The sequence below is a fragment of the Nansenia antarctica genome (assembly GCF_963989245.1).
Source record: "Nansenia antarctica genome assembly, chromosome: 5".
In the NCBI taxonomy this organism is placed as follows: domain Eukaryota; kingdom Metazoa; phylum Chordata; class Actinopteri; order Argentiniformes; family Microstomatidae; genus Nansenia; species Nansenia antarctica.
In genome coordinates this window covers 57,737,312-57,789,811 of record NC_137690.1, presented here as the reverse complement: position 1 = coordinate 57,789,811, position 52,500 = coordinate 57,737,312, and the positions used below count along the sequence as shown (strand labels likewise).

General features: G+C 42.0%; 2 protein-coding genes across 2 annotated transcripts in view; both read right to left on the bottom strand.

Annotated features, from left to right (window-relative positions):
- Positions 1-8,749: 8,749 nt before the first annotated feature.
- ptp4a2b (protein tyrosine phosphatase 4A2b) lies at positions 8,750-38,507 on the bottom strand. The gene is made up of 7 exons (XM_080532325.1): positions 38,375-38,507; positions 13,105-13,413; positions 12,714-12,822; positions 12,450-12,542; positions 11,581-11,711; positions 10,224-10,298; positions 8,750-10,061 (listed from the first exon to the last, which is right to left on the bottom strand). Exons 2-7 carry the CDS (start codon positions 13,107-13,109, stop codon positions 9,950-9,952), a joined length of 525 nt encoding a protein of 174 aa, XP_080388451.1. The 5' UTR covers positions 13,110-13,413; positions 38,375-38,507; the 3' UTR covers positions 8,750-9,949.
- A 6,751-nt stretch (positions 38,508-45,258) lies between these two features.
- Positions 45,259-52,500, bottom strand: part of col8a2 (collagen, type VIII, alpha 2) — a gene marked incomplete at both ends in the record, with an annotated part of 8,781 nt that continues 1,539 nt past the window's right edge. Inside the window, one exon of the mRNA XM_080531135.1 lies at positions 45,259-47,165. Coding sequence (XP_080387261.1) covers positions 45,259-47,165 — 1,907 coding nt within the window. The remainder of the gene's footprint in view (positions 47,166-52,500) is intronic.

Sequence of the window (52,500 nt, the reverse complement as noted above, 5' to 3'; positions counted from 1 at the left end):
CTCTGTTTTGTTTAGTTTGAGAAGCCCTGGGTTAGACGGCCCGATGCATGGTTGGACCAGCAACTTCTCCTTGTTTTGCTCCTTTTGGCCGGACCTCCCTGCTCTTATCGTTTATTTTATTGTATAGTTTCTGCATCAAAATAAATTACCTTTTCTTGTTTAAACTCGGTTTGGTGTCCTTTAAATGTTGCTGCATCATTATGTGGGCTGTTTGCTTCTCCAGGCGGTAACATATTTGGAGAGAGGCAGAGGGAGGGGACACCATGGTGCAACACATCCTCAGGGGAGGGGACACATTATCATGATACGCAGAGACGACCAGAGAACACCACTGATGGACTGGAGATGTTGAGCCTTTAATTCTCTAATCTCTTCACAATCAGAAGCAATGGATAGGCCCTCATAAATGGAGGCACAGGAAAAATACATGGGGATAATACTATGATTTATAGGCTCAATGAAACCTACAATGTACCCCTGAATGCAAAAATGACATCTACTGGGTTCATGTTCAAGAAGCAATGGCATCTTTCTTATGCAAGCAGGAGGCCAGAGGAAAACACTTTTCTATTCATTTAAATTCAGTGCTTAACAACGATTTATACTCATATGTATGTCTCATAGGCCAAATTGGTCTCATAGGCCAAATTGAGATAACTCTTACTCTCCTAACACTGCCGATTCACTGTGCATTATTGCCTATGCCATCAGCCTGCTTGTTACATTCCAAAATCATTATCTGCCCAAGTCATCTCTTTGACATACATAGGCATGTTTGACACTACATACAAAGATGGCTCGGCTGACCACAAGTGAAGCATGACTTTTTATTATGCTATGAGGCTAACGATATGTAAACCTGTAATTGTAAGAACCGTGTACTAGTCTATTACCTCTGTGTTCTACTGTGTTCATTTTGAAGAACCATATGTTTGTTGTAAAAAAGTATCTACTGTACTACAATAACAATACATTCTGACTGCTACGTGTCAATGTCTTATAGATTCCATTGATGTTCTCTGTGGTAGGTATATGTGATTCCTAGTGAACCATAACATGTTTCTTAAATATTCTCTTTGTTTGATGGTTGTGACGCCGGTTGCAACATGGTAAATGTGTGGTAATTGATTGCTAGTCACGTGTTGAATTCCAACATCCTGGATACGTTGTTAAGTATGACTCACACAATTGGCACTGTCCAAGGTGCTGCCAAAGATAATTCATCAAATGTTTCAATATGGCATCGACATCCTACTGTTGCCTTCATGTGGTAGCTGCTTCATTCACATGGGACGCTACCTCCATCGAGTGGCCATGAGATAGATCACTGCTTCATTCACATGTAACTCCACTTCCATCTAGTGCCCACGGCCTAGACTGCATTATGTCTGCAGTAGAACTCATTATCGCTCAACAATCATAAAGTCTTATACAGATCAATATAATTCCACCAAGTTGTCACAATATTGCATGTAAATGCAAGATCATTAGAGACCTTATCGTAGGGCATACATAGGGTTACATAGGTGATGGTTTCATTTCACTGGGTTTTCACTTGATCGATTCACATGCATGCTTGTGGCACAATTAGTAGAATTAGTTTGACTTTCTCCTTGGTTTAAGACACATGTTAGTGTCCTTGAGCTATATATAGTGTATAACAGTATAGGTACACCACAAAGGATTCCCAAGAACCTCCTGGCCGTTCTTGTACAAAAGGAAGTCCAGTAGTGTAATATATAATAATAATCACTTTTATTTGTGTAGCACTTTTCCTGCAAATGTTGTATACGTAGTATATACTATATATACTATATCATATATACATAGTATGTCCCTCTGGATCCAACTGCGAGTCGCTCTGGATACGTTTATATCTATATACTGGACCTTTAAGGTTGAATGCAATAACACTTAGTAGTGAGAACATTTATAGTACCGGTAGTCAACCTCAACACTGTAATGACCCCTAAGAGGAACTACTGGTCTGTCTCTATCCATGTCCTACGTAGCCCCATCTTTGACTAGGATTATCTGTATGTTTACATTTGGATGTTGTGTGTATAATTGTCACACATTGGCAGGCAGGCTAAGGGAGGAGGCTTAGCTTCAACGCTCCCAATAAGCTAAGCAACTCCTCAACTCCTCTCTATTTGTCGATAGATCCGTGGCGCTGGTCAAATTCACTGGATGCAACCGCCTCCCAGTCCCACTTAGCGATGGGTCCATAATGGATAGTCTGACTTTGTGGGACTATACTGACAATAGAGGAGGGTCTATATGTTGATGTAGTGAGGAAGTTTGCTGAAGGTATATGTCATCATTTCCTGTAGAAGGAGCAACTGCTCTTTGGAAGTAACGGTATGCATGTGTGTCCTTGTCTCGTGGGACTGGTGACTCAGCACCACATGAGAAGCACAGACGGGTAATACTGGGTGAGTCATTGGTTCTCACTGGGGTCCAAGAGTGAATGTGATACCCGGTCACAGCAGCAATTTGAAGCGATTGATTCAAATCCAAACTGTTGGAGTTTAGAGCCAAACAAAGAAAAATGTTTCACTGTGCCATTACTTATGCACTAAGGCACTAGGCACTTAATATTCTTAAGAGGGCCAGCTTTTCTAAATGTTATTTGCAGAGTGGCCAGCCATTTTCCAGATTCCAATTATTCTTCTACACTTGTATAACAACCTACAATTTTTCCCCGCTATATTTGTATAAAGTACCTTTAATTACAATTACAATTAATTGTTTTATATTTAAATGGTTATTATAGGCCTTTATAAGTGCACATTTTCCTTTCTTTTGAATAACACTTCATACTTAACTTTTCCCTTCTAATGACGGAAATTGCATTTTGAGTGAGCAAGAGCAGAAACTTGTGGTTCATATGAAGATGTTCATTTGTCAGGAACGTGTGTTTTAAACAGACACAAGAGGATTACGACACCCACTGTTTCAGATTGTTCTGAAAAAAAATGTTGTAGTAGAAACATAAAATAAGTATTCCTACATCATTATTTTGGAGAAAAATAAAGCTTCCAGAAGTACTTTCTATGACATGCAGTAGGCATGCTACGGAACTGTTTTCCTTCCATACCCCGCTGTTTCTATTCCGTAGGATAGGCGTCTGAACACTGCCTGGTGCACACACTACGCATTTACATGGACAGAAGGCGTTCAGGGGATGTGATCTACTGTCTGTGTAGTAGTAGGGCACTATCCAAGCAATGCCTTTCCACTGTATAGTGGAGGCTATAGCAGAAGCGTAAAGTTCTAAAAGCCTGCAGCCCCCTTGGGGAGTGCAGGCACATTCCACTAGAGGAATTGCTATGTCTTGGTTTCTGAGATTTGTGCTCCGGCTAGTTGGGCCTCCCCCCACACTACTGGCTGGACGTCACTGCACCTTCTTTAATGCATACAGTACTTGGCACCGGAACTGATTAGGGTGAACCAAGTACATTTCCATTTTCTCACTAAGCTTTTACTGTATGTACATGCTTTGGCAATGGTTGTGCAAATGTCCCATTGTCAGATGTTGGACCAAGTCGATTGAAAGAAAACTTTAGGTTACGGTATGTAATCCCTGTTCTCTGGAGAAGATATGGGAGACTTCTCACCAGATTGCCTGTGAAGAGGTGGTTTGTAGAATGAAATGGGTGCGTATTGTAGTAGCCTTCATAGGCTGGACTGGGGCAGGGTCAGCACCAAGCCCTCCCGGCCTGTACCAGGCTTGATTGTATGGTGTTTCAGGGAATAGGGTACGCTGAAATCCCATATCCCGTCCACTCTGTTTCCCATATCCCATAGTGAGATGCCTCCCTCATCTCCTTCAGAGAACCGGGGCTACATAGCGTAACCCAAAGTGTTGCATAATGCTGATTTAGGCCACTCTAATAGGAAGCTCACTGTGTAATGCCATTGTGAATCAAGGCCCCTTTAAAAATGCATGCTCGCTCTTGGCTTTGTATCCTTAATGAGGTGTGTCTGAAATATTTGATAGCTTCTTCCTCATTTGAAAAACAAATACGTTTATTGTCATTAATTTTTGATGGGGAAATAAATATATGTAAAACAGATACATTAATTTGTCTGTTTTGATCAATTGTTTCTGTCTAATGCGCTTTGAGTATTTCCGCACAAACTCCCCACAGGCTACACTGGTGCATATCATTCGCTTAGGAGGGGAACTATTTAATTTTCGAAGTGGGTTTTAACGTCTTTAAAGATTCCACACAATCAAAAATTAAATTATCAATTTTCTCATAGCATAGGGAAATATGGATACAGTATAACATGGATATTTTTGCCTAAATGGCTGCTGCTAGAAGGGTGGAAAATAAATAGACAGATCAGAATGCAATGAAGTTCTATATGCTTAGATGATTTTTTTATTAAAGGGTGTGTACAGATTGCAATTCAATTTAAACTGTGGAATACTGTATGTGAATATGTTTTGTATTACAGCATTATCTATGATGTTATTGAAACAAAACTTAAACACAGGAATGACAATTATTACCTCAATTGGATCACACTATGGCCTCAACCAAGTGGTGTGGACCTTTATGGATTAAAGCTGCACTTTTATCATATTTAGTTTTTTTCATGGTTGTACAATGAAAGGCAAATCCTCAAGTTCTTAGTGACAACAACCAATACGAATAGAGACGCTGGGATTTCTATATTGCATTGGTAGTAGTTCTTTAGTTCATTGGTAGTAGTTCTTTAGTTCATTGGTAGTAGTTCTTTAGTTCATTGGTAGTAGTTCTTTAGTTCATTGGTAGTAGTTCTTTAGTTCATTGGTTGTAGTTCTTTAGTTCATTGGTAGCAGTCCTTTAGTTCATTGGTAGTAGTTCTTTAGTTCATTGGTAGTAGTTCTTTAGTTGATTGGTAGTAGTTCTTTAGTTCATTGGTAGTAGTTATTTAGTTCATTGGTAGTAGTTCTTTAGTTGATTGGTAGTAGTTATTTAGTTCATTGGTAGTAGTTCTTTAGTTAATTGGTAGTAGTTCTTTAGTTCATTGGTAGTAGTTCTCTAGTTCTTTTCAAAGAGTTATGATTGATTGATTGATTGATTGATTATACTTTATTGTCCCCGAGGGGAAATTTGTCTTGGGCATGGTACTTTCATGCTTCAAGTGCAACAGAGACGATACATACAACATACAGTAGACAAAGTAAACAACAGGACAGCAACAAACATTGAGTGACATTGGCAGCAGTTTCCACCTGGACATGGCATCATTTGGTATAAATATATATTGCACATAACTCTTCAAGTGGTGTTTTCGAATATTGCACATGGCCCTTCAAGTGGTGTCTAAGATAAAGTGCAGGTGCTGGTGATCATGTCCTAATCATCGTTTCTGCTTGGGCGAATTGATTAGTTTAATGGAGAATGGGACAAATTATAGTTTTAAGAGCTTATAATTACATCTTGGCATGCGAAGCCTTCTACCTAGGGGGAGAACTTCGTATTCTGTGGAGAGCGGATGTTGGGGGTCTGCGATTATCTTGTTAGCCTTGTCCAGGACAGCTTTTTCATATAGTTTATTTAGGATCACATAGTCTCTTTCACCTACAATTTTCATAGCTGTTTTGTGAATGCTGACTAGTCTGTTTTTTTGTTGTACAGTTAAGTTGCCAAACCACACAATTATTCCATATCTGATTACACTTTCAACAATGGACTGATAGAAAATTCTCATGATCTGCTTTCTCACCCCATAAAGTCTGAGTCGCCTCAGGTGATAAAGCCTCTGCTGTAGTTTGTTACATAAGCTGTCTAAGTGTGTATTCCAGCAGAGATGGTTGTCTAATTGAATACCTAAGTACTTATAAGAGGGCACCTGGATGATTGTTTGGTCTTTAACGACCACAGGCTCATGGTCAGTTACCTGCCTTGGGTCTAACACAACCTCCTGAGTTTTGGTGAGGTTTAAGATGAGATGGTTGCTGTCGCACCATCTTTGCTGACGCTTCTCCTTTCACGAAATTGAAAGGCTGGGCTTTGGATGATACGTCAAATAACACCTCCCAGAAAATCTTGTTCTCAGTAGCACGTTTTTTAATGAAGAGGAAGTAAATCAGGGTGAAACAAGCCAGTGTCGTCCTGTTTGTCAACAAACATTGTATAGCTTCAAACACATTTGAGTCAGAAAAACACATACTGCTTAGAAGCCCATAAGCCAGTAGTGATGGACATTGCAGACATAGAAGTATGCCATTTGAGATCAATAAGATGATTGATTACCAATTCACCAGATGAGTCACATTACTTGAACTGCCATGGCAAAGGGTGACCTTAATGTGAAGTGTTCATATCATTAACATGGTAATTATCTCATTAAAAAATATGTTTTTCACGTTTGTATGAGATCATTTCAGAACCACATATTAACGTGATCACTTAATCTCATGAAAATGACAGGATTTTTTGTTTGTGTTTGGCAGTACTGCACCACCGTACAAAATGACATGCTGCAACTTTATGTTCAGGTTTATGCCTATTGCCTATACAGATCTTATGCAATTACACTCTAATACACCAGAGGGCGTTTGGTCTTCCTACCAACAAATAAGCCCATAGAGCACTTTTAGCAACATTTACACCTAGCACCTAGGCCATAGCCATTGGCCCCAGAACCCTACACCCTTTGCAAACACATACCAAGCTTACCACTTACATAAAGACAATGGACAAACCTTTCAGCGTGAGGATTTACAATAATGGCCAAGATAAAGGCTGACCCTCATTTGAACTGTATAAGATCTTATATAAGATACTGTACTATAATTCATTATGTTTCATCACTAAGAAGAACAAGTAGATATACAGTGTAGGAATATACATTCCTACCTAGTCTCAATAAACAAAAAGCTCTGTATTACATGGGCTCGGGAGATTGCTATAAGCTACACAACTGTGTTGAACCCCTAACAATGACGAATGTGGACACCATACAAATCATCCCCTCACCATAAGCTTTAATTGATTGTATAAGTGTAAGCATGCAACCTTGCACACCATACTGTACATACACACACATTGATGGTATGTTGGTATACTGTAATTGTCTGTCTTGTGTCTGTATATGTTATTGAATGTTGAGCTTCCCACCATGTATACAAATCACACCTACCATGGTTCCTTCGCTAATGAAGGAATGTGTGTCTTGTATCTAGTGTACTAGGTTTAAATCGTGAATATTGGGCTGTAGTTGTATCAAACCTGAAACATTTCAAATACAGTTAGGTCCATAAATATTTGGACACAGGCAGAATTGTTGTTATTTTAGCTGTTTACCAAAACATCTCCAAGATACAGTTATATAATGAATATGGGCTTGAAGTGCAGACTCTCAGCTTTAGGGTAAGGGTATTCACATCCAAATTGAAGGAAGGGTTTGGGATTTACAGCTCTTTAATATGTAGCTCCCTCTTTTTCAGGGGAACAAAAGTATTTGGACAATTTACACAAAAGCCACCCATGGGTCAGTGTGGGCTATTCCTTCATTAATTACTTTATCAATTAAGCAAGTACAAGGTCTGACTTGATTCCAAGTGTGGCATTTGCATTTGGAAGCTGTTGCTGTATACACACAACATGCGGTTAACAGAGCCATTCTTAGGCTGCAAAAACAACCAAAACATCCGTCAGAGAGATAGCAAGAAGATTAGGAGTGGCCAAATTAAGTTTGGTACATTCTAAGAAAAAAAAGAACGCACTGGTGAGCTCGGCACCACAAAAAGGTCTGGATGTGCATGGAAGACAACAGTGGATGATCACAGGATCCTTTACATGGTAAAGAAAAACCCCTTCACAACATCCAGCCAAGTGAAGAACAGTTTCCAGGAGGTAGGCATATCATTATCCAAATGTACCATAAAGGGAAGACTTCACACAAACAAATACAGAGGGCCCAGTTCTGGAACAGCATTCTTTGGACAGATGAAACTAAGATCAACCGTACCAGAATGATGGGAAGAAAAAAGTATGGAGAAGGCTTGGAACGGCTCATGATCCGACACACACCACATCATCTGTAAAAACGGTGGAGGCAGTGAGATGGCATGGGCATGCACGGCTTCCAATGGCACTGGTGTTTAATGATGATGTGACAGAAGACAGAAGCAGACGGATGAATTGAAGTGTTCTGTCTGCTCAAATTCATTGGATGGCGCTTCACAATACAGATGGACAATGACTAGAAAACATACTGCGTAAACAACTCAGGAGTTTTTTAAGGCAAAGAAGCAGAATATTCTGCAATGGCCGAGTCATCACCTGATCGAGCATGCATTTCACTTGCTGAAGACAAAACTAAAGGCAGAAAGATCCACGAACAAACAACTGAAGACAGCTGCGGCAAAGCATCACAAAGGAGGAAACCCAGCATTTGGTGATGTCCATGGGTTAGGTAAGTATTAAAAATGAACATTTGATTCATGATTATGTTAATTTGTCCAACTACATTTCAGCTCCTGAAAAAAGGGCACTGTATAAAAATGGTTGCAATTCCTAAACATTTCATACAATATTTTTGTTCAACCCCTTGGATTAAAGCTGAAAGTCTGCACTTCAATTGCATCCTGATTGTTTCATTTCAAATCTATTGTGGTGACATACAGAGACAAAATTATGGAAATTGTGTCACTGTCCAAATATTTCCGGACATAACTGTACATGACAGAACAAAAGAAAAACAACACAAATCACAAGACAAGTTTCATTTTATTTCAATTTCTTTATTTATCTTTTAAAACCAATAGGAATTGGGGATGTCTTCAAAATGGGTACAATGATAAAAAAACTGACCATTTTCTTTCTTTTCCACCTCTTTTCCTTCAGAGTGAGAGTAGGGAATAACAGTTGGATCATATCATAGGGTGTGTGCGTGTGTGTCTGTGTGTTCAGTGTAGGGAAGTCCTATTGTAAACCCAGTTAGAAGAGTGAGCAGCCTTGGTGAATGGAAAAAAAAAAGTACCTACAGTGAGACTTGCCAGGTGTCTTCCTGTGTGAAACTGGCTACGTGTGTGTCTGTCTGTGTGTTTGTGTGTAGGACGGTCACAGGGTTTGGGGGGCTTTTCCGAGGTGGACTGAATATTGCACTCCCGCGTGATTTCAAAAAACAGAAAGTGAAAACATCATGGCTCTAGAAAAAATAAAAGAAACAGAAAGTGTCCCTACCCCAACCAAACTCAAGACTGCCACACTAATCATAGCTAGTGAATAAATACAGCGGACATATTCAATACCCAGCCAACCCCGAAATTAAAAGTGACTTCAAGCAAGTGAGGGGAGAAGAAAACATAACTGCATTTTCCGTGGAAGTTATTGGAGATATAATTTTGTGCAAAAATACCCCAATACCCAAATGGACTGTCATATGTCAAACAGAATAATATTGTAATGTGCTAAATGGTTCAAAACATATTAAAAAGGTACATAATCCCTGGGCCAATCATTATAGCAGTTAATCATCATCATTAATAACTAATGAAAAGAATAAAAATCAACAATATTGATAGCTTTTAACATTTGTAAGATTTTCATTTCATCACCATTGTTCAACTTTCATGTGTGTACAAAACAAAATGGAAAAGCTATCCATGATTGAATGCTGAAAAAAATCAGGATGGATTCGAGTCAAAAAATTCGGGGCCCGTGATAGGACACTAGTAACCGGGAGGCGGGCCTATCTGTGTGCTTTGACCTTTGACGTTCTCGTTCATTGGTTCGGCTGGTGGATCCCTAGATCTGCATTCATGCATTCATTCATTCACACATTCACTCATCCACTCATCCAATCGCGCGTTCTCTGTGATCATGACTCAGTGTTAACAAATCATCACAATAATTACTGATAGCTTTCTCTTCTTTTATCTCCCCTTGGTGGAATACGTTCCCACTAGTTGCGTTGAGTGACGCGCACAGACAGACGCAGCCTACTGGACGCAGCAGTTGTGGCCGTTGGCGTCCTTGAACCGCAGACGCATCTTGGGTCTGTATTTCTCGAGGTAAAGAAGCTGTTTGGAGTTGAACGCCCCACGTCTCTTCCTGAGGGCAGAGTGAGGGAGCGGAGAAGGGGGGGGCAAAGGAGGAGAGATGGTTAGTAAAACAAATCATTGAGTGTTCTCATGGACAGGCCATACTACAGCATTGGTTGAGGAGTAGCAGGGCCTTGCCTCACCTATTTGGAGGGAGCAGAGAGGCACTTACTGTCTTATGAACTGCACCGCATCTTCATATTTCATCCCACACTCAATCAGGGCTAAGGCCACGAGGACAGGAGCTCTGAGACACACAGAGAGGGGGAAAGGGAGAGGAGAAGAGAAGCAGAGTTAAATACCATTATTCACATGTTATGAGGGTGGGGGTGTAAACCTGGGAAACAGGCTTGGGAAATCTACGGGGGTCCTTGGGTTCACTGCAGCCCCGCTGGGGCATCGTGTTCACACTCTGGGCTCCACACACGAGAGAGTGAAAGAGAGAGAGAGAGAGAGAGAGAGAGAGAGAGAGAGAGAGAGAGAGAGAGAGAGAGAGAGAGAGAGAGAGAGAGAAGTGTGTTACTGTTAGACAACTTTCTCATAAGGAAGAAGAAAAGAAGAAAACACCACCACAAAACTTTAATTCCCAGAGTGCCCAGCGTGTCGAATCTCAGTGCTGACAGAGCATTCCTTGGGTTTTCTCAGAGAGAGAGGGAGAAACAACAAGCCGAACAACAGCCTCCCACGCTCTGAGACTGGCTGGTGTAATTTAGAGATCTGCCATAAACACAGACTTGAGTAGATGAATGCACAGACACCAGCATGACCAACACTGTTGCTTACAATGTTGACTTTGAGCAGCCACACAGCAATGTGAAACTGCCATCCTTCGAAACACGCGTGCATTGTGAATAGTGTGTGTAGTTTTGTATATCTTATTCAGTGAACTTCACACCTTCAATGTTATTCAACAGTAACCTGTTATAGAGACAATGCTCCCTCACTCACTGTCTCTGGTTACTAATCGCCTGCATTGCAAACCTAGAGACACACATTGACCAGAGAGAGATTGGTGTCTTCGTTGATACATGACTGAACCAGCTGATTGTCCATTTACCAAGCCATTCGGCAGAGCAAGAGGGTCAATCATTTGAGATTGTTGAATCACCAGCTCTAATGGAAATGAGAGAGGGCGCAGTAGAAACAGAGAAAAGGAGAGACCGGGGTGGTTGAAGCTGTGTGCATGATGGATGGATACACAGCTATAACTGGATAGGGGCTGAGGAGTGTGGTCCCTGCCTCAACGTTGGACAGTGGACGTTAAGACCAGATCATGCTTCTCCAGGGTCATTCTGAGGCCGGGAAATGAAATGGGCCTCAGTCCAGCGCTTACCCTGGAGACCATATTATGAGGACCAGGCTAATGCTAACAGGCTATCATGAAGCTAAAGTTAACGCACAAACACACTCTGTGTTCCAGAGAAGCGGCATAAGCGAGGCACTTTGTTGATATGGTAATCTTTATAAGCAGGGATTAATTAATTGCTTGACACACACACACACACACACACACACACACGCACACACACCTGCCCAGCCCTGCCACACAGTGTACGGCGATGCAGCAACCAGGCTCGTCACGGAACTTGGTCTTCAGCAGGTTGAGCCAGTCATCCACGATCTGGGTGGGAGGTGGGGCGCCGTCATCAAAAGGCCAGTCCTGCCAGACAGGGAGAGAACAACAACCATTTTGTCACGGCCCAATCTGTGGGGCAGAGGGAAACATTGTTTATTGGCTGGCAGGCTTGCACGCGTGCGTGCGTGCATGCATGCATGTCTTGGCCTGCAGCCTGACCCTGTGTAAGCCTCTCTGCTGCTGACCCAGTGTCTTTAGATCCTAACTATGGTCCCATCTCTATTTCTCATCTCCCTTCCTCGGTCACCAGACAGGAATAGTCAGGTGACACACCCATTGAAACATTACAAAATGATGTACAGAGGACTAAAACAAGTAGGAGCTTTTTTATACTCCCAACACTGGTTCTAGAGATTTTGAACTGTATATTTGGCTGGGAGTGAGAGAGAAGGCCAGGGTGCTTCATGTGGTTGTATTTATCTAGGCCAGGGATCCCTTCGTTGCTCGCCACATGGGAGGAGGCGAACAGAGGAGCGTACACAAATGCACAGGGGGTGGGGGAGAGAGAGGGGGAGAGAGAGAGAGAGAGAGAGACACAGAACAAACAGAACAAATTCTGAAGAAAAAAAGTGTTTGTTTACCACTGAAAGTTCCATTGAAGAGACAAAGTGCAAACATCTAATCTAAATTCACAGGGACTAATTCTGCTTCCTCATGAGTAGACAAATAATCTACTTATACACCTTATTGACACCACTGGGAGGGACTCTTTGTTGAGTTGTAATAAGGACCTTGATTGATTGATTGTGTGTCTGTTCTTACCAGGACCTGGATCCCCTCTTTCTCCACTGGAGCCTTATCATAGGTCGCATCACACACTCGCACCAGCGTGTTCACCTCACACTTCTTGAGCTCCTGAGAGAAAGGAGGGGGAAAAGGGAGAGAAGGGGGAGGGGGTTAGGAAAATAGGATTTATTGATATATACAGCAACACATTATATAACCTTCTACAAAAGGTACAATTCTGTGGTGTTATTTATCCAAACATACACAGACTGACACACACACAGACGCACACGGACATACCTCTGTGAACTTGTTGAGCGTGGCGTTGGTGGGGTTGTGGGTGATGAGGAACCTCATGCACTCGTAGCTGATCTCGACTGCGGCGGGGCGGTTCATGTTGGCGAGACGGCTTTAAAAAAATTACAATAAAATACTTATTTCTCTTACAAAACTGATGACCTTTGGCTCAGATGACAGCAAGGACTTCTAGTAGGATTCTGGATTAAAAAATAAAATAAAAACAACAACACGTGGGGAAGGACAACAGGTGCAGATCTACAGGATGGTAAAAAAAAGGGTTGGGGGAACAAAAAAAGGTCCACAGTACTCCAAGGAGGTAAAAAAATAAAATAAAATAAAAATAAAAAATAAAAAATGGGGAGACTATCCTCGAGTCATTCACTCTGTTTACCCCATTCAGGAGAGCTGTTTGTGATTGGCTGTTCGGGGAGAAAGCAGAGAAGGGAAGAGATCTGGGTCGTTTTCTTATTGGCTGGGACAGAGCTGGGCAATCAGGCCGAGGACTACGCGGTATCCCAAGAGGCCGTTGGAAGAAGAAGGGTTCCCAGTGTGCTGGCAGTCAGGGGGGCTTCTGGGTTGCGTAGTCCCAAGGGGGGCGGCCGATTCACTTGTCCACGAAGGAGAGGTGCTGAGCCTGGCAGAAGTCTCCACTGACACTCACATACGCCATATATGTACAGCCCAAATCAACACAGAAACACTGCAGAGAGGGAAAGAGAGAGAGAGAGAGAAGGGGAGGGAAATGTGGTTAATTCAAACCAATACAACAATATTCACTGACATTAATATTGCAGAATAGTTAATTTAGGATAATCTATGACTTGATTCAACGTCAAACATTTTGATCTCAACCAGTCATTTTCTCTGACACAATGGAGATTTAATGTCCCTCTAATCGTGAGGTTACAGAAGACAACCTTCCACGCCTCGCCACCACTCCCCCGAACTGATTAGGGCTGTACAAAACATGTTTTCACATGGCTGAGTATCACAATATAATTTTTCACAATACTGTATTGATTACAGTCATTCCATATTGAAATATAAATGTATTGTATTGATTATATTGTAATGATAAAAAGCACTTTTGTTACATAATATTTTCATAATTCATTAACATTATTTTTTAAATATTGTGATCCCATGACTTCAGTGATCTATTACCTAATAGCTGTGGAGCACCCATCGACCAGCCATGCTCTGATACTTTCAATACATTCAAGACCAAAGTCAAGACCCATCTGTTCAGACCTTCCGACAGCACGGCATGAGTCCTGAGAATCACTATTCCCTATAGCTGCCTGAGCTTTTCCAGCATTTTTTATCTTTTGATCTACGATTTCATCTTTTTGTTTTTGTTTTTTTGTAGTGTCCTTGAGTCTGAGAAAGGCACTTTTAAATTAAGTCTATAATAATAATAATAATAATAATAATAATAATAGTAATTATTAATATAATTATTATTATTATTATTATTATTATTATTAAGCCCTACCATCATGATTTATATGTGTTTATTTACGTTATAAATATCTATATAATGCAGGAGGTACCAGTTACTGAAAACACCCATTCTGTTCTGCACCCTGCCAATACACCCTACTCTAGTGCCAACAAGTGTGAGTGAGCATGGAGACACCCACCCACCCACACACACACCCACACCAACACTTCCTGATACCTAGGAGGGCCGGGGCTTCAAAAGAGTTTCACGGATCCTGTAATGCCTCTAAGTGACAAGAGCAGTCAGTCATCTTGTGTCGAGACCTGAAGCGTTGGAATACAGCCGCCGCAAACTGGCTAGCGCTGTCTGGCCACAGTGTGAGGGAGGGCATGGGGAGGGTGAACGAGGAGGGGAGGAGGGCAAGAGGAGAAGAGAGGTGGCTGGGGAGAGGCGGCTAGTGCTGTGCCGACTCACACATGAGGTATTGGTGGAAAGGAGAGACGAGAGAGAAAGAAAGAAAGAGAGCTTGGACTTCAGTAATGTGTCAAAGGCAGTCACAAGGTGAGGATTATGGCTGGGCAAAGCTTCAAACGACCTGACTATTTCACAGTCCAACGCTTCCCCTTTCACCTCTCTGAGACTCTTACATGGAGTCTCTGTCCATCTCCCTTTCTGTCTATTCATCCCTTCCTCTTTCTTTTTCTCCCTCTCTCTACCTCTTCCAATGTCTTCCTAAATGTCTTTCTCTCATCCCTCTCTTTCGGTCATGCCAGGGACAGACAGTTAGCCCACCCGCTCTCTCCCATTGTGCCAGCAACAGGGCTCCCAGCAAACAGACAACAGCCACTTCACTCTCTCCTTCCCTCCCACTGTTTTCTTACTGTCACGCCAGACAGAAAACCTCAGCCATTCGCTCTCACTCACCCACCAAACAACATGGCTACACTTCAAAGAGACAGAAACGCTCTTCTCTGTCATTTCGACTCTGAATTGCTCTCTCTGCCTCCATTTTCATCTCTTCTAGTAACTCTCTCCATCTCCTGCTCGGTGTCAGCAACAGGGCAACTATTCAAAAGAGTCCCTCCCTCTCTCTCTCCTTCCCTCTAAGTCAAGTGCCTTAACAAAATTGGTTCCTCCTTAGGTGATACAAAAACATCCTAGAAGGGGTGTCTAATTTTATCCACATCGTTATTAAGAAAATTCTAAATGCCCTCCCAAATACATTGTAATTATCCTGAGTGCTAATCAAACTACTTCATTAAGTCCAAGTATCATAATATAATATGAAAATATGAAATAACATCTAATATGTTCCAAATAAACACGCAACAAATTGAGTATGACATCATCTTCTTGAACTGTGCTGTGCCGGTGGCCTTGTGGGGTTTCATGTCCAGAAAACTGCCTTAATGAGTCTGCATTTTTGGGCACCCCTTCTGAAATGGATGTACACCCCAGCTTCACCAAAAGTAGCGCTTTCTTCCGCCGTCTAACAATTTCCATCATATTTTCATGCTATTTTCTGTGTTTTCCCTCTGTGTCAATCTCTCCTGTTCTGCCGCTTTATTACTCAGTGCCATAAACAGGGCAACCCTTCAAAGAGACACCAGTTCTCCAGAGGGCAAAGATCCTTCCTGACGCCTTTAATTACTGCCTCCGAAAAAGCACTAAACACAATATGTAGCATTATGACATCGCAACAGACAAGATTGACAGTGATGAAGGGAGGAAGAAAGAGGAGAAAAAAATAACAACAAAAAACTTCATAGGATTTTTGTCATCAGCTTGTAATTTTCCAGAAAGGATGGAGATGGGAAGATAGGTAGAGAGGTTTTCAACAGGAGGCATTCATACAGTGATCTGTGTCGTCTCGCAGGGGAGATTACAAGAGACAGAGTCAGTGGAGGAGGACTGTCTCACCTGGGAGAGAGGGCAGACACTGAGGAGGACAGGTGGACAACAGTGTCACAGACATCAACACAATAGGAGCTTGTGTTGAGATGGAGGGAACCAGACAACCATGATGAAAGGCAAACAGGAATGAAGTGTTCAAGTCATGAACAGGGATGGGAATTGATAAGATGTTACCGATACCGATGCCATTATCGATTCTGCTTATCGGTCTGATTCTTTATCGTGGAGAAAAAAAAGGGTTTTCAGCGTCAAAGCAGCTGTTTTATTATCTCTCGAGTCTCTGAACACAGTGTAGAATGTCTGCCTAATAACATTTGAACATGTTCAAATTAATTACAACGCTCCTTTACTTAAAAAGATATAACTTTTTATATCATTGAAAAAGAGATCATTGTATCTCAATGGGGCTGACCCTGGTTAAATAAAGGCTAAATAAAATCAAATAAAAACTTGGAAAACAAATCTAAAACTGACCGATAAAATAAGCAATTCTTCTTTAGAAAAATAGGCATAATAAGCCTTAATATTTTAATAAATTACAATACCTTTTAGGGGGAATAAGCTTGAACCGAATATAGGCCTAACATTTAACTGGCACATAAAATACAAAAATATTCTTTAGAATTTAGAAGGTGTGGCTAAGACAAGATCATGTGAAGACAGATGTCTGTCCTATTTAGAAAAGAGGCTACAGTGCAGCCAGCAGTATCATGATGCTACATACTGATAATATTAAACTATGCAATTTTAAATACATTTAAAAAAAATATTTTAAAATATATTTTCAGTTGTCTCATTGACTACGTTTATTACATGCACACCATATTCCTGTATTAATTGGAATATGCTCAATATTCTGGTTGGGCAAGAGTCATGTAAACACGTGCAGAACCAGATTACGGCCATGTTCCGATTGGAGAATATTCCAGGAATATATCCGGAATATTCAGTTACGTCTGCGCATGCTCGATTCACAGGGAATCCTGGGTTTTGTTGTTGTTAGGGACAGCATAGTAAGCCACGATGGCAACTAGCAGGAGCCAGCATTTCTGGAGTGAGGAGAGTGCAGTCTGCCTTCAGATAATGAAAGATTGAAATATCATGGAGTATATAGATTAGGGATGGACGGTTTCCAATTATTGAAACCGAAAAACCGTCAGAGAGTAAAACCGCGGTTTTCCGGTTAACCGAAAAATACAGTAAAAAAAAAAAAAAAAAAAAAAAAAAAAAAAAAATTTAAATGAGCGCCAATTTCAAATAATTGAGCCCTGCTGCTACAATACACTCATGTCGAACACCATTAAAACACCGTAAGCACAGTCGCAACACATTTAGGCTACTTAGTTTCACAAATATAAGTGGAAAGGCAGACTTTTGTAAGCTACACCATACATGAAAACACATGAACACTTAACACACCAGCTCCGCTGATCCAGGGTGCACGCCTGCACGGAAGATCATCTCTTGGAACAGCGTCTTCATTGAATGAACTGCTTTCTCAATATCTTGGTTCTTAGACAAAGTTTCAGCTGCTGCTCAATGTATTTAAATATTTGAATACTGCTCAATAATCACTGAAATATTAGACTTAGAATTATGCAGTGAACATACTTAAAGCTTTTCATAAAAACCACATGCCGCGAGACTGACTCGTCCTGAACTGTTGTAAGTCAATCAACAAAGAATGCCCATCAAAATAAAAGTGCCCATGGTAGAGCTGTCAAAATAGAGCTTTCAAAATAAATGTACTAATACAGATAGAGATAAATACAGAACTACCTTTGCGTCACTAAGTGACCGCGTATCTTCTGAGACATGCGTTCTGTCATCACTTTCAGTAGCGCCTTCACACACAGTGGCGCTGTGCACAAACACTCTTGATCCGTATAGCTCTTGTTTTATTATATTGTGGTTTAGTAAATACTGCACTTGGAGTTACATTCAATGCATGATTTGTGCTATAGAACATAAATAAAGTTTGATTGATTGATTGATATCAAATCAAATCACATTTTATAGCGCATTTCTCACAAAAGTGACCCAATGCGCTTTACAGAGAGCAGCGAAAATGATCTTATTAAATGTAAGCGAGTAATTGTAAAAAACCTTTCCTATCTACCAATAACTGAAGGCAACTATCTTTCCCATAGAGTGATTCGTTACCCTTAAATATAATCCCAATTAGATATTAATCCTCAGTTATTCTTCACAACTGACCAAACCTCTCACTCATTGCGCGGCAGATTCAGACTGTATCATTGTTATTTTCACACACGACAAACATGTGACATGTTCCAGTTTTATTCTTATTCTATTTTATTCTTCTAAAAAAAAAAAAAAAAAAAAAAAAAAAAAATCCGGTTTCAGACGGTTTTGATAAAAAACCGTTTCTATTTTTATAAACCGCGGTTTTCGGTTTAACCGAAAAACCGTCCATCCCTAATATAGATGGAAGAAAACATAGAAATAGTGACATCTTTTTAAAAGTTTGTGAGAGACTGAAGGAGGCAGGTTTTGTTAGAACAGTCAACCAGGTGAGACACGCGCAAGTAGGAGAACACAATAATGGAGGACTATGTTGGAAACAAGCATTATGGCCTAGCTGTGGGTTAACGCCCACTCAACGACCACAACCAAGCTACCAAATACTAACGTTACTATAGTAACAACTATTTCTGGATAAATGTATCAGATTTTCCCGCCGAACCACAGGAATATGCTAATTAACATGTAAACTGAATATTCCAGTTGCTACAGCGCATATAAACACTGTATTCTGAATATTACATTAACCAGAATATTGACCTTAATCGGAATATGGTGTGCATGTAAACGTAGTCATTAATTGGAAGAGTAACTTCATAATATAATTACCATATAACAAACCAAAGGAACATTTACATACAACTTCAAGTGAGATACTATAGAACTTATTGCAAGATATGAATAACATACGCATGATTCCTTGACCTCACTTGAGACAAAGAGATGTTAACACATTGGTAACACTATCTGGCACTAGGGTTGGACGGTTTCCAATTTTTTATACCGTTAAACCATTCCAGAACAAACGAACCACAGTTTTTCGGTTAACCGGATTCAAAATGATATTGTTGTAGGGTTTGACTGAGCTGCCAATTTCAGATGATTAAGCCCTATTCTTTCTGCCAACCTGCTCGGAAACTTTCTACGAGCAGTACTACAAAATGTGCTTCAAATAAGTATGGTAAATACACACAGCCCTAAAAATACTTTTGGTTCGTTTTAAATTAGCAAGCAATGTTAGCTACACAGAACTCTGATCATTTCAGAGAATGTAGACTTCGGTTGCAGAGTTTTTTTTTTGCAGTGTTGAGTGTTTTAATTTTAAATAACCCTAACGCTAAATTTAATTTTAGCAAACTAGCATAACAAAAATCTAAACGATAGTTTCTGGAGCGAGACTACAGACTATGTAGACTAAAAGAGGAGCGGACAGGGTTGCCAGATGGGGTTGACAATTTCCAGCCCCACCCGTCTAAAAACCGCCCGGTGTGATCAAAAGTACTGTAGCCTAATTGGGCGGGAATCCACCCAATCTGGCAACACTGGGAGCGGAGCCCCATAGGCCATACTATGGTCAACACATCCACATGAAACCCCCATACGTTACAACCTCGACTCAGCCTTGAAGGGCCCTCGAAACCGAAAAGTATGTGTTCAATTGAAGGATGTTTAAATCTTGAACAACTTGATAAATCAATCAGTCTATCCGGTTTGGGCTTAGTGCTTTTAATAATAATCCTTTCTCAGTGTGTAACAAAGCATAGCACTGCCTTCCGTACGGCATAGCTGAGCTGAATTCTGTAGGTCTAGCTATATGTAGCCTATTATTAGTAGCCAAGTACCATTAGCATCCTTTTCCATGCAGTCAGCATTATAGGCCTGCATCTGTTGTGGCCCTACCCTGTCAGGGTCTGTCCCAAGTGGCCTCCTTCCCCTGTCCCCTTCTCTTCTACCACACCAAAACAAGCCGAGCGACGCAATCGTCAAAGCAGCCAACACTGTGGTATTGCCAGGCCAGCCTGCTTCCTCAACTCTGTCGGGAACTCATGCAAATGACCAAATTTGCAAACTAGTTCTGCAAAACACACTGCACAGATGGTAGTGTGGAGAGAGTAAGCACAGAGGAGAGTAAACACACCGGATCTTGTTTGGGTGACTCGATGGGTAGGCTAGCCTAACCACACAGGAAATCAAACAAGTACTGTACAGAGACGACAACAACAGTGAGGATAAAACTGACTACTATAGTACCAGTCAAAAGTTTGGACAGTTTCCCATTCAATTGAATGGGGAAATGTGTCCAAACTTTTGACTGGTACTGTATATCAGTCTTTACACACAGACATCAGTCAGACTTAATGTGACGCTGTTCCCATTTTCACAAATACACAGATACAGCTAGATTAACAAGCTAAAAATATGCCGATAGGCAGTTCAGTTCAACTGGAAACAGAGCCGTTAATGCTCGCAATTACCATAATTGTACCGTATCATCCTCATCGTTATTACCTTACAGCTGCTCTGACGCCAAGCTGCTCTAGAGGTGCCAATGATTAAAACAGAAAATTACACACAATGGACTGCTACGTTACGCCTGACATGTCTCACATGCACTACATCCACCTCCCTTGTGAGCACCAAATGTAATTAGAGTAGCTAATATCACCTACCCCACACATATTACCCCACGAGTTCTAGGCCTATTTCCTCCAATAGGAGAAACTGTTGTTATTTACTGTCAATCAATATCACCGCGGTACCAGTTACAGTCAATCAGCGTTCAATGGCCAGTCTTCGGTGTTGAATCTGAGACAGGCGCTTCAGTCTGTGGGCTGTGTAAAGTATTGGACGGAGCATGCCAATGAATGGACAGCAATTCCCAAATGTTTTCTAACTATGTTTGGACATACATAAATGTTAATCCAGCTTCTCAGTGTCAAATCAACAAGCCCTGACACCCACCATCTCAGATTGTTCTGAATGGTTCCTGTAGTTAGAATCCAATAGTAATAGTATTCCTGCATCATTACTCTCTTAATGTATCAAATTATTTAATTTATTTATTAAGTTATTAACTTCATACTTTTCTGCTCTTGCTCAATCAAAGTGCAATTCCTCTCATTAGAAGGGAAAAAAGATCATGGTGTTCATATCCTATAAGTGAGTGTACTTATATAGTGAAAAAGTGTGCACTTATATAGGCCTATAATAAGCACATTGAATATAAAACAATTGATTGTATTAATTAAGACACTTTATACAAAAATAGTGGGGTTTGTGCATTGTTTTTACAAGTATATATAGTTATTTGGAAGAATATTTGCATGTATGTGGAAAATGTCTGGCCCCCCTGCAAACATTTTGGCCCCCTTAAGAATATAGTTGAATAGCCCTGGAGTAGTCCATGAACTGCTAGAAATATATACTGCGCAAACCCACACGCATGCGCACACTACTCTGAGAAATTACAGCTATGGTTTCCATGTTAGCCCCCCTTGTCTATGAAAGCTAAACTGGGATAAAGGTCATTGAGTAGCAGGGTTGAGGAGTTAAGGCTGGGGCCTAGGCAGAGGCCCAGAGAGAGTCCCCTTGGTGCCCTGCTCCCCGTCACGTGTTCCCCTAGTGAGGCGGTACGACGACGACAGGGGGGGAGCGTGAGAGCTGATTGGGGCTGGTATCCCTATCAGCTGTGCTCTCAGCACTATCTCACATGCTGGATAGGCAGGGGAAAGAAAGGGGAGGGGGAGAAGAGAAGAGAAGAGAAGAGAGAGAGAGATGTGGGAGAGAGAGAGATGTGGGAGAGAGAGAGGTGGGGAAGAGAGAATGTGTTGTACAGAGGGTGATAATGAGCCGTTGTATCTGAGAACATAAAGAACAAAAGTACCCAAATGGGCGATAAAAGAAGAAAGCAGGGCATCTGCAAGTGTGCAGCCTGACAGTGCCATTTCAACATGAATAAACAAATTGGCTTTATTGCTTGAGTTGAAAAACAACTAGGGTTACTGCAGGTAACTGATTGTAGACAGTTCACCATCTACCCCTAGCTTTTCCCATCACACTCCACACCTGGCGACACGTAGGCAGGTGAGGCCAGGACCCGGGGCGGAGGTGACTGTGACCAAATGGTTAAGACGTAAAGTGTGCTCCACCATGTAGAGGTTGGTGTGGAGACCGCCAAACTGATTGCATGTGTTTGCCGGGAACCACTAGGGAAAAATCCAGATTTAGTTTCTTATCTTAAATCGGACATATTTTTTGGGATGTTATGTGGTATCATGTGTCACCCTGTGAACAACCATCATCCGCTTGGGCTGGCCGACTGCCGAGTCTCGCCAGGGCTCGCCCCGGATCCTGGTAAGTAACCAGTTCCCCCGGTCACATCACCTCCAACGTGGTCCGCATACTCTCATGACTTAAGTCAGCACTTGCATGTGAGCTAGTTTACCAAACGACAAGGCAGCTGTAGCCCTCTAGACTAGGCGTTAGGCTGGCTAGGTCTAAGAGTACAATCAAATCAAACAAGTACCAAATTATGAAATGTTTGATATTCTGATATTGAGACTTCAATGTATTTGCATGCGATAAGGGAAGCAGCAGATTGTGTGTTTGGCAGCTCCCGTTAACAATGCTGGCACTATCAGCAATGAACTGGACACCTGCCAGTAGGAACCATACAGAGAGACCAGCTAGAACAGCAGAGGGCTGCTAGAATGGGAGAGACTAGGCTAATTGGTAAGACATACTATCCAACATATTCACTATGTAAGGGATAAATGCTCCGGGATTTCACGCTGGTTGAAACGAGGGCTCGAGTTAACATCCCTGAGAAGAAAACCCAAGCCACCTGAGATTACCACCCCCCCACGCTACCCCAGGCCTCTCCCTTCCACATCCATGGACTCTGTGAAACATGGGGGATTAGCGGGATTTTTAATAGCTAATATAACCACCGCAGAGCTCTAATCCCTCCTCAGATCCCAGAGATCGGGGCTAGAAATCCAGCTGAGCCACTGGCACGGAACCAGACTCAGGTTAGCATGGCAAGTGTTTTGGCATCAGTGTTTGTCACAGATATGTCGGTAGTTTTTACACGGTGCAGAAGATTTACTTTAATCTACAGACGAGGGCTCAGGTCATGATAACAAGTAAACACTGACGATTTGGCACTGGTTCCCTAGACGGGGGGGACCAGCAACAAGACACAAAGGAATGGCCCGGAATGTTAAAATGCACAGTGAAACGGCAGAATCCATGTTCTGATTTCATTCTGAATCAAAAGTAGTCTTGGGCAGGCTATGTTTCTCCCCCATTGGAGCAGGTGTCAGAATTGTGCCAAACCCTGTCTGGGGGGGGGGGGGGGGGGGGCAGAGTCTGGGGCTCTGTGTGTAGTTCTGTCTGGGCTGGAGCTAGGATGACTGGTTCTGCCTTAGAGCAGCTGGATGGGTCATTTGCTCTGTGGCAGGTGGGGCAGGGAGATGAGCCAGTAAGAAGGGGGAGTGCCTGCCAACCCTGGGCGGGAGGGAGGGAGTCTGTTCTGGTTAGTCCTTGGGGCTGGGGGACAAGGAGAACAGTACAGTACGAGTAAGATAAGTGCTCTGCCGACCCACACCGTGGCCCTACACAAGCCTGATATTAGAACCGTGGACACAAAAACAGTATTCCATACAGTTACGGTGCCCACAAAGAGCCGTATATACTACCTATTCAGTCTAACCAACCAAGTCATGAACACAATAGGAGTACATGAAATACACGCCTGAAGCCTGCCCCCCCCCCCCCCCCCTGACTAGGATACACACAAAAAGTTGCACACACACACACACACACACACACACTCTCTCTCTCTCTCTCTCTGTAGCCAAGGTGACAGACCACATTCCTCACGAGTGGTCTGGTAGGGCTAACATCGATCGAGGACTCAGCAGGGAGATGGCAAGGACACTCTCGCCTTTATTGTAACAAGTACGGTGGGAATGGGTCTTCCAAGCCATTGTGGTAACAGATGATTCACTTAATTTCAATGGCCTTTATGAATGGTGACCAGCCTTCCAGTGATGTCTTGAGTACACTCAACAGACATCTCTTTGATCCTTTTTGACAGAATGTGGCGAGAAAAAGGGGAAGACAAAGAGAGAGGGGCAAGTTAGATAAAGAGGAGGCACATGAAGAGGGAAATGTTAGCAAGAGAATAGCGTGTCAAAGAGAAAGGAAGTCTGCAGAGAGATAGCCAGAGAGAGCAAGGAAGAGAAAGAGCACCAAGTAGAAGGCAAGAGTGAAAATGAGAGAGAATCAATGAGCGAGAGTAAGAGAGCAAGAGAGAACCTGTTATAGATATATATATAGAGAGAGAGCACCACAGAGAAAGGGCAAGAGAGAGGCCTAGATAAGGCAGTGGGTCACACTTGCCCCAGGCTCCAGCTGGTTGGTTGCTGTGACGTCAATGCTGTGACATGTGGAGTGGGCGGGTGGCTCACACAATGAACGAACAGAGGCCACAGGCGTTCGCGCTAGCTCACACGTGGTCCACGCACGCTCACACACGCACGTACTGCCCTACTCCAATCTACTACTGTGTCACAAGACAGGAAAAATACCTTCACACTTCATAAATTTAAGCAGACTTGTGTTCCGGGGGGGTTAGAGTCCAGCACAAGGAGGGCCGGGACAGGCTGCCGTTAACATGTCACCACAGCGATAAGCAAACAACATACAGGAAGTTGTGCATGATCGTTTATAGCCCCCGCTATATTAGTGACGCTCAAAGAAAACAACACAATTGGGCGAGGTTGCAAGAGCCACAGTTCACTACCAAGGACAATATGTCCACTTGCTTCTTCCCACTGCAATCACTCACTCTGCTAAAGTGTCATGCAAGGAATAAACGAAGGCATGTCAGGACAAGACAACATGACGCACTGTTTAACTAGTCCCACTGAGAGCAGTTAACTCCCAGAGAGAGCGACACACTGATTAGGTGAATGGGATTTGCAAACAGGTGCCTTGAAATCGCTGAAAGCGATACTGGAGTCAGGTGTTTTGGGCAGGCTCCAGTTTTGTTTACTGCATTCCATGTGAAGATAAAAGGGAGGGTTCTCAGAACTTCCAAGCGGGTTCTTAACAGCGAGAATGGCCACGGGGCTAAAGGGCTTGTTGTGATACAGGTGCACCTGGTCTGAACCCATGGCAATGTTGTGACTGCCTTAAGGGCAGGAGAGAGAGAGAAATAGATCGAGGACATTGTAAGTGAGCAGGAGTCTGCACAAAAGAGATTCGATTGAGATGCACAGCAACACAAACGAAACAGACAGATCTGTAGCAGTCGCAATCTGTAGCATTGGGTGTGTGTGTTAGTTCTTAAAAGAAAAGCAAAGTGGATAGAATCACCATTCTAATACCGTAATCTGATAATTATCTAATTTCGTAGTCATAAGGGCTGCGTTATTGGTTATCACTTCTGTGTGTTGCATGTAAAGCCGCACTAATCTGATTGCATGCATCATCTCTAAAACATTTCTTGTTTTTTTTACAGAGATGCCTTATGAGCTTCAGGTGGCCAATATTTGTATACTTTCCGACAACAATTACACTTGGTAGAAATAAAAGAAGTTGTGAAAATTACAATGAATTCAACAGCATGGGCATATGCTGCAAGTTTTGTTTAGGCCTATGCTGCACGTTTTGTTTAGGCCTAATCAATATTCTGTTATTCACAGACTTATTTGCAGTGAATGATTCATAGCAGCTATTCTTCTTGAATGTAAACAATATAGGCTACCTGGTATAATTTAAATAGTATAATTTGTCATATTTTAATGATTCTAAGTCTAATTTTGAGCTGAAAAAACAAAACAAAAAACAGAGCTCATAGGTTAGCCTCGAGCTATGCCTTGGCTGGCCTATTAACACCTCTTTGAACAACTCAAAACAAAACTACAGGCATATCAGACCATTCTGATTCTGATGCAGAGAATTCATACACACCATAAAGTATACAACTCAAAGACCAAGACTGAGTTACAATGAAACTAGACTATATTCAATTGTTATTAGCATACATAAACCATATTATGTTTAAATAGCATACAACCCACCCACACACCCACACACAGACAGACACACCCACCCAGGCAGACAGTCAAAGGCCTTTACCTCTCAGCCACTCCTGGAGGGCTGATAAGATCTTGTTTTTTGCCGCCTTCTCTGTGTGAAATAAGCTACAGCGAGAGAACGTGCCAAGCCAATGTTTCTCTGGACAGACGACCCCTCATGCACACTGAGCCCACTTATCACACTGCTATGCAGGCCCTGAGTGAGCACAGATAAACTGCATGACCATCAAAGGGCTGTGATAGTACTTAGAGGGAGGGCGCGGGGGAAAGGGTTGAACTTTCTCTGGAAACGCCTGAAAGAGACTGGGTTTTTTTCTTCTTTTTTTCTGAGTGGGGAAGTCCCACTCAGATTTTTTAAAATTGCAATAGAGACAGTAGAGATTTGACAGGAAGGCTGGGTGAGAGAGAGAGAAGGGATGACATGCGGTTACATGGTCGACACAAAAGAGGGACCAAAAGAGAACCAACACCAATTTGTGTTGCTGAGTGTCCTATCAAAGAAACATTGACACTTAGAAAATCTAAAGTATGTCCTAGTACTGTTCGTCTCCTACTGTTTCATACCCTGTCTTGTTGTTTGATGTATTTTGATACTCTCCATGTCTTGTTGCTGCTGTTTTGTCCTATGTTATTATTATGTTTGATCATGTTCCATGTCTTTATCTTTTTTTTATTATCTCCTTGATTTTTTTTATTGTACTTTTTTTAATGCAAGGTGACCTTGGGTGTCCAGAGGCGCCAATCAAATAAAATTTATTATTATCAAAAGTAAGCATGTAGGCCTAATTGTCAAGTGGCTCATAACTAATAATAGTCTAATTCAATTAATGTTGTACCATACCTGTGTCTTGTAACTTGGGATGCACCAAAATGAAAATTCTTGGCCGAAGCCGAACCTAAGGAAACACTTGGCCGAATACAGAGTGCGTACCGGCAGTTTTTCCTTTATTTTGCCAATTTTTGTTCCATTGCATGAATGAATAAATGTAGCTTTTTATTCATGCTTGTGTGCTTATTCGTGTGCTTATTCGTGTAAAATGATAATGATAAAAATTACGTGTTTGAAATTGTATACTTTATGTTAATAATTGTAATATTTCCTAATTTCATGAAAGATTGTGACAGCAGCTGGTGAAAGGTACAAGTCACCAATCAAAATGTTCACTTTTATTTTGAAAACGGAAATACATTTCAACATTGTTGAAAATCACATCACACACTCGCTAGTCAAGCCAAAATATTGCAATGCAATGGATTCGGTGAGTAATACCCACTGCTACCTAGTTAACTATAACACTACTTTACATTGTTAGCAGGCTCACAAAACAAGCTGTGTTAGTTGACTAGCAATGTTTCATTGATTTTCAATGTCGGAATGTGCCTCTCGTTGTCGTTAGAGTACAGATGCCATCACTCAATGCTCGTCTCATTCACAGAACAGCATGGATTGCTTGCACTGTTTGATCATGTCATATATTCGGTAACATTTGGTCTTTTCACACCGAATGGCCAAACACTGAATATGCTTTTTTTTGCTATTTTCGGCCGAATACATTCGGTGGACGAACTTTCGGTGCATCCTTACATTTAAATAGGCTAAAAGCAATTATTCCAATTATTATTAACATGCTGTTAGACAGGTTTACAGTTTTTTACTGATGTTCAGCAGTGTCTTGCACAAGTGGAATGTGGACAGCCAATGACTGTCATGGTACATTATAATTACTAGGGATGCACGATATTTATCGGCCCGATAATGGGAAATTAATGTTATTAAATATTTATCGGTTTTATTAAATTTTAGCCGATATAGAGCCGATAATATGAAGCCGGAAATATTTCTGGTTCCGGTTGACGCGCTCATGCTGCTGCGCCTGCGTACAGCCACGCAGTGTAGAGACGAGAGCGAAACATGTCTTCCCCGGTGTGGACATTCTTCAAAGTTTCTGAGGCAGATAGTGCGTTTGCAATACATGTTCGACAAAAGTTCGGAGAGGAGGGCAGAGGTCTACGAGTTACAACACAACGAATCTCATAAGTCACCTTAAGATTCACCATTGCAAGCACGCTGTATGGAAGGAATATCAAGCACTAGTAGCAGAAGGTAGCCTAGCCGCGAAAAAAAAAGCTTTATGAATGAATGAATGGACTGTCATTGCTACAGTACAGGTACCAAACAACGAAATTTACTCGAGACAGCTCAAAGGCTCAAGCAATCAATGAAAAAATAATGGAGTTTATGGCCCTCGACGACCAGCCTTTCTCTGTAGTAGAAGATAAAGGATTTCGCCAGCTAATTTCACATTTAGAGCCCCGGTATACACTCCCAAGCCGCCGCTATTTTGCAGACGTGTGCCTGCCTGCTCTGTATGATACGGTCGCCACACACATCCATAGTCTGATCGATACTAGCGTATGCAAAACGTTTGATGGGCTTTATATCACAACCTACCTCATCCTCATGCACTAAAAGTAGCATAGCCCAGCCCTTTTCAGTTGCTTTATTAAGCATACTAGTGTAGCCTACTATGTGCCTTGTGTCATTCTGTTTATCTGCAGACTAAGCAGCCATTTGGCACTAGTTTCTGTAAAAGTTCTATAAAACGTTTGGTTCTTTAAAAGTCTTTATTTTTGTATTGACTGATGCACTTTATTTTATTTTTTGATATTTTATTTATGCATTTTCAATTTACAGGGATAGACAAGATGCACTTTATTTTTGACACTTTTTTGATCTAATTACTCTTAGGTGAGCCTTTTTGGTTTTCATAAAAGGAGGCCAGATCTTGGCTAAAAAAAGCATTGTGCACTGTCTATAACAGATTCTGTTTGTTAGAGGAAATAATAAATGAACATTTGAAGACTCAGAAGTGTTCTCTTTGTTGTGTTAACAATAGTGATGTAAGTTAGATTTGGTGAGATCACTATGGAATATTAAATCATCAATCTTTGCTCACTACATAGCCTTTCTTACCTTCAGAAGTGCATCAACTGTGAAATTATATCTGTTCTCATATCGGTTATCATATCGGTTATCGGCCATGAGAAGCGGGTAAACATCGGTATCGGTTGGAAAAAAGTGCATATCGTGCATCCCTAGTAATTACTTACATTACAGCGTTACTACTAGGGATGTCCCGATCCGATACTGATATCGGATATCGCAGCGATATTGGTCCTGAATGCTGGATCGCACCAGAAAAAAAAAGGCTCCGATCCGCGTGCCCGATCTGGCGTGTCACTCAAGTGACGACAATAGTAGTAGCCAGTGGTCACGTGCATGACCAGGGCTCGATAGTGCGACTGTTTTGGTCGCATTTGCGAGTGAATATATTTCTGTGCGACTTGGAAATACATTCAATCGCACCAGTGCGACTACTGCTGAACTACTGTCATGCGCAGTCAAACTTATGTGTATAAGCGATGAGGGAATGAAAACAGAACAGAAACGCGTGTCGCAGAAATGCTTCACGCGTGTCCTATATGCGCTTAAAATGTGCATAATGGGTATATTGGATACAGCTTCCGGTTTCATTACAAAGAGGTTAACCCTATATGTGCCTGATGTCTAACAACATTCAAATGACTCTAACTTCATATTTTTTCGGATTTCAATGTATGACACATCATTTGAAAGCTTATGATCCGTAGTTCCAATCCACAACACGTCGCATTTGTTGCTTTAATAAAGGCTGGCAGTCTTTAATTTAACTGTTGTTGGTGTGGACTATATACTGGGGAGGTATTTGTTATTATTCAGGGGGCAAAACATTTATACAAATATCGGATCGGTATCGGTATCGCAGATACCCGAAGCCCAGGTATCGGTATCGGTAGTGAAAAAGTGGGATTGGGACATCCCTAGTTACTACACACGCCAATAGTACCCCGTCTCATGTAAAGTATTAGGCTACCTAAAATCAAGTTAGACATGATGCAGGCAGTAGTAGGGTGATTTAAGAATAGCAACTCAGCCACTTGTACATAGGCTATGATTAGCCTGCACTGAGGTACCACTTCAACACAAACACATGTTCCTGCCAACACCAGGTTGCCTTTCTCATCTAACACTTATCTGATGTAGGGCCTACACAGGTTCCAATTAGCCTAAGTCGCAGATAATTTAATTTGCCTAGATTCAAATCAAGCATCACATTTGCAAGTCAAAGACTGCAATTCAAACCCCAACTAGAGGAAAACAGGGAGAGCAAAGAAACAGGGGAAGGATTGAGGCTGAATGGTCTGTGAATTTGAATAACAGGGTAAGTAAGAGAAGGTATTTAAAGGTAAGTAAGAGATGCCAAACCATTCAGCTGAAAGCCCTAGGTTTAAGCCATTTAAACATTATCCAACATTTCAAATAGAACACCAAGTCACTATAAGAACAGGGAAATACCATTTCACACACAGGTGTTAACTGAATCACCACAACACTAAACAAGATGCTTTACATTTTAACCACCCGAAGGTGATTTTCTGTCCAGAAGACAGGAAAGAAAATAAGATCACTTGCAAAATCATCTTTTGGTCATTTATTGACAACATTCCCAAGCACACTTAGCCTAACTCTCAACATTGTACACATTGTTGTGGTACACAACCTTTAGTTGGGGTTTGAATTGCAGTCTTTGACTTGCAAATGTGGTGCTTGATTTGAGCTGAACTCCCAACATTGTACAAGCGGACTAATAGCATCAACAATTGTGAGCAATCTCCTATGCATGAATGTGCTTGAATTTAGCATCATAAAAGAAATAACAACAAAAACAGACCAGGGCTTAGGGTGGGACATGGCTATGTGACATGAATTTTAAAAAATAGCAATTTCTGGGAGGGAAAGAGAAACAAGCATGAAAGCCTTTATAACATGTGAGATGACATTCTCTCTCATTTCTCTCTCTCTCTCTCTCTGAGTGCTATTGTGATGGAAAAAGGGACTAGGGACAGTCTCCAGCTGCCCCTGAGCTCTTTAATGAGTCATAATCTCCTGTCACAAATCTAATCAGCTCCCTTCCAGAAGGTCAGCTCCCTGGGCTGTAGCTCTGGCCAGACAGTCAGAGGGGGGCCCAGCAGGTGAGGTCATCTACCTGTCTTACACAGGCTGCAGACAGACGCCATCATCATCTAATCCCTGGGATTTAACCTGTCGGCCCAGGAGAGATGTGCGGTAGGTTTGTCTAAGCAATACATCAGGTGAACTCAATGGGAAGAGCAAGGAATGAACCTTTAGCCTACATGCACAAGAACACACACAGAGCCTCTACCATCACTAACAAACCATCTATCAACCAAAGGCTGGGCAAAACAACGTGATAGGAAGCATGCCTTCATGCAGTATGAAAGAAGGGTTCTCCCCAGGACTTTTGAACATGTTGTATTTTCATATCAAAATACTTCTAAACTGTATTCCTCCTCTCATTTCCCCCGCTTCTCAGTGCTGTCACATGTAGCTATTTTATGACTTTTGGTCATTTCTGTGCTCTGTGCGTCCTGAAAGCGGTATGTCAAGATGACCTGCTCCTGAAATGCGCTGAATTCACTGAAGAATATGATAAGTTATGCTCTTGGGTTTATTTTATTTTTTGCTTTTCACAACAATGTAATTGACGATGAAAGATAAAGTAACTATCATTAGGCTACTAAATATTTGTTTAATTGGCGCAGAGATATTTACATAGTGGTGTAGACAAGTCGACAAGTCCCCTTTTTTGGGGGAGAACCATGAAAACTATAGCTACACCTCATGCAGTCCAAGATAATATCTGAAAAGCAGTTCCCATGGTAAACAAGTGGCAACAACTTCCTGTGGTGGTCAGGTGTGTGTGTGGTACCCTGAGGCAACACTTCCTGCCTGTAGATGGATGTTAAGGTCTTAGGTTTGCATATTGCATGTGTGTGCCAACGCTAACATCAAGCTGAAGCATGCTGCCAATGCCCATTATTCAAATCATTCTCTGTGTTCCTTCTATCCTTCAACAAGGTGATCGCTGACTGATTCTATAGATATGGTGTAAAGGGTTCCTTATGGCCCAGCTTAACCTTAGAATCCAAATTGACCAGAGCTAATGCCTTCAGTGGCGTCATTCCTTCTGAAATGTCAAGACAAACTTTGCTTTTTGAGCACAAAATCAACAAGGGATGCCTGTTGCCATAACAACCGGCATCTCAGGGGTGGCTAGGGGTGCTCCTATGGGGCCTGTTACTGTCCCTCCAGAGGAGATCAGAGCGGAGCAGTGGCGTTCCTCTTTAAATATTTACACAGACAAGCAGGAGGAGCAGCAGGAGGCACAGCAGTAGAACGAAAGAAGGGGGGGGCACCGGGTAGATGCTGCCCGTAGGCACAGATCTAAGATCAGGTTGCCTTCTATGAATCCTTTACCATTACCTGGGGAAATTGCAAAACTGAACACAGATCAGTTTCTTTGGAGAACTCCCTCCTACTCCCGTGGGGATCGAGCGAGGCCCGCTCCTCAATGCACTCACCCTATGGACATGCTGTGCGGAGCCACACGTATCATGTGTTTTAATAAGCTACTGAAGAAAATTACTAAAAAGGTCACAACCTCCAGCGATACAACTAAGACAGATAACATCAGCTAGGGAATGAGAGGGTGAACTGTCTGTTTCCCCAAGCCCAGGCTGTTCTAGACCCTGTCACCACAAACTACAGATTCTAGACCAGGCCAGACAAACTGTAGTGGAAAACAACAACAACAACATCAACAACAACAACAACCACCGCCGCAGCTAGAACAAACAACAGCTATTGACTAAGCTGATGATTTGCACAGCTACACTGCTTGCCTTTCACCTGTAGCTATGATTCTCTCTGACTGAGGGGGGTATGGTGTAAACAACCTGTAGCTGTAAACACCATTGACAATGGGAGATCCTATTCCTACCTGTTGCTATAGAGTCAGCATGGGGGAGCCGAGCAGCAGCACCCAGAGGAGGAGGTGTTAGAAACACTGCCAGTAACCAGTCTGTGCCTCTCTTTATAGCAGTGCTGTGGCAACTAGCATAAACACCAAAGTGCCAGCGGCTCCGCTGCGATAAAGCCCTGGGGGGTATTCCATGAACACCACTAAAGGAAAATCCAGGCTTATTTTGAATCGCGGTAATTTCAGGTCCGACCCAATGTGACGAACAGTGATTTGTGACAAAGCATGAACTTACGTTTTACTTAAGTTCGAAAGAACATATTAATGGAAATAAACAAGTTAAGAAAATTACCACATTCACTGTCTTCAAAAGTCAATAGATGTATCAGCTTGCATCATTAACAGAGCGATGCGTCTGGCGCAGAAGTTAAAGCAGCCGGCTAGCAATCAGACGGTTGCTGGTTAGATCATTGCCTCAGGAGAGTGGTGGACTATAATTTAATGTTTATTTCTTTTGCCATTTAACAGAAGCCTTAATCCAACGAGAACTGACATAACTACAATGGCGTAGTAATTAGTAGTAATGATGTTCTTCTACCATTGTAACTGCAAATGGCCCCTGGATTTGCAGTTACAATGGTAGAAGAACATCATTACTACTAATTACTACACCATTGTAGTTATGTCAGTTCTCGTAAATTAGCCTACACCATCATTTTAAACATAATTCTTTAGATTAGATTCAACGTTATTGCAGAGTACAAGTATCAGACAACGAAATGCAGTAAAAAGCGTATGTCAGAAGCAGGATTCAAACCCACGCCTCAAAAAGGACACTGATCTGAATACAGCGCCTTAACCACTCTGTCATCCTGACGATCTGATGTTGTTTAGCCTGCTGATAATATAACCACAGTAGTGAATGTTCATTGTCAATAAGTAGGGGCTAGTATAATGTACGCATTTAATCTGTCAGAATTTTTTTCCCAAGCCATTTCCCTCACCTTGTTAATTGCAGCAGTATTGCCCTTTTTGGCGATTAGGCTACTTCGTCTTCATAAAGCTCCATCAGCAGGGCGTGTTCCCGTGCTGCAAGGGACACAGCAGCGCCGCGCTCTCATTTTCCAGTCATAGTATATTTTCGCCAATCGGCTGTTCTGGGCTGCTTATTAGTCTGTGTGCGCGCCCAAAGCGAGCATTTCCAAGCCTGAACAGAGTTAGCATTGACAAGACATGGCTGAATTGTGTTATTGGATTGACTAGAGTCTTAACTCACAGTCGACATTAACTCTAACCAGGCTTTTTCAATTAATTGCAGATTTTGTTATCAACGTACGTGAAATACCCCCCTGAACTGACACAGCGGCAGACATTTGGTGTCATACCCCAAAAAGCCAAACTATTTTTAAGAAATCCTTAACGAATAATAACCAGGCAGGCCATTTCAATAACAGCTTTCTGTGTACTGCACATAACACTGACTTCCTACAGCACACTGTTAACGACAACAAGGTAATCAAGCTCCCCTCCTCTTCTCGGTATGGACGTCATGTAGTTGAGGTAGTCTGGCCATGCCATTACTAGTTGTGGATGGAGTGGCTTCCTCTTAAAAAGCTAACACGAACATCATTGGCAGCACTTGAAAATCATGTCAACATAACTCCTATCTCCCGCTGAGCCAAGTCAGTCGACCGTCAGTATGTCAACAACGCGATTGATAGGGTCGGGCTCGAGGCCACTGAATATGAGAGAAGCATCCCTCTGCAGCATTGTGAGGTCCTGTGCCTGAGGTGCAGTGAGTAGAGCGCACCGGAACGGACGACAGGTCAAAGCTTGCACTTTGACGTTTATGGCGCTTCAATTTCTCTTATTCTCTCGAGCAATAATTTCATTAATTGAGTGAATGCTTGCCTATTTTGCCAATCAGCCTAGCACAATAGAGACAGATTCAAATTTGGTATTTTTCTTTTTCCATCCACAAATTACAATGCCCTGGAAACACTGTCACAAACAATGCCACCAAAAGTGAGTTCACAAGAAGTTAATTTCCTACTCTGTCCTGTATAGTCATAAACGTATATATGCATACACCTCTCTGCAAAGCGCAAGAACCATGGATGCACTGACGTCTGCGGAGTCCGCATCGCTGGTCCTGCAGACGCCGGATTTACCAAAGGCCTATATCAGCTTCAATGGTTAAGGTCAGAATTGTACACACCGAATCAAAGAGCTTTTTGTTCCTTTCTCATCACAGCCAGACACCCAGGGGCATAAAGACATTTTAAATAGACAAATCTGTTACACCAGCTAGAGTGGAACATAACCTCCTCAACCCCACCTTTCAGACAGACATACACCCCGTGGTCAAGCCAGGCCTGGCGCCAACCGACTACAAGAGACAGCTCTCCCCCCTGACCCCGCCTGGCCTCAAGTTACTGTACGCTGGTCTCAGTTTTCACAGTTACGGTAACCAAGGCTGAGGACTTCCCTTGTTGTCACACTCTGCTTTCTTTATGCTGTTAATACAGAGAGAGAGGAACCGTCCTCTTTGTGCAAAATGTCACACCATCAAGCTAAGTGGAACGCACCACACCAACAGGTTCTGTACAAAAGAAGCGCTCTTTGGATGATGACAGATACATTTTGTCTGGAATTGTACAGTAAAATAGTACACAAATTGACAATGAACCACTGCAATGTCTAGCACCATCCAGCATTAAACAGACTAGACTGATAGTAAAGCATAACAAGTAAGGTAAAGCCTAGAGAATGGGAGCCAGTGTAAGCTTGAGGATGACTCATGCCAAGCTTAGTGCCAATAGAACCCCAAGGGATTAGAACATCCTTACGTCCTGATCTATGGCCAGTTTTGCAGTTATCTTACTCTGTAATATGTAGGCTAATAAATTAATTATGGATGGGTGCGTCGTTGATCTGTGCTTAAGCAAGGGCAACTGCTAGCCAAAGCATGTAACAGAGGACATGCAGGCAGTGAGTGTGAGAGGTATGGCAATGGCATCTCATGAATGAGGGCCTTCCTTAGGCTTGGCTGCCTTTAGCTGCAGGCTCTGCTGTGTATGCGGGCTGAGTGTGGCGAGGCTATTTCCAGAGTGGGCTCCAGCATCATGTGTCAATTAGCTTTGATATAAAGCAGGTCACTGTTAAGAGCAACCTACTTCCAACACAAAACGTGTGTAAAGAAAAGAAGATTAGAAAAGACATAAGATTTGTTTTTTATTGTTGTTTCGTTTTGTGTTCAGCAATTAGGCCTACTTAAACATAGGCTAATCCCCACTGAAAGACAGCGACCCTGCTTATGTGTAAAAGGCCCAGACATTTAGCTAAGCCCTGTGCCTGGTTATTTGTCACTGTAAAGGTACATTGCAAAATAGGTCACCTGGCTATGTGTGTCTCATACACAGGAATGTACAATTAGCTTACCTGTTACTCGAGTTACTCTTTGACTGGTCTGCCCACTCCGGGTGTTAGTCGTAAACCTAGTCTACTCATTCACCACTAGAAACCGGAATCACTCACTGCCAAATAAAAACACCAGAACACCTGTAGAAAGGACAATGAGGCGGGGGGGGGGGGGGGTCTAGTCAACTTCCTTCGCAAATGTGCTTCCTCAAACGCGAGAGAAAGAGAAAGGGAGTTGTTCGTATGCATCGGTCTATTGCTGACATTTAATTAATTAATTAATTTAGCCATTTAGCAGACGCTTTTAATCCAAAGCGATTTACAATTACGAATTACAGGGACATTCCCCCTGGAGTAACTGAGGGCTAAGTGCCTTACTCTAGTAGTGGTGTGGTTTCAGGTGGGATTTTGAACTCACAACCTTCTGATCACAAGTCCAACTCACTATCCACTAGACCACCACTACCACATGCAATGTGTCATGACAAAACAAAATGTGTATGATTGGGAGAAGAACACTTCTCTAATACTAAAGGTATAGATCGATAACGGTTGGATCACACACAAAACGATGGAAACCCAATCCAGACACCGGACATTTCCAGTACTATTATGTCACTGCGTAGCTCCATGCCACCGGGTTGGGACAGGAACAAGGTTGGCCAAGAGAGCAGCCAGTCGTCATGTTTCAACACATCCATCCCCTTACTAGTAACAAGCAGCTAAACAACCAGCACGACAAGTTGCATAACACAACGGCCTTGTAGTCAACTGTCCATTTTAAACAACGAAAACAAACCGCTTAGCTCATCTTTACGTAAATAACCCTTAGCTCTGTCCACAAAAGGATCAAGTCATCTGGCTAAACTAAAACTGCACATACTACTTGACAAGACTTGGACAAACTACCGAATTGGTTTAACTTAACACGCCATAACACATTGACGTCAATGTGTTCTTGCAAAGCTGAAGGAGCTAGACTAAAGAAGTCTTAGAAGGCAACACTAGTTTAGTTCAGAGTTCTAGTTTAAACCCAATCCGGCTATGCTAAGCTAAGCTAGCCGGCTACAGGCATATGGCATTTCTGGGGGAAATGGGTCAACCACGATAACCTGGGCGAAAATGTTAACTAGGTTGGAACGCTTTAGCTGGTTAGATCTGGCGTTTATCGAAAGACATTTAACTACCGTGAACATAAAACGAACGTGCTGGTTATTTCATCGAAATGTCAAAGCGGATGATGTGCTGTGAAGACTGGCGAGGGGATTGCTTGCTTGCTAGCGGGTCTGACTACTCCCTGGAACGATTATTGGAAAACTGTCATTATAATAAAATAACGTCCTATACACCGTGTAGATTCATTACCAAACATCCATTATCACCTGAATAATAAGAAGTTCGCTGTAGAAAATAAACGTCGTTACGAAGGTGACACTTTCGCTTATGTGCGTTAAAAAAACGTTCCATAAGTGGGAACATTTCGCTTCGTTTCAGCAATTAGACCCCCTCTTCCCTATCTACTGTTAGCTAACGCGGTAGCGACGTAGCCACGCTAAGCTAACGGCACGTTTAGACGTAAAAGGTTATAAAGTTGGGAGTTTTTGGAAAATGTCTTTTAAAGCGTTTCGTCTCGATCGACACTATCGTTCGCTAGTTAATCTAGCTATGGATAAATGTTGCGGGAACATCCCCGCGTTAGCTTACTTGCTAACTAGCTAAGCTATCTCCTTTCTTGACTATTGTCACAGCCAAAGACTGTCTAGGAGTTGCCGCTAACCTCGTAGGTAGAATCCCTGCGACAATGCATAATAGTGCGAACAAAATACCTAATACTGTGTCTCTACTTACAAAGAGCAGGCTGGACATTGAAATCCCGTGACAATCCGTGGAGAAAGTGGATGGAGAAGTAGAGATCTCTGTCAGATGGCTTTTTTGTCCGTCTTCAATGTGGGTAAGAGAGTTCTCTCTCCTCGGGTGTGTTGGGAGGAGTTTCCAGGGTCGTGATCTCGTTAGACGGCGGGGCGTCACTGCCACGCAAGAACACTACACTACTACTAATGACAGCTCTAACAGTTTGAGTTTCGTGACTCGCAAATCACTTGGCACTAACTTCAACGATATCATTTAACTATTTTGCGATTATTAAACTAGGAAAACGTGAGCACGTTTCGTTGTGTTTTGGAGGCTGGAGGTGTAGTTAGCGATAGCTAAGCGATCTCACAACCGCTATAACAGATCAACTACTCATCCGGATGACGAGCGAACACGAGGTAACGATGAGTCATATTGGGTCCACCTTGACAGATGACCGAGGTGAGGTCAAAATTCGTGAGCTTAGAATTATAAGGTTCTATCTCCATTTTTGTCAAAATTGAGTTTTTTACATAATCTGATCCATTAGGTGTTTATTAATGCCTGTGTGGTGTTGTTTTTAAAATGTTGACATTTTTGAGTTAGTAATTCATAAAATACAAAGGTTCCATCTCACGAAACATAATGGAATGTAAAAACTTTGACGCTCAATATCTCTGAACTGCCCTAAACGGAGATAGAACCTTATAATTCTAAGTTCACGATTTGGCAAACAACTATTTTGCGATTATTAAACTGGAAAAAACGTGAGCACGTTTCGTTGTGTTTTACCGTCTGCAAGCTGTAGTTAGCGATAGCTAGCGATCTCATCTCACAACCGCTATAACAGATCAACTACTCATCAGGATGACGAGCGAACACGAGGTAACGATGAGTCATATTGCTGGTCCACCTTGACAGATGACCGAGGTGAGGTCAAATTGTAAAGGTGTAGTCACACAGAAGGAGGTGATCATGACTCATTGGTCCACCTAAAGCCTAATCCTGGAATCCAGAATCTAGCGAAACTAACCTAAAACTAATCAGTGGTTGTAGGACTAGTGTAGTTGAGGGGTTTTCATTTTTGTGAAAAGGCTTTACCCACCTATTATAGCCTAGACCAGGTCTGTGTGTTTTGTCATTGTTGTTGTATTCGGGTTTACCAACCTATCCACATCATTAAGAGTGTATGCCTATTGGATTTACCATGAACATCCCAGCCCAAGTTGTCGTGGGCCATTATGAAAACAGTCAAGCCAATGCATAGAGGCAAGGGATATGATAGCCATGATATGACAGGACAGGACAGCCCAGCTCACACGCCCATGTGACCTGTTCGCCTGTGTTCTCAGATTGCACAATGCCCACTCCCTAGTCCCACACAAACATTAGCCTCTGTTGCCAGACACCGTCCTCACCAGGTTAACCTTGGGTAGACTAGAGACTATAAACACATAACACATGTTAAGACATATAAACACGGTAATAGGACCACCTCACCCTGACTGAATAGCACATTGTGTCCTTTCTTCGCTATAGCCCCATGCTGATGGTGAGATGAGTGGGTGAGTGTTCATATGGCCAATAGATATGGCAGCAGTAGGGGTGGGGCTGGAATTGTCCATATAGGCCATAGGGGATATTTAGCTAAAAGGTCTTAGAATAAGGTTGTCTTTACCTTTCTCATCAATGGGACTTAAACACCCTCTAGTGTTCGTCTGGATACCTACATGGATCTCACCTGATCAATAACAATGTCCATTGTACATCATATATGGTATACCAATTTCAGGTTATCGTAGCCTACATATTGATACCTATTGGTTTATCTCTTTCATGATAGTAACCAAAGACATGTGTACATAGATTGAATAACTTGGGCTTTATCATGATGTTATAGTTCAGTACAAATAATGCATGTTATTTAAGTACACCAAATGTATATGTTTGAAATATTTAAACATAGTGCATGTTGAAACTATTAATAAAAAGTTGAAACTGATATACAAGAAAGTATTTATTGATGTGGTATCAATACAATCAAGTACTGTAGATTTTTGTATAAGCAGACAAAAAATTTTCAATCAAAAAGAGTGCATTTTATACCCAAATTCTATTGCATAGAGTGCACGCAATAGCCATGTACAAGACAAAAATCCTATAGGTTGATACATTGTACATTACACAAAAAGAAAAAAAGTCACACAAATAATCCTTCACAAACAATGCAAGACTAAATGTTCTAAATGCTCTTAACTCATCAATGCTGTTAAATACCATTTATACCTTCTAGGCTTCGGTGGTCGGTTTTGGCATTCCTATTAAATTATCACAAATGTATAAATACATCTTCATTAATTTCATGTGCAAATGGGAATAGCCGTTTGTATTTTACTCTAAACTCGAAACAAATATCCCTTAAAACCGAAGCAAGGCATAACATTTTTTTTATTATTTTATTCTCTTTTTTTTATTATTATCATTGAATAGAAAATAGCCATTTGTGAACAAGACAGTACATTGGATCATACTGACACGTGTTAAATGTTTTGCACATATGGCAAACGCTGCAACCAAGTGACATTGTCTGTCTATTAGAGATATAAACACCAACATGCCATTCAAAATGTCTGAAAGAGCAAGGCAATAAAAAGTCAACATACAGTACACAACAAGAACAAGCCTTGAATTGTCTAGTAGACTCACATAACAATAATGATACATAAACTTTGCTTTAAGTATTTTCATGTTATGAGAGAGATAGGGAGAGAAAACAGTGAGAGTGCATTGTTTGCCTTACATACCAGCCTGACCTCATCAATCATGTAGTACGATATCCTATTGTAATTTCCCAGAATCCATAAAGATGTTTACGTATGTACAGTCAATGAGGCATACAGATGTTTGCGTATCCCCTCTCATATCAGGCAACAGCTACTGGCAGGAAGCTACAAAAAGAAGAATGTTTTCCTGGGAGGTAGGTTGGGTGTGGGTGTGGGTGTGGGTGTGGGTGTGGGTGGGGGTCAGGTTGGAGTCGGTATATATAACCAAGACTTGCAACCCCAACGTTGTGAATTTGAGTCTGCATTGACGGAATTTAGGCAAAAGTGCTTTTAGTGTTTTTGTTTTCTAATTATTGTTGCTAATGTTAATATTTGCTAATACCTTCCCCTGACAACTTACTTACTCTACCCTTACCCTAGTCACACTAAGTTAATGCCTCACCCTAACCCTTACTGTAACCACTTACAAGTCATGCCTAATGCTGCCTAACCACTATATAAGCTATTTTTAATGCAGTCTTCATGGAAACTTGAAGATTTTACAGAGGTCAGACGTAAACATCTTTACAATAATGGGTACCTTATATCATACAACTGATTGATGAGACTTGAGTCCCTATACAATCAAATCTCATGACAGTTTTTTTCCTGGATAATGTAGAAGAACATCACTTTTCATGCACAGTAGCAGTTGGGTTTGTTGCTTTTTTCACTGTGAGTAAATTAATGGAACATGCATTCTTACAGAGCGAAATAAACTTTGATGAATTGGGACCTTTAGGTTATCATCTGTATAAAACTGATACCACAATCAGTTCAAGAACAACCAGAGTTGTGTTAGAAATGAAGAGAACTTTCCGTCGTTGAAGTTGAAGTTCATTTTGAAAAACCAAACAAAGAAAAAGAGTTGGCTGCTACTGTAGATTCTGGTTTTCTTTATTTGAGATAGCAAAAGCTAAATCCACCAAAGGGTATAATTGTATAATAATGGCAGCATTGAACATTTTGATCATGGCACATACCATTATCATGCCCCTATATCAGCTGTTTTTTTTTTTATTGCTATGTGACAGGAGTAACCATGAGAATCAACTGTCCACACCATGTATATCTGTACACTATTCCAACATTTAATTACAGCCTTTTCATCAGCATAATCCTCATTACCTCCACTTTAACTTCATAATGATATCACGCAACACAAGAGGAAGGTCTAACACTTGTGTCATTCAAAGCCACCCACATTGTCCCATGTCTATCCGTTTTTTGCTTGTCATCTGCTGACATCACATATTGCACAAAATACCAAAATGAGTTGACCCATGCTAACAGTGACCTGCCCAGTGACTGCCTTTTTAAAATACTTTCCTTCGTCTAACCATACAAAAATGTTTAATCTGTGCTTCTCTCACCATTGCATGACGTGTAGCCACCCCCCACTGCACAATTCAATCCCTCACTTACGTTTGTTGTGACACCATCTTTAATCTACATGGATAAACACTTTTTGGACCAGTCCACCAGATTTTGTGGGACATAAAAAATTGTGTCACCTTGTTCATAAACTATTCAGAACACTGAAGCATTGTCTCTCAAGTTTATCATTAGCCTGTACACACACACACACACACACACACACACACACACACACACCCACCCACACCCACACACACACACACACACACACACACACACACACACACACACACACACACACACACACTCACACACACAAACCATTACTTATTAGTATCGAGACATCCTTATCAGCTAATGTGTCTGGTAGAAGGTGTATCCAGCTTTTGAGAAGGGAGAAATACAGTACATTTTACAGACACACTTTCCTGACAAGTCAGGAGTTTGGGGAGGTGGGGTTAAGAATAAAATGGAGAAATCCAGGATTTCCTGCTTGTGCATGTCCCTCCCATTCCGTCTATAGGACTCAGAAGCCAATAGTTGAGCAGACTCTTAGCCGGGGGCAATGTAACATGTGGGAGGCAACATGTCTGCCTTGGAAGACTACTGATGCACTTAGTATATGGAGATGTGTTTTAATTTCTTGTTGTTAAAGGTGAAGCATGTAGTTTTGTGTTTTGCTGCCACACTGAAAAATGTAAAAATTGAAACATTCTAATGTGTTTTCTAATACCAGTAAACATGTGCATGGAAACAAACAAAATGTAAAATAGGCAAGCAAAGACCGTTGTCGACCTTGACACCATATTTTAGAAAGTGCTTTGTCTGGACCAAAACAGCACACTTCACTGAATGTTCTTTATCATGTGATCTCATTTCTTGATCGCTACCGATTTATCATGTTCATTTATTTTTTAAAGCTCAAATCTACACACTGGACCTTTAACATCCTTAATATGGTAGAAGCAATATCCTTTCGCAAGCTGAGCAACATGTAAACTATTCAGGCTATGGTAGTGTTGTTTCTGTAGATGGGAAATAAATGGATAGTCTCTCAGTCAGTCTATGTTCACTTCGAGGCCTATACATGCTTGGGAACTTTTCCTCTCAGTTCATCATCAATACAGTGAGACGGTAGCACCAAGGTAGCAGTAGCACCAAGGACTGGGTGGCTTGTGTTCGAATTAGAAGACCCTTTTAATTTCACACCCAATGTGTCCCCATTGGATTAATCTGACCTAGGTTGGATGAGCCTCTAGTCATTTGGCAGCATTTTAAATGGTTTCATATTTGTAGTTTGTACGCTGAGTTTTAAAATGCACTCTGAGATCTCACAGAACGTTCACTCTAAATGTTCATGTGAAAAGCACTGACATTGATTGCTTGTCCACAACCATGGTATTCACAAACACTTAATGCAGTGATGTCATCAGTATATGTGTGGTAGAGTGCACATTGTGATGCTACCATGGGAGCTGCAGTACACATGGGAAATGAGAATAACCACAGGATTGATGCAGGGAAAAAGGGCATCGATCCAGATACATTGGCCTATACTTTCTATCCATTAGCTTTCGCTTACACAAGCTATTTGTTTTTTTTATTAATTAATTTATATATTGAGTTATCAACTCATTTATTTATTTGCCTATTTCTATTGTCATTCATTGTCTTTCATGTTTTGAAAAAGCAGTTTACTTTCAGGATAAGAAGACAGTTTTCTTTTAGAGTTCCAATATCACTCAGAGGGTTCAACTATTGGTATGTCCTCTTGTTTGTGTGGATTATACCTAACTTGGACACAGCAATGAGTTCTTATTCATCAATTAATATGCATGATTAACAACGGTCACCTTCCAGTATCAACAACAATGCTTTCAACATAGGACAAGAAATGAAAACATTAAAAACACTGGAACATACTCATACAATAAACAAAGATCGATCAATTCCTATTAGAGGTATTTAGAGAAAATCATATCACCATGTTAAATGTGTCCCCAAAAATGAGTGAGTGAAAATGTTTAATTATGTCACTGATGGTAGGTTTATTGAATACACGTTGCATGTGTGTTGTTTTGGTACATGTTTGTGTTTCAAATGTGAGATTTAAATAAGGATACAAGACAGAAAAATGTAGCACACAAATGGGAGTTAATGTTTTTTTGTGCAGGAAGTGACTGCAGCCAGGGGAACTAAGAGGAGCCCCAGGGTCCGGCGATGTCATCCTACAGGTGTCAGAGCATATGGGCAGGATGTGCAGTCACATGGGTAGGTCTAATAACTGTTACTTACACATTGCAAAGTAAGGCACTTAATAGTCAGAATCCAATAAACAACAACAACATTATCGACGACGAAGACAAAATAATAATAATAAAATTATAACAATAATAATTATAATAATATAAGCTAAAAAACAACATCAAAAAACAAAACAAAAATACCAAACCAGACATTTGAAGGAAAGAGGTAAAACACAGAACACAGCATGAAGTATCCTTCTCCTGCTTTTTAACTCTTTCTGTCTTTTGTTCACAAAGTCTTTTCTGTTGTTGTTGTTGTTGATGATGATGACTTGATGATGATGATAACTTTACAGGTGCTATTCTGTTATGGCTGCAGGTGTTTTAGGGGCGGTGCACTAAGTGGTGCCCTGGCGGATTGTTGAACAACAGGGCGTTATGTGGGACAGAGCAGGAATCCTGAGAAGGATGAGTGGATGTATTCGGTGGAGTAAAGCCCATTAGCCTGATCTGAGGGCATCTGAACCCACACCTGGTCACTCTCCTTCAGCTCAAGCACGGCGCTACCGGACGCCTGGTCCATGTAGCCCTTCTTGTACTCATCATAGGTGTACGTGGCGGGCACATTGTTCTTGTACAGCGCCACCCAAAGGCTGGTTCCCTTTACGTGCACGTGGTAGGCAAAGTAGTAGACACCGGACAGAGGGCTGGTGAAGATTCCAGTGGCAGGGTTGTAGGCATTCTGCCCGTTGTACAGGGTCCTGTCAAACTTGATGGGCATGCCAGAGGGGGGGAAAGGCGTAGAGAGGATGGCAGTGAACGCTGGTGCCAAAGTTGCAGAGAGCTCAGCACGACCAAACTGTGGTTTCCCATTTTTCCCATCAGGTATTTCACCCCCACCGAGCTCCGAATCCGTCAGCCCGGCCACGCTGGTTTGTCCGTTACCTGCAGGGCCAGGGGGGCCAGGTGGGCCAGGTACGCCGGGGTTGCCATTAAGCCCAGAATTGCCTGGCTTCCCTGGGGGCCCCTGCGGACCTGGAGATCCCTTGTCTCCAAGTTTTCCCAGCCCTGGAACCCCTGGATGCCCAGAGTCGCCCTTCATACCTGGGATACCCTGTGGCCCCATGGGGCCTGAGGGCCCTTGCAATCCAGGGATTCCTGACTGCCCCCTCGGCCCTGGAGACCCAACAAATCCAGATTCTCCTTTTGGCCCTGGAATGCCTGTAAGACCTGGGTTGCCAGGTAGGCCTATGTGCCCTGCCTCACCTTTGGGCCCTGATTTTCCGAGGGCCCCATTAGGACCAGGGAGGCCTCTCTCTCCAGGGACACCGGGTTTTCCACCCAGCCCACTGGGGCCCTGATCACCTCTGAGCCCTGGCAGACCTGGAGGCCCCTGGGGGCCCAACTCTCCCTTCAGACCGGGCATACCATGTTTTCCTGGTATCCCCATAGGGCCCTGTATTCCAGGGGGTCCTGACAGCCCATCTGGGCCCATGTCTCCTGGCTGCCCGTCCATCCCAGGAAACCCCTTGTCCCCAAGGAGCCCTGGTAACCCTGACTGACCCTTGTCTCCCTTCTGCCCAACCAGACCAGGTTTGCCGTAGCCAGGTGTCCCAGGAAACCCTGGAGAGCCCCTCATCCCTGGCTCACCTTTTGGTCCAACTGGACCTGGTCCACCAGGAAAGCCATCCCCACCTGGCTTTCCCAGCCCGACTTGCCCTGGCTGGCCTTGTAAGCCTGGTACACCAGCCTCTCCGGGCTCTCCTGCCCCCCCTGGGAGCCCTTGATCTCCTTTGGGCCCAGATGGCCCAGGAAGCCCATTCAGTCCTGGTTTTCCCACGCCTGGATTACCTGCTGGCCCTGGAAGACCCCTTAGCCCATTAAGGCCCCTGGGTCCGGGTAAGCCTGGCTTCCCATTCCCATTCTCCCCCTTGAGCCCACGATCTCCAGGAACACCAGGACCCCCTTTCTGGCCTGGTTCTCCCCGAGACCCAGGGATGCCCCTACCTCCTGGAAGCCCAGGTTTGCCATTCAAAGATAGACCAGCAGGCCCTGGGAGACCTGGCTGCCCTGGAAGTCCTCTGGGACCTGGTTCACCTCTGAACCCGCCCTCACCATTATTCCCAGACATACCCTTTGGCCCAATCTTTCCTGGGAGACCCGTAAGTCCAGGCTTTCCAATGCCAGGAAACCCATGTGGTCCCTGAGGACCAGGCTGGCCATTCAGACCTGGTTTTCCTATTCCTGGTTTTCCTGGGAGTCCAGATGGCCCAGGTGGCCCTCTGGGTCCAGGCTTTCCTTGGGGCCCTGGCTCCCCCTTCACGTCCATCATAGGTGGGAGATCTGAAAGAGAGAGTGGCAGACATAATGATTGCCCTCTACTCCCCTTTAAAACTATACAACATCATTAAACCTCTAAATATTGCACATGGTCCGTAACAGAAATTATAAGCAAAAGATTAACATTTATGTAATAGATCTAATAGAGAAAAATAGATTAGAGAGCTTTCATATTGTCAGTGGTTGCTGTTTTATGTCAATGATTTGCCAATGATTTATGTCAATGATAGTAGCAAGACACTTTGTACACATAGGCTGACTTTTAAATAACTTGTTATTGTCACTGTCAATCCTGGATTTGCTCTGTAAAATGTAAAAAAATAAATCTACAAATTAATGGAGGACGTATTCTGCAGGAGAAGCACTTGAATATTTTGAAATTGCCTTCTAATTTCTCCTTTCCAAGATACTGACCTAAAACAAAATAAAGCTTCAACAAACAGCTACAGCAGTGATCCTCAAACCTGGTCCTGGAGAGCCACAGTGGGTCCAGGTTTTTGTCCCAGCCTAGTGCTATCATACCTGATTGAACTAATAAGGAAATCAGGAAGAGGAAATCAGGGAGCTTCAGCTGATCCTGTATTGCAAAATATTTTGATTCTGATCTAGATTAAAAGTTTTGAACTCCTGGGCCCTTGATTAGCTGATTCAGGTGTGTCACTTCTGTGCTGGAAAAAAAGCCTGCAGCACTGCAGCTCTCCAGAAACAGCGTTGAGGACCACCGAGCTACAGAAGCACTCAATGACACATGCCCATCTGTTTAAAAAATGCTTGACCCTAATGAAATGCTGGCAGGGATAGGAAGCTGCTGCTGAGCATCTTCACATGGCTATGTTACTGTGGTAAGCTCAAATGTTCCTTCTCAACTCAACAGCATACTCTGCTACTACAGCAGTATGGAAACTGCTGCTAATCTCATCTCCCTTTTAAGGTACTTCTCTTAATTGTACTTATGTTACATTAAAGTTATTTCCCTTTAAAAGTTTAAAAGAGGAACCATTGTCAGCCCTGGTGAGCAGACCCGTGGGCAGACCCTTTGTTGGGCGTTTAACCTGATAGGAGCCAACGGACCCCATGGGCATCCGAAGTGATATAAAGAGTTTACCTCGATCAATTCTCTTCAAAGATATCAAAAAATTTTCACATCTTTGCATGCTATACGATGCCTCCATTTTTTCCCAGAGACGGTAAACACGGCCTAAGTCACATCCAGTTTTCTCCAACTGGAGAATGTGTCATGTCCGGTTTCAACGCCGAATTTCCATACCATTGGTCGGCCAACCCAAAGAAATCCCCCCCCCCCCCAAAAATAAAATCTGATACATGAGAAAGGTCAAAGGTCAAAGATGGTGCCAACATATCTCCAAATGGCCTAAACATATAGGTGTCCGCCGACTTTGGCACAAGTACTAATAAGACCCTGGAGTACTGATTCCTAGATGATTTGGGCTTCGTTATCAGGTTTCCAAGGTGATATTCACTGTAAAAGCTGTTGTTTTTTTAGGCGGAGACTGAATTTGAGATGTTTTATAATGTTCTAGCTCTATTTGCTCTGACACAGTAACATATATTTTGATTCTGACACTTCTACAGCCACCCCATAGGTGTTAGCTTTCATTTGATAACAATATCATTATGAAGGCCCTTGTGATTGTGGAGATATTCTATATTCACTGTGGGCATGTCATTTCGAGCAGAAAACCAGAAAAATGAGGTGGATAAGATGAGGTTAAAGCTCTACATTTTCTTTCTCAATTGTAAGGAACACAACTCCTCACATCCTCTCCTCCATCATCTACTGGCGATAGGACACAGTGGAAAGTTAACTACCAGTGGTTTCCATATTTTTTGGAATGGTTTCAACTGAAATCAGTTAATTTCTAAACGATCAGCGTATTTACGAACGCTAAAGTGTCTAAATGTGTTACATTTTTGGGATAATATGGCAAAGACAGATGCCAGTATATACAAAGAAGCAGACATTTAAGCGAATCAGTTTAGAAGCAATGTGTTACACATTTGATGGTAGTGACTGTATCAAATAGTTCTTTGTGGTTTTAATTGAATTTGTATCCTACTTTGTACCATTGTTGTACCAGGTGTATGGAAAGGCAACAACATACAGTATCATTGTTGAATATACAACTAGTGTGGCACCCAGACTAGAACCTCACCCTGAGGGTATTTCTGGCCAGGATTATCTAGTTTTCACTTGGTTACAAATACACAATTGACTCAGAGGTAATGTGTGTGTGTGTGTGTGTGTGTGTGTGTGTGTGCGTGCGTGCGTGCGTGCGTGCGTGCGTGCGTGCGTGCGTGCGTGCGTGCGTGCGTGCGTGCGTGCGTGCGTGCGTGTGTGTGTGTGTGGGTGTGTGTTTGGGTGTGTGTGTGTGTGTGTGTGTGTGTGTGTGAACCTGCTATTTCCCCTTAGGACTTCACACTAGCTAAAGGTCAACAGGCAAGTATTGGAGCAGAGGACAACACATTGACAGCCAAAATCACCCTTTGTAGCTGATTTATGTAGCTGCTGAAATCCTGCTTAAATCATGTTTGTATTGTCTTTGTTTTAAAGTGCATGGTATTACTTGTTGTAGTGAAATGTGCTGTATGAATAAAGTTTGTATTGGTGTTCTGATCCCATCTCACTTGCACACAAGTATTGCATGTTTGTTCTATTGCATGCATTGGCCACAAGCATAACATGTCACAACTACCGTGGGACAACTTACTTGACCCCATTGGGACCTTAGTGTTCCTGGTCATAGAGAGGGTGTTCAGTTGATCAGTGTGACCTACATTCTGTTTAATGAGCTATGCACAAAGCAGGTTATTGGGGAAGAATAGAAGGGTCTCTAGTTTAGAATGCAGAACAATACTTACTAGACTAATAGATCAGATACATTATTGTGAAATATACCATTTGTTCAGGAGAAAATATGGTTCAGCAGTTGAAGAATGAATGGTCAGACTTTAACATGTAGTGAACTATAGCAGTACTTAGTTACAACATTAAGGTTTAGTAGTCAAACCTTAGTATCACTGATATGATAATTGGTGATGAGCAATTTTGATAATCTCACATTTTTTGGACGATTTCTATATTCCCATTGCTTTCTGTAATGTACATGTATGGAGCCAGAGAATATGTAGTTTAATAAATATATTAGAACATATTTAGTGGTGAATATTGTGGAGGGGGCTGCTTTAGTGCAATGCAATGTGTTATGCAATGTTATCTTGTAACCACTAGGTGGTGGTAATGGCATGCCATATATATGGTGGGTAGACGAGATTCAGGGACAATAAATGACTTCAGCTGTTAGACCACTTGTTCATCATCCCTACTCCTTCAATGCACTTGAGTTGGGTTCTGACCTGCTGGCATTACATCGGACACACCTGCACTGATGTCAAAACCAGAGAGATCTTCATTACCATTTCCCAGGAATCTGTAGTTTATTTGGGCTACTCTGAACTTGCTTTGAATTTGAAGACTGGAATGTGCTTTTGTCAAACATCGTTTCACGGTAACATATTGAATATGTGCCTGTCATGAAAGGAAATTTGTTTTGAGGCAAGGGCCTCTGTCTTTATGACAGACATTCTACATAAATGCATTGCCTATGGGAGACAAGGGCTATAGGAGCCAATATAGCCAGGGGCAAGTTTGTTTATGGAATGGTGGCACAGAAACCACTGATTGTTGCTGTTTGTTTAGTTCATCAGAGGAAGAAAATAACATTGTGAAACGCATATGCCTACTTACACTCCCAAAACACACAAACACACAAACTGCCACACGTATACGTACACACACACACACACACACACACACACACACACACACACACACACACATATACACACACACACACACACACACATATATATATATATACACACACACACACACACACACACACTCAAACACACACTCACACATACACAAACACAGTGCCTTACTGCCTAACTCTAACGTGAAAAACACTGGTAACAGCATCCAGATGGTGGGAGGAACAACTCAAGCAGTGGGCAATCAGGCCTCCATCAGCCAACTGAAGACCTGCCAAGTCCTGCAAGACCCACAGAGCAGTGAGCCACACACTCCACCCAGACTTTCTACTGCACATACAGGACAAATAAACGTTGCCAAAAAAGCCTAACCATTTGGTCAATGCTATTAATGATAATAGCTTTTGTTATTTGTGATATGGATCTCAAGATTATGTTGTTGTTATCCTTTGAGGATTGTAATGTGCAGGTTGTCATGTCATATTTTAGCATTTGATTTCAGAACATTTGAAGTAAGTGAAGGAACTCTATTTTAACTTACAATGTGTAAGACATGAGGAAAGGCTATTGATTTGTTTACATTCAGAGTTTACATGCTACACATACAAACAATTTTAATAAAAACCATGAAAATTACTAACTCTAACCCTCTAAATAATAATAATAATAATAATAATAATAATAATAAATATAACCGCAAGCGGCAATGGGGCATGTTCCTACAGATATGCCCCCATAACCATAAATGGGGTGAGATTGACAGACATGGGGTAGATCTACATACAGGTTGTTGATTGACAGATAGGGGGTAGACCTACAGACAGGGGGGTAGACCACTCACCTAATATGGGCCAAGTTGAAACATTGTGGATTAACCTTCCCCAGTTAATGACCATGTTGTATAGTTTATGTCAAGCATTTCCCTACTTATAATGTGCTTACACTATATTCTGCAAGCCTAGCATAGTATGCCACCCCCATATTTCTGAATCAGGTAAAGCGGTCAGGAGAGATGAGTTTTAAAGTACTATATTAGCATTAGCATTAGCCTTAGCTTTTAGCCAAAATGATCAAATTTCAAAGGCCTGTTTCTTGAGATATCTGGAAATACTTCAACATGGTAACACATTGTAGTGCCAAGATGTATTGTTGATCAGACATGGGAGGTATATGTTTTCAATATATTTATAGAGTATGTTAAGTGATATGAACCAGAGTGAAGTTGTCTATGTAGGAATTTGTGAACAATAATGTTAAGCTGAAGAGTCACTAGACAGGGGAAAATGTGCTTTTAGTAAGGAAAATGTAGTCATGAACATGGGCAGGAAATAAAGCAGCAAGAGAAAAAACAACAAGGAGCATTCGAGAAAGTAAATGTTTTCAACATATCAAGAGCAAAGGTAAGTAGTATAAAGTATAAAGTAAACACACAGAGTAAAAAGCAAATAATTAGTTGCAAAGCTGAAGTTTGAATTGCTATGTACATGAATGTGTTATGATTGGTACAGGAAGGGAATTTGTGAACAAAGTTATAACTACAGTATAA

Excerpts from the sequence above, each read along its gene's own strand:
- ptp4a2b (XM_080532325.1), bottom strand. Across the intron at positions 11,712-12,449 it reads AAGAGGGGATCCAGGTCCTG|GACTGGCCTTTTGATGACGG; the intron begins GTAAGAACAGAC and ends CCTGTCTGGCAG. Across the intron at positions 10,062-10,223 it reads GCGGTGCAGTTCATAAGACA|GAAGAGACGTGGGGCGTTCA; the intron begins GTAAGTGCCTCT and ends CTCTGCCCTCAG.